At 36.8% G+C, this 53,036-nt stretch overlaps 1 long non-coding RNA gene across 1 annotated transcript; it reads right to left on the reverse strand.

Moving 5' to 3' along the window:
* Positions 1-10,714: 10,714 nt before the first annotated feature.
* On the reverse strand, positions 10,715-48,110 carry LOC139083028 (uncharacterized). The gene is made up of 4 exons (XR_011539523.1): positions 47,979-48,110; positions 47,665-47,819; positions 18,140-18,285; positions 10,715-12,282 (listed from the first exon to the last, which is right to left on the reverse strand). It is a non-coding gene; the product is annotated as an uncharacterized lncRNA (long non-coding RNA).
* Between the last annotated feature and the right edge of the window lie 4,926 nt (positions 48,111-53,036).

A 53,036-nucleotide genomic window follows, 5' to 3' on the forward strand; every position in this document is an offset into this window, starting at 1 on the left:
AGAATCTGGTTAACATCCTTGCTCTCAGAGATTTCCGTTAGCATACCTGCTCTACCTATCTCATGGAACCACCAGGAGGACCAAATGGGGCATGTGTGAGTGTACTTAGTGAAGTGTGGGCAAATGTTGCTAGTCATCATTAGGTCCAAAATTCTCAGTCACCGGTAGTCAACTCTTGGCTTAATATCCTATGCCTGGCCCTCCAATTTAGGGAGGGGACAGCCTAGAATTTAAATATAATTAGCACCACTCTCTAAATCGGTAATCTATCAATTTTGAGTTGTGCTTCCCTATCAGTAAAAATATGGGGTCTTACAACTAATTTCATGAACCCATTTATATATAAATGCTATACGTATACTATGGTATTCATATACTATGTGCGATACACAACCTCACGGAAAAAAAAACTTTAAAAGACAGAAAATAAATACAAATAAAAAGTTCCATTCTCCAGCGGATCGTTTTGCACACACCCTGGAATGCAAGCATCTCCCACTCCCCATTTTAGAGACGACTGCTCCAAACAAGGATTCACAATGGACTTCCGGGATGGAGCAACTTCAATGAGCTCCTGAAATAGAGGGCTAAATTTTGTGTATATGTGCATTTTTCTTGAGAAAGAGTCTATAACTTTCATCAGATTCTCCAAGGGGTCTGTGACCAAAAAAGATCTTATGATCTACTGCACAAAAGAAATCTTACCATTAAACCCTGGACTTCTCTGAACTATGACTTTCATATCTCATCTTGGGTCTCATACTCAGAATATGCTGCTTCTCCTATCCTACGACATGAGAGAACCAACTAGCATCGACCCAAATTAAAATAGAGGTTTGTCTTTCCTTCTTCCACTTCCCTGAGGTGGGCCCTCTGCCCTACACTTTAACAAGGCTTAGCAGATGTCTGATGACCCAGCCTGTACCTTACAACATCAAAATGCACCTGTCCACAGAACCTTTTCAAATAAGGACAAATTCAATAATGGAGATCGATTAAAGAGTTATTACTTTTAGGTAAAATACGTATATGTTAGTTATATTGTTTTTGTAAAGAAAGTTTCACCTAAAGGATGTTGCAATTCCTGGTGCCATAAAAGGTTGTAAGGACAAGAATCAGAACATGTTTTTCAGGGAGCCTCAAATCACCTCAGGAATAGAATGTCTCCTCCTCATCTGGCTGCTCCCAAGCAGGGCTGTTATTCTGAGCCTAAGGTATAAGAGTAATTTCGTCCAGAACTAGCAAGCCTGGTGGATTGTAGAACGGTATCTTTAAAAGCAATTCACTACACATTTATCTTTAAACACAAAATGCACTACTTTATTACCAAAGTGAGTATTATTTTCTAGTGCAGCACGGTTCTTGGAGTCCAATGACTTAATTAACCATAAACACCATGAAATAAAAACAGAAACAATTTTTTAAAGTGGAATTTTTTAATTCCAAGCAGGATAAGAACACCCACTCATAAACCACTTCATGGAGTGGGGGCCGGATTTTCTCCCCACCGGATGGCAAGTTCACTGCTCCCCCTGCTGACAGGATAATAGAACACCCCAGTCTTCTAACGGCCACACGCACACCCTCGGAGAAAGAAAACTCAAATTTCCAGGAAGAAAATAGAAGAGCTTCCTGTGCTTTTTCCTGTCTGCCCCAGACACAGAGCTTTCTCTCCAGCCTCCAGAGCAGTCTACCTTCATGCCCCCCAGGCTCCCTATTTTTTCTTACCTTCTCTAACCTATTCTTTATATCTCTCCCATGGAGCTGGTAAATGAATGTCACAAGGAGGCAAACATAATCTCAAAAGGAGAATGGCCTATTGGATGAGTAGAGCTGTCCAATGCTACAAATGCTGCCCCAAAATGTAGTGAATAATCCTTCAGGATTTAAGCAAGGAGTTTTAGGAATTATATAGAACAGAAACAAGAGGATGTGACAGAAAGAACAGGAGCTTAGGAAGCAGAGCTATCTGTTTTGAATCCTGTCTCCACCATTTCCTCCTCTGTGAAATGGGGATAATGATGACACTACCCACTGGACTGTTAGGATCAGAAATAGGAATGCAGAGCAGCTTGTAGGGTTGGTGGAGAGTTGGCATTCAGCACCATTGCAGTCTTTATCCCCACAAGGCTGTGTCTTCCCTAAAAGCATTTAACTCCATAGCTAAGAAAAGTAATCACCTTTCCACAAGTACTAGCTTCTCTGACAACAGTGGCCTAAAATGAGAGCACATCTACAATTCAATTACACTTCAATTTCTTCTACTTCAAATAGATTCCAGCAAACTTCCAAACTCTCGCAATTTTGGTGAGTTCTTCTCCAAAATCCAATAAAAAAGTACCTAGCTTTTATCAAAGCTTGAACATCTTTTCATTTTTTCACAAAGAAAACAAAAAATTCCACCTTAACAATTCCACCTAAAAAAAGAAAATTTGTTTTTTTTTCAAGATTTTACTAAATATTTATGGTGTCTATTATGTGAAAAATATTTGGATTCAGTGGTAAATAAGAGAGATAGTGTCCGTGCCCTCCTGGAATCACATTCTTTTTTTCTGTTGTTTTCTTAAAGGAAATTTCTGACCAAAATAACCCCAAATTTGCATTCAACTGGTCTCTACCCTATGTCACACGGTGCATCCAGTTTTGGAGAGAAAGCTTTCGGAGCTTAGAAATGGCCCTTGTGCCTACTTGGAAGCCAGTTCTTCCACACAAGTGGACCGTAACTCACACACGTTGAATTAGCCAAACTTCTGACACTTAATTTTTACAATTTAATTTTCTAAAACTTTGTCTCTGGTAGTGGAAATGCTAACTCAAGAGTTATCAGCACAAGAAATGATCATAATTATTAAATCCATGTCCTCGGGGAAATGTCTAGGCCTATGTGAATTTACTCAAGGGCTTTAAACACCATTAAATCACCTATTATTGCCAGTGCTTTGAATGTCCATACGAGTAATATTGTAAGAGGATCCACTTCAAAGAAATATAGAAGAAGCTTTGATTATAGTTATTTCCAACTTGGTTTTTCTATCACTGATTATAGGTCTCCCTTCCTTTATAATGCAGAAGTCTAATATAATTTCAAAAACTTTATCAGTATAACTAAAGTTTCCATCTACTACTTTGCTCATCATGATAAGCGGTGCTCCTAATCAAGAATGAGAAAAGATCTTCCTCAGATGCCATCTAGAAAATTGCTCATTTAGCCATTTCTCTGCCTTACTCATAATGAATATTTACTTTTAGTTATTACTGGGCACATTATAAAATATAGTAAACTTATGGTCAATTTGAAACTCCACATGTTTTCTGAGATTTTCTTCAACTGAAATATCACAATAAACACTCACCTTGCCACTATAAATTATAAAAAGAGTCTTGCTTTTTCTCTCTCAAGCTTGGGAAGGCTATCTATCAACCAGAGAACAAAGTCCACTAAATCCTTTGAACCTTTGAAGAGAGAAGGACAAATCAATGCCAAAAATGATGTGCATTCTCACCAATACACAAATTAAACTGTGCATTTTATAAGATTTATAGGATAACCGGGTTTCTTTCTATGATCACTTTTGCTAGGTATCTGTCAAGTGAGTCTAATTCAGTCAAATAGATTGATACATTTCAAAAAATCTCTAGTCTCCATTCTAGGTTAGGGAACAAACCAGGCAAACAGTTTAGTCACCCTATACCACTCATATTATGATATAATTGGTCTGAAATATTGTTTAAAACTTTCTTGGTAATTGTAATATGCAACCAATCTTGAGAAAAATTGTACTAGACTAAAGCCACAGGGTTCTGAAACCCTCCCTTAAAATTACTGGTAAAGTTGGAAGTACCTGCATATGTGCCTTTTTCTAGAAAGACAGAGAACAATTCTTCTCAAAGTTTTCCCAGACCCCATACGATATCTCCCTAACCAGAATCGCTGGGGTGGAGCCAAGGTATCCGCACGTCCAAGGAGGACACTGAGGTGATTCTCAGGTACTCTCAAAGTTTGAGAACCACTGGCTTATTGCTGTCATCACATTACTGACATATTCTTGCATGATTCTGTGCCCTTCTCCTCAAAATGTTTAGGACCACAGCTCTAAAATCTTGGGCTCTCTAAGCTGCTTTAAATGAGAACATGTAATGGCTCATTGAACACGTGAGCAATTAATTTGGGAACAGTTGCAGTATTATAAATGTGATTACTTATTGCAAACCCAATTAATCCAGTCAGGAGGAATGTTAATTACAAAGGAGTATGAAAATTAGCATGAGTGCATGACTAAATGCCTAAATTCTGACCTATTATATTGTCTGTCTGGTAATTTACTTTAAAAATACTTTCACATGAGGTCTCATGTACATATGTGCCTGCAGACAATAAGGTAATACTAGTCCACACACCAGAGCTTACTAAGTAACCTTGGAAATATCCTAATTAGGAAAATCCACAGCATGAGAGGTGGCTACTCTGGTATTTCAAATAGCATCATTGGAATCTACACCAGAGAGTATATTAAGAAGCATAAAAGATGTGAAAAATAAATTTTCATTGTTGAAGTAATGGTCTTGAAGATGTATGACTAACTAATAAACATTTAATATTAACGAAATTTGGGCTAAGCTTTACTATCCTTGTAGCATACCACATAATAGCAAGATTGAGAAGATCAAACAGAGTTCAGTCTATCTTCAACCATCAGAGGCTACCTATCTTTACCCAAAACTCTTGAATCACTAACTTGGCTTAGATCAGTTCACAAAATGACTGCAAAAAAAATTTTGAGAAATGGCAGAAGATGGCCAAGAAAGTGACACAAAAAGCAAAACTCTATTTAATTGATTTTTAAAAAAGAAATGGAATTATGCTCCTGAAAACAATAACTGTATTTCTCTTATAAGCAATAGAATATCGATCAGAACAAATCTAGATACAGTAGAAAGCAATTGGGAGGGCTTCCAAAGCTCACAGGAAACTCCCCCTCCTAATTTGGGAGCAGGCGCGATTTACCAGATCTGTGTTTTCATGGCCCTGGCCCCCTGGGCATGACTGAAAAGACAGAGGCAGAGCCTCAACCAGGCTGGGCCATTGACTCTTCTCTTCTGAGAACTTAAAACTTGAGTGGAGACTCACAGATTGGGAGCCGCCGCAGTGGAGGCATGCTAATGACAGCACTCTAGAGATGACTAGGAACTCCTGCTGCTGAAGACTCAGCATAGTACTAGGTTTTGGGTTGTTCGTTGAATTATGAAATAATCCAATGTCCTTCCGCTAACTCTCTTTTTCGCTTAAGCTGGAGAAAATTGGCTTCTATTACATAAAACAAAAAAAAAAGTTTTAACTAATATACCTAGTAAACAGGATATGGCAAAAACGAAGGAACACAGGACAATCTTAGAGTAAGTAGATACTCAAAGTTAGTAGAAATAAGAATCAAAAGTTTGGATAGTTTTGAGGCTGGCCCCGTGGCCGAGTGGTTAAGTTCACATGCTCCGCTGCAGGCGGCCCAGTGTTTCGTTGGTTCGAATCCTGGGCGCGGACATGGCACTGCTCATCAAGCCACGCTGAGGCAGCGTCCCACACGCCACAACTAGAAGGACCCACAGTGAAGAATATACAACTATGTACCAGGGAGATTTGGGGAGAAAAAGGAAAAAATAAAATCTTTAAAAAAAATAAATAAAATGAATAAATAAAAGTTTGGATAGTTTAAAAAAGTATCCAGAGAAAGAACACTGTTGGGAGACAATTCTCCATGGGCCTTGGCATTTCCGTGAAACATCACTCAAGCAAAGGCACCAACAGCCTTTGCTCTGCACTATCTTTTCAAGGATATTTGTGCAGTGATAGTGAAGAGCCTTGACAAAGAGAGATAGTGTGTCTTCTGGGAGTGTAGGGCAGGTTACTACCAGTATAATAAAGTTAATGTTTCCCTCCAGGGCAAATGTCAGGCAGGTTTGCTTGCAGCCCATTGTAAAAGATTTGGGTTCCCTGTGCTCGGTGTTCTTCAGTTGTGACACATCCACCTGGCTTGCTGTACTTTGCCCTCATGGGACTTGCGGACGAGGGGACCAGAAGCAAACATTAAGCTTCTATTGCTTGCCGTGTGGTGAATAATAAAGTCCTTTGTCTCTAACGTTGAAGTCACACATCTACTGCCAGTGTCTATTAAACTGTGGCATTCTAATGTCTTAGCTTTAAAGCAGAGAAAATTTCAGACCCTTCACAGTTCTAGACAAACATTTCGAAGAAGAATTCATATCAGAATGAAGCTGCATCATTTCTGTATTCCTGTCTTTCAAGTTGCCTAGCAACAAGTTGGTCATCATTGATCTGACAATCTGCAGTAATGAAAGACGATGCTGTGTAGAAAAGTGTGATTGAACTATATGCTTCTAGATGACAGAGATTGTCTAACTCATCTCTATATGTCCTTTACCACCTAGCCCAATATACTGCATGTTCCATGATTTTATGCTTAACAAATTATTAAATGAAAAAATTAACTATAAAAATGACTGCTGGGATATATATGGAATTGTAAGTGAGATAGTTTTAAACTTGTATCATAGGTACTTTTCCTCAGAATCATTCTGTTTCTTCAGGTTCACTTAACTGTAAATAATAGAGATCCACTCAAGGAAGCTGGAGAGACAGGGACAAACATTGAGAAATGAGAGTGGGAAAGGTAAACAGCTCGCTGAAACTGGAGCTGAAATGTGGCTCTCTATTTAAGGTGGCTTTAGAGATCTCAGGAGCAGAAATGGGTGACTTCCTTGGGAGCTCCACCACTAATCTGGCTCATTCCTATTCTACATGTTTGTCCTTTCAGATCTGCTATTAATTGGCAATTTTTTTTTAACTTGCTATTCTAATTCCTTAGAATTAGAATTCTTAGAAATTCTTAGCAGTAGGTACATGCGCAAAATTAATGGCGGACCATCACCTTGCATCTCGGGTGCAACAGTTGTCATAGCCTTATTTATAGCAAAACATTGGAAATTAACCAAATGTCTAAAAATAGTGGATTGGTTAAAGTAGATATGGCACATCCATATGATGGATTGCAATGCAGTTATTAAAAGCATTCTCAGAGAGTACTTAATAATATGGGAAAATATTAATAACTACAGACTAAAACAAGCAGATTACAATGAAGGCACGTCTCTTGCAGGAGATAGGTTTCAAAATCAGCACATGATAAAAAAACCTTATATAGTTAACATTACCCTTGAAAATCTCCAGGTTGGCCCCAAATACCATAATTTCAACATAGTATTTCTTTTTAGTATTAGAATAAATAACTTTCTGTGATTGAGCATCAAAGCAGTTGGCTTGAGTTTTGACCATGTTGTAGAAAGAATAAGCATTTTTACTGTTAAAATCACAGTCACTGTTGCCAGAGGCTCATTGAGATTGACTGAGGAAACAGCAAATTCCTATTCCCCATCTCCTGATTATTCCAAGGCATAAACTCATGAACAAAATGAAGGGGAAATTTTAAAAATCTATTTAAATTACTCTCTTCCTCACATAAGCAGAGTAAAAGTCATGTAAGTTAATTGTGTGTAGTGATTGATCTGTATAAATCATTACATACGATATAAGTCCAAGTTTGTTTGAAATTTTTCATTTTATAGGGATACACATAAAAAATTCAGAAAGGTATGCAAAAATTTCAATAGCCATCCTCTCTGATGAGATTATGGGTATTGTCAGGTTTTTTCTTTTATCTTTGTGGATTTTTCAAAAAATTTTAAGTGAACATTTATTACTTCCATTATCAGAAAAAAATACTGATTATTTTTAAATGGCATTCACAAAACATAGACGATATCTTTAAAAGTAAGTCTTATTTTATTACAAATGCTTATCAATATATAGTTTTGGGTGTGCAAAAGAACAAGCACTTGGTTAAACTATCGCTAAACACGACAGAAACATGAGTACACATCTATAATGCAGGAAGTTTCAATCAACAGAATTCTATTAGTCCATCGGTAAAGCATTGAACAGCACGTGGAAACAGCCTTATATTGAACCAGACGTTAAATGTACTTGTCAAAAGAATAAAAAAGGTTCTGTCTAGATATGGATTATACAAATATACATACAGAATCTGCAGTAAATTACCTCAGGAGCTGCCTGCAGAGCTTCCGCAAATTCCTACCCTTTAGGCGCGTCCCTAAATATCATTAAAATACCTATTACAGCAATACTTTGTCTGCTTCATTCATAAAAGATGCATAGACGCGTTCATGTAATAAAGGAAATTTCTCACTGAAACACATATATCACTCTAGTAAGTCTGTTTTACTGATTGAAAAAAATAAATGTCTCACATGAGAAGGATTTAAAAGACAGGTCAGTTAAATTAGTTCTTCGATTATGTAAAATTACTGGTGGTTGATCCATTGTGTCAGATGCAAAATGAGATCAAACTGTAAGAGCAAGTTTTAAATTCTCGGCATTAAACTGAATTAATAAATTGAGCAAAGGCATGGTTCAAGTAGGATTGAAAGGTTCTGCTAGAACCAGACTGTTTAGATCCATTAGCAACAGGGCTACAAAGAAGGAATATCTTATCAGAAAGCAGTGTAGGCTGTGGAAAATTAATAGAGAGTGCTAGACCCAGTCTCGGTGTACAATTACAGGGAAGGGATTAGGAAGTGAGGGGAAGGTAATTAAGTCGAAAGAACAGCCGGAAAGAACCGAAAAGTGAAAGATCAGATGGTCTAAGGTTGAGCCCCTCACCATCTGTTGGCAATCATCAAAATTTATTTGATCTTATTGTGTGTTTACTTTGTAAAAGGAAAAAAAATAAAACCTCATTCTAGTGAATGAATAGGTGAGATACAAGGCAAATACCCATTATAACACAGCTCATTATCACATCAAGTGAAATCATTCCCATTGCAACATAACAAAAACAATTAATGCAATCTAATTGTTCCGTCTTTGTCCATGTCCCTGACATCAGCTTCATGAATAGGTTCTTATGTTTTCCTGGACTTTGTGATTTAGTTGGAGGGCTTTGGCTGCAATTTTACTGTCATTGTTTATTGTATGTCTGTCCATACAATTGTAAATTGTAAATCTCTTGTAAATTTCTAAGTGACTGCATGTATCCATTAGGAAAGTAGGTCAACCCGCCACTTACGTTTCCCCTACTAATCAGCCTCAGCACCTGCGATTTCAATATCAGTTAAGGGTGTTACTATCTACTCAGTTATGTAAAGAAGAAAACTCACTTCTTCCCTCTGCTTTACGTCTGGCCCCCAGATTCACTCAACTACCAAATCCTGCTAACTGTTCTTCCTACATGCTTTACCTTTTAAATATTTTGGTGCTTCTTCCCCTCCTTTTCACCTGTACCACAGCTTTTCAGGCTTTCATGGTCTTTCACCTTAACTGCTTCCTGCCTCTTTTCCCATCCCCCCTCAAATCCATCTTCCATCATACAGGGAAAATACAAATCTGACCTTTCAATCCCCTGTTAAAAGATTTCTGTTTCCACAGCACTTAACAGGATAAAGTCAAAAGGCTGCTGTGTGGTATGTGAAACTCTTACCCACAGTGTCCCCTGACAATTTCCTCTCTCTAGCTCTTCTTTCCCATCTCACAGTTTATACCCTTCAGCAAAACCACACTGAGTAATTTATAAAGCAACTACCAATAAATAATTAAGCAATTTTTATTATAATCAACTCAGGACATGCCTCGGGGATGAGTATTTTCATTCATTCTTGAGGCCTGTGCCATGCATTACTATTTTAAAATTAGCTGCTTGGGTAGAGTGCTAGCCTTGCAAGTAAGGCGGAACAGACTAAACAGCCAGCTGTCACCCAGGAGCATCTGTGCAAAAGGTCTCCACATGGCTCAGCAAGACTAGCAGATATATCACTGTATGTCTGGACACATATTAGTATTGCCCACCAGTCAGCCAGTGTGCAGCTACACAGGAGATCTGTATATTTTCCTTTATTAAAAAATGATTGAGACAGTGTCATTTTTTGTCTAGCATCATCTTTCATGTACCTAGCAACACTCTTTTAATATGATGGATATTTGAAAGCTTTATCAGAAAAGGCTGGTTGCCTCAGATCAAGGATTTTATCTAATTTAGTTCTGAAGTTGCTTAAGGCAAATAAGTTGATGTCAGGTTTTTAATTTTAAAGCTACATTCGCATTGCAGATAGACTATTTAACAGTTCACATAATCAATAAAATTACTGCTGAAGCCAAGGATGTGTTAATGAGATACTCTAATATCTGAGTAAGTGGTTTCCTTCTGAAAAGTTGAATCATGTTGACTTGCCTGTTTGTTTGTTAATCACAAGAAATCATCTTCTTTTGATGAAAAAACAGCTAAATGTTTCCACAAGTAGTTGGCTCCTTGCACATGACATTAATTTCCTCTTCGGGACTAACATATCCTGATAAGTGGAAATATTCTACCCCACTCTCCCCACCCTCCCACCATAGAAATGAATGTGCAGATCCAAATTCGTGTAAACTGGTTTAACACGCTAATTCATTACTTGCCAAATGCCAGTGAAGAAATATTTTTAAATGTCTTGAGTATTCTACATACCTACAAATGGGATGACATGAATACTGAACTAATAAAAAGTGAAAACTGCATTTTTAAAATATTTTCTTTTCAGAAAGAAAAGATGAGAGTTTCTATTTTTTATTACACAGCACAGTTTTATACTATATATTTTTAACAGCTTTATTGAGGTATAATCAGCACCAAGTAAACTGCACATATTTAAAATATAAAATTTGATGTATATATTTGATATATATATATACAGACTTTATTGTTTCTTGTTAAAAAAGTTAAAATGAATAAAGAAGAAAACTATCAACTATATCCATAGTATTATAAATAATCACAATTAAAACTTTAGAACATGCCCTTCCAAGTTTTTAAAAATCTGTTTATATACATGTATGAATAAAATAGATACATGCTTCTACTTCTATCAAATTGTCAACAAACTGCATCTACTGCACATACTTTTCCCTCTTTATAACTAAAGTCTTCATGAACATTTTTCCATGTCATTAAATATCTTCCTAAAGATGATTCTTAATATATATAATGCATATTTATGTTTATCAGTAGTAAAATAATTATAAAATGAATGATGAAGAAAATAATCACCTATAACCATAGAAATGACCATACAAATAACCACTATCACAACTCTGAAATAATTTTAATCTACATATATGAATTACAAATAGAGAGCAGCGTATATACACACACACTTTTATTTTTAGTAAAATAATAATCAAACTACATGTATTATTTTATACCCTAATTTTAAAGGAATTTTAATGAGTATTTTATACGTTTGCAATGTTTCATTTTCAAAAAGTTAAAAAATACAGAAATGAATGAAGAAGGAAATTATCATCAATAACTCTGGTTATACAAATAGTCACTATTAAAACTTTCGAGTAATATCCTTCTGGAGAGAGAGAGAGATAAATCTGGATTATTATTTAAACTCTATTTGTAATCTGAATTTGATATGAACATTTTTCTATGTTATTGAATATCTTTTAAAGAAATAATTTTAAATAACAGAATAGTTCTATACTACGAAGTACTTTTGACAACATTGAGTGTAATAAATTTTTTAAAATATTGTCAATTGTATAGCTGAATTTTTCATCTTAAAAAAATGTGCAATCCTTTGATTAGTAATAAGATGAAACTTTCTTTTTCAAATGCTCATACACTTTTTAAAAAATGTCTTACTTATTTTGCCAGTTGTCTATGCTACAAGTATTTTTCCCAGTTTATCATTTGCTTTTATGGCAATATTCATACACAGAAGTTTTCAACATTTTCCTTTACAATTTTTTCCTTTGCTTTTATGCTAAACCTAAATATTTATTTATATGTTTTTAATTTGTTTCATTTTATATTTTTAATTTTTCACATCTGGAATTTATTTGGCAAGTGATGTGAGGTAGCCAAGCACCCTTGCACGTGAACTTGAAATGGCATCTTTATCACATAATAAATTCTTCTGTCTGCATTTGAATTTAAAATTTGTGCCAGTGGAGTGCTGAAAGCTGCAGTTCAGTCTCCGCGCCTTTGCTCCTTTTGTGTGTGTCTAGTTTAATGTGGCACTGATTTAGGGCGGTGCTTTTTTTAACACCCCATAAAGTCCTGTTATTGAAGACTTACATTTTGATCCATATACACACATATAGTTATTTTTCCTCTTCAGATTTATATTTTCTTTTAAAGCAATACAAGCTTTCTGTGGACAAAAAAAAATGTGACTAAATAAAGGTGTAAAGAAGCAACAAAAATTATTTTGCTCCCTCTTAATCTTAGTATTCAACAGCAACCACTGACCGCGCTTTGGCATATTTAATTCCATGATTTTTTTTCACTTCCCCCCTTTGTCGAGGCTACAAGACAGGTAAATAAAGGTTTTTAAGTGATTTCATAATGATGACTTTTTAATTTTTCCATTGGAGCTCTAAATTGTTTCATAGCAATGAAATTTGTTGTTTTTCTAATGAAGTCTGAAATTTTAAAGAACCTAAACGTACAAACTCATACTCTGGAAACAGAAAACAAATATGTTTTCTTAAATTACTCATTAAAATGGAAATTCTCTATTTCACCAGCGGGTGGCAATCTCAACATATACACGACCTGGTATTTTCAATAGGACTGTTTCATGCAAAGAAGAAAACTATCTAAAATGTCTGACAACCGTAACTCCAGCAGCTGTTTGTTGCCCTTTAGTTGTTGTCATTAAAAAAAGAAAAGGAGAAACCTGCAGGAATAATCACAAGTGAGAACATTGCACAAAATGGAACGAAATTACCTTGGCTTAATGTGGGCTCGGTGAAAAGAAAAGCTTTGTGTTAAATATCATTCCTCGTGTTCTTGCAAAGATCACAGTGTTTTAAATATCTCCAGATAGGACTAAGAGTTTACATCAAACAAATATCCTACGACTACATGAATTACAACTATTGCTGAAAAACAAAACAAAATGAAAGTCATGGAGAATGTAATTGTGATGGGAAAACAGCAAATGTGAATTATCAGCAAAACATCAGAACACGTAGCTTAGCCACCACTAGAGTTACAGGCAGTGGTGCCGGTAGAAGGCTTGCGAGGGCAGGAGAATCAGCACAGGCAAGTACTTGCAAATAGCAGTCTGAAATTGCACTTATCTCTGATTTTAGAAACAAAAATGAACATAAAATCAAAGTAATTGGTTTTTTAAGAGTGAAATTCAATAATCCCAAACATCAGATCATGAAAGAAAGCAGTTCTTGGCACTTTCACTGATAGTTTTGATCTACATATTTATATACTCAGTCTCCAAATCAAACATACTATAAATATGGCAATTTCTTTTATTTTGTAGAGAAATCACACTCTTTTTTTTTCAGAGATAGAGTCGCCCTGAGCTAACATCTGTTGCCAATCATCCTCTCTTTTTTCCCTCCCCAAAGCCCCAGTGTGTGGTTGTATATTCTAGCTGTAAGTCCTTCTAGTTCTTCTATGTGAGCCATGGCCACAGCATGGCAACTAACAGACAAGTGGTGTGGTTCCATGACTGGGAAACAAACCTGGGCTGCCAAAACAAAAGTGCCAAACTTTAGCCACTAGGGCATGAGGGCTGGCTCACCATACTCTTTTTTGCACCGGTAACTCAAAATAAACTAAATAGCAAAATTACCTGAGAGAGAGAGGGCAAAATTACCTGAGAGAGAGAGGGAATCTTTGAAGTGTGAGGCAGGCTAAAATTGAGAGGAGTCTTAGCAGCAAAGTTGTAGAGTTTGTCTTCAAAACAACTGCATGCGCTGAGACAGATGGGGCTTTGAATACTCTCTGTCCAACCCAGTCCTCTCTTACCAGCCATGAATCCTAGTCCCTTGGTTATCTGCAATTTTAATTCCAATTTCCCACCTGTTTCTATTCCACAGCTCTGGAACTTCCTAAGCCCAGGGGAGAAGGGCATAGTAAGAGTTTGACTCAGGATTCAGCAGTATTGAGACCCTCTGGCAAAGTGGTAGGCACTCCCTCAAGCTCATAAAGACTGAGGAGCCTCTAGGGACAACTATTTGGGGAAAAAAAAAAATGGTCAGGGGACCAGGCCGGTGGCACAGCAGTTAAGTGCACATGTTCCGCTTCGTTGGCCTGGGGTTCACTGGTTCGGATCCCGGGTGCAGACACGGCACCACTTGGCAGGCCATGCTGTGGTAGGCATCCCACATATAAAGTAGAGGAAGATGGGCCTGGATGTTAGCTCACGGTCAGTCTTCCTCAGCAAAAACGAGGAGGATTGGTGGTAAATGTTAGCTCAGGGCTAATCTTCCTCAAAAAAAAAAAAAAAAAAAACCAGGACAATAAAGCTGACCTAGAAACAAAGCCACAGTAGCTGCAAGAGTAAGGATTCTAAAGTGTGGTGCATCTGGATGGTAACTACCCCCAGTCCAGGCTCCGGGACTCATATTAAAGCTTGACTGTATCTAGAAATCTAAAAACTGCAAACCTCTCCAACAGCACCTACCACCAAAGAAAGAGACATTCTCATCCCCTGTACCATCCAGTCTTTTCAACCATTTCTCCTGCTTTTCAGACCCTCCTTGACCTGCTTCTTGTTGTCAATGTCGTTCTCACAGTGTAGATTCCCATATTCAAACTCAATATTCTAGCACTGAGGAATAAAGCAGGGTTTCTATAAGCTGGACAGTTTTTCTCCATTAACAGAACACAAGATTCCTTTAGCTTTTTTGGTATTGACCTAGAGCTTTGAGTAAATATTTATCATTTACTGTTTAATATGAGCAGCACTAAAATGGGCAGTTCTCCCTCTTAAACCCTATGTGAGCCACATTCAGCAATCTGAGGGGGATTAAAATCACCTCAACAGGTGATGATAGATGAATTAACCCATGATCAAGTGCCAGAACGAGCACTGCAGATTCCAAGAGCGTTAGTAGTTGACAGTCAAGGAGTAGCTATGGCAGACAGGACTTAACAGCTAACATTTATTGCTTATTCGGTGCCGGGCTCTGACCCATGCTCTCTTAGTAGCATGATCTCATTTAATCCTCACATCAACCCTGTGAGTTAGATGCTATTATTATCTCCATTTTAGAAGTGAGGGAACTGAGGCTTAGAGATGTTCAATAGTTTATCCAAAAGGACACATTAGGAATTGGAAAGATCTGGTTCTTGAACCTAGACAGCCTGACTCCGTTCTGCGACGCATTCTCCCTACACAGCTGTGGCATCATCAGTTTCTCAGTCATGCCCAAAAAATCAGAGGTGTCTCATTTAGCTTAGTTCATGGTGGCTGCTTTCTGATCTTCAGGGACTCACACTTCTAGGCTCCCTTTTTTATGTGAAACCAGGTAAGCTGGCCATAATGAAACAGTCTGAAGCTTTGTCACATCTGAGTCCACTGCATTCCTGAGGATCCAGCCCACGTTGGCAGGCTAGGGCTCCGTGAAAATGAGCAGCATGAACATCAAAATAACCCATAATGGAAGATTTATGAAAAGAGCTGATATTTCGATCCATTTTTGATTTGGGAATAGCAACACAGATAATTCAAAACTGTTTACGTCTTTTCACTCAAATAATAAGCTAGACAGAATGCATATTGTGTGCAAGGTGCTGCAATAGATGCTATGCTTATTTACTGCGGGGCTTTGGGAGATGTTTATGGATCTTTAGAAACAGATATACTGCTTACGATTTTTCACTGTGACTTAAGATTTTTATTCTAAGCACACAAGGCTATCGTGAGCAAGGTGAGTATGGAAAGTACTATATACCATCAAAGGGAAATACACCAAAAGGACAAAAACCTCTCCCCAAAATTAGTTGAGACTGTTTACATTAATTGAAAGCCAATAACTCTAGATCTATCATGATCTTATTCACAGCCTCAAGAGGACAGTGCTCTGAATAATGATAAAGTAGAAAGAGTTCCTTCTACACTAATAAAATATCTGGTCTTTCCATACTGTTCTGAGAGGGGGAGCAAATCAAAAACTTTGTCAACAAACATGAATAATTCCTACTAGACTAATGAAAAGTGAAAAAAAGCTACCAAGAAAAAGTAGTTTTATGTTCTTTGTTAAACAACTTAAACATTTACCTAGACAAGTACGTACTATATTTAAGGGGGCAAATTCTGCCTCAAAAGGAACCAGCTGGCCATGAAATATAATCTCTTTAGCTGGATGGAAGATAAACAAAGTTTAGTCCTTCGTGCAGAGCATGCAATGAAGACAGAAAGCACACTGCCTGGGATTTGTCCAGAGCAGGTGTCAGCAGCCTCTGTGAGACGGCTGCCAAGTCTTTATTTATTCATTCTCTCATGAGCTGGAGGAGGGAAGGATTCTAGGAGCATCTTCAGGTCACTCACACACACATGCCCAGAAGGGGATGCGCTCTGAGGCGGCTAGGTTAAATCTATACACTGAACAACACCTGGTTTGTGTTAGCCACTCCACCAAAAATGTGGAGGAAGGACACCTCCCCCAAAGAAGCTCCCTTTCCACAGTTGCAGGGACTGCTCCTAGGGCTTCTTTAGAGTCCTCCAGAATTTCCTTTTATCGTGCACATACTCTTAAGATAGACCACATTTATTACTGCAAAAGCCTTAGTGAAACTGAAAGACAGATAATCCTGGAGCATAGTTACGATCTTATGACCCGAGGGAAGAACAAATCAGTTCTGCGGTTTATCTGGTCCCACGGTGTGAGTGTGGGGGCAGAGTGGCAGGGAAAAGCGAAGAGAGTTGTTGGTTAGAAAAGGAAGTAGCTCCTGATTTTCTTGCTGTTCCATTGTTATCCGTTTAAGATCTCAGAAGAAGGTGTAAGAGATCAGCTCTGAGGCTAGAATACCATTCTATAAGCACATTTTACATGTATTTATGCTACCAAATGGCTCAGTAAACAGGAAAAATTGGGTTCTGACCAGCAGCAGCACTCCGTATCCCGGATTTATGGGAACAACAAACAATACAGTTTGGTTTACCCTTAGTTTTCTAGCAAACAGAATTTTTTTACTACTGTTCCCTACTCACCAGAACTAAGTGGAGCAATGTAATTATTAAAGCTTTCCGGGTCATCATAATAAATAAAAAGAGTCTAAGGTGCACTTGGATCAATTAAGGAAACATTTACTTTTTCTATTTTACTCCCATATATTTCTTTCCTTTCTTTTTTTTTCAGTTTGATCCTAAATAAATTTTCCTTAGTCTATATATAAGAATAGAATTATTATGTAAGATTGATGACAGAAGACTAATTAGAGACCTTTAAAAATTTTTATAAATTAATACATTCTGTAATCAAATAGAAACTCACAGCCACCTTCAGACTCTCTACAGTTGGGAGTTTTTAGCCTGTTCTCTCTGTATCTTCCATATCCAATCATATCTTTAAAACATTTTGTGGTTGTTCTTGACTACCCAGTATCCGTCTCCTGATTCTTTAAGCTAAATTCCACTTTTCCTTAGCAAACTATTTATTCACCCCCAACTCTCAATCTGTGTATTTTGAGTGGCACACCATCCAGGTCCCTGGCTAGTCAGAGCAACAGATCCCCTAAAGATTGAGTCAAGGACCACATGACTCAAGTTGGTCACATTACAATGGCTCCAAGGATTTGTGTGGAAACTGCCAGAGAAGGCAGTTTCTCTCTTTTCCTCTGGACTTGAACCTTGGAGAAGTTAGGCCAAGAGCTGGCTTGAACTTGAAGCCAACACAGGGGATAATAGACTGGAGAGAGATGGCAAAACTAAGTCCTGATGATATTATTTGAGTCCTGTATTAAACCCCTAGATTTTCTGTTACAAGAGCCAATATATTATTTTTCTTAAGCTATTTGGAGTTAACTTTCTTTTCCCATGCAATCAGAGGAGATCTATCTGATACAGAGACCAATTGGGCTGCTTCTTTTTACCATAACCTTTTTGTTTCTACTCTTTAATATAGTATATTAGATATTTAACAAAAATATCATATTTCCTTGACTAAAGCATACTTTTTTTCACACTTTGTGTCCAAAGAAACTTTCAGGAGTAAGTTGTGATACAGCTGGCATTGCCTGCCCACAGACAAACTTACCCAAGTAAAGGAGGAATCTTGCCATGGAGTTGTGATCCCGTTTTTGGCATTAGGTGTCCCACACTTTGCAGCTGCTTGTTGACTTAAATTCAGATTCCAATTTTTAACTTAAAATTCTTTCAAAATGATTACATCATGAAACAGCACTGAAATGAAACAATATTGTGATAAGAAAAGGTAAAGATTACCTGGCAGAATCAGACAAAGCAACAAACGCAATAGAAATTGCCAGATCTTTTTAATAGATCATCAAATTTTCAAAGCTAGGAGAGATTGGTGCCCCAAAGAGCTATCTGTCAAAATCTTTGGCTGACTTTCAAGAGAAGCCATTTAACTTCCAGAAATACGTAATTCAATTAAAAATAAAAAGAAAGTATGAGTTTAATCCAATAGGAAATGCAGACAAAATCCCAGTGCTCTCCCGTGTTATACTATCAGAGTATCGAACCCAAATGTGTTAAAGAAGTTAGTCTTCTAGGAAGTATTTTCCGTTTATAGTATATGACTGCCCATGGGAGAGAATGATTCGAAGAGCCCTAAGACTCCAAATATGGAGAAGAGTTAGATTGAATCTTTATGAAACGAAAGATAAAATGTAATTGTTTACATAAATTTATTAACATACAGGTACTAAATTTTATTTATAGATTCTGGTTTCAAGATGCAGACTAACACATGCTGATATCACTTCCTCACACATAAAACCAGAGAAAGAAAGAAAGAAAGAAAGAAAGAAAGGAAGGAAGGAAGGAAGGGTCTTGATAGAAAGGAAACTTTTGGTGGGCATGAAACAGTGAGGTGTCATTGAATGAAAGACTGACAGCCATAGCAGTGAGCCAAAATCACAGCCATAAGATTAAGAGTCATCCACTGTGTTGGAAGCTATCATAATTGGGGGTCATTATTGAAAGGAAATCTTTGGGGCCTTTACATCTGGAGCATGTCACAGCTGCTGTGCTAAGAAGTCAGGACACGCATCCTGAAAGAAAATCCTGCCCTTGCTATAGCCACATCATGTTGTATCAGGAGAACTATGTCATCCCCACTGGGCGTCAATCAGGATACCATGCAGGAGACTGCCACAGCCCAGCATATATGCAGGGGAATTCTGTTACAGAAGATGAATGTCTAAATAAGATTTACTAATCCCACGGCAATACCATAAAAGATTGTCAACAAACTCAGGCCCTCAATTCACAAGAAAGAACTTACACCTGAGGAACTGAGTTAATAGAAGTGTCTTCAAAGAATATTTAATTCTGTAGGAGAGATAAAGCAGGGAACTTAATCAAATACATAAAAACAAGAACAAGTGGTTATGAAACAAGAATAAGTAGTAATAAAAATAACCAGTTAAAGCTTTTAAAAATGAAAGATACACTCATTAAAATATAGAACTTAATAAATAGACTGAAAAATATATTGGATCTACTGCAGAGTAAATTGGTGAGCTGGAATACATTGCTGAGGAATTTTTTCAGAACGTAAAACAGTGGTAATGAGGTGTAAACTCTAGAGAGAATTTTAAGAGACATAGCAAATAGATTCAGCAGTTCTAATGTCTGACTTAAAGAATTCCCATAAGAGAATAAGAAAGACAAAAAACAAATAGCTATGGTTGGAGAAATAAAGGCAAAGAATTTCTAAGAATTAAATGACAAGATTCCTTTGTTGAAAGAGCTCACCAAGTGCTAACAGAAAAATCATTCAATGAGAAAAAATCCAAGTCTAGAAACATCAGAGTAAAATTTCAGACTTGAAGGATAAGAAGAAAACCCTTCTATTTCTCCTCCTCTTCAGTGTCATTGAACAATGGACACAAGTGAGTGCCCAGATTTTAGTTTCAAAATTCTATCTTCCTTTAAAAGGAACTCAAGATCCTTGAGGAAATAACTGAATTCAGGATGGGAGCAAGAAAGTGTGCAAGATGACCCTGGAATATCTTGGTGTGCCAGAATGTAAGAAGGTACTTAAAGAATAACTGGGCATGTCACAATGTCACAGAAGCCAGCTTTGAAGGACTCCCCCCTGGCCAAATCTTGAACAATTTAAACATTAAAATAATGATAGGAATTGATTACAACCCAGTGAACAAAATAGAAATTCCTGTGTTGATACACACATACATATAAGGGTGCTGAAAGCAAGCTCTTCCTTAGTAGAAATCCTGTTAACCAATGCTGAAAGACGGAAATAGAAAATTACCCTATAGAAACCATTATAGAAGTAACTGATCTAGATGGGCATAGTCAAGAGATGCTAAGTCTCCTGAGTTTGATGAAGAACAGGCTATCAGTATAATCTAATATCTTCTTCCAATATACCTAACAATTACAAAGGAGAAAATGATGACATTATAATGGAGAAATCTTGTGGAAACCAACATGATCAAGGTCAGCATCATCAGAAGAGGGTCAGGTAGACACTATGTACCTCCAGATATTAGAAACTGAGAAGAGCACAGCATCATTTCTGTGGTATTCCTACCCAGTATGCTAGGTGTAAGTCTGAACACAAAGAAACATCAATTAGACCAGGAAGGACATCCTAAAAACAAATGTCCTATATTCTTTCAAACTCTCAAGATCATAAAAGACAGAGACAGACTGAGGAATTGCTTCAGACTGAAGGAGACTAAAATCACATGACAATTAAATACATCTTATCCTGAACAATAAAGGGGGAAAAATGCAAATACATATACACATTGTTGGGATATTTGACAAAATCTGAATGGACTCTGTGGATTGGATTGTAATCTTACCTCAGTGTCAATTTGAGTTTAACATTATCTGAATTAAATTAAAAATTAAAAGAATTCTTTTAATTAATTAAATTAAAAGAATATAACTTTGAAAACAGAAATCTGTATTCAGCCAAATTTATACCAAAAAGTGAAATGAGACACTTTTGTACGTAGAACTCAGTTTACCATTCATTGGCCGTCCTTGAAATAATTGCTAATAGCAAAACACCAAACAACTCCAAATAGATTAGAAGGAATTAGTGATATGTGAGAAGCATAGAGGGCTAGTAAATCATCATGGTTATATCCATACAAGTAAAGTTTTTTTTTTTTTTTTTTGAGGAAGATCAACCCTGAGCTAACATCTGCTCTTTTTGCTGAGGAAGACTGGCCCTGAGCAAACATCGTGCCCATCTTCCTCTATTTCATATGTGGGACACCTGCCACAGCATGGCTGGATAAGCAGTGTGTAGGTCCACACCCGGGAATCTAAACTGGCAAACCCCAGGCTGCTGAGGCGGAACATGTGAACTTAATCTCTGTGCCACAGGGCTGGCCCCCAAGTAATGATTATTTTTAAAACTTGACTTCAATGAAAAACTGGAACTACAATCCCAAATGATAGAAAAATTAGTCTTAGTAAGGCAGTAGTTAGGGACTACAGGTGAGTAAAAAAGAAAAAAAAAGGGATGCAACAACCCTAGATTCTCGTCTTTTAAGCAGTAAGGTGGAAATTGAGACACTAAGTAACTTCATAAAATATAAGTTTAAGTATATGCTAAAAATGTGAGGATAACAGAGAAAAATAGAAGCATCAATCTATAATTTTTAAAAAGTTAAAAACATGACTCACAGGGGCTGGCCCCGTGGCTGAGTGGTTAAGTTCGCGCGCTCCGCTGCAAGTGGCCCAGTGTTTCGTTGGTTCGAATCCTGGGCGCCGACATGGCACTGCTCATCAAACCACGCTGAGGCGGCATCCCACGTGCCACAACTAGAAGGACCCACAACGAAGAATATACAACTATGTACCGCGGGGCTTTGAGGAGGAAAAAAAAAAATTCTTTACAAAAAAAAAAACGTGACTCAGAAATACAGAAAGAACATAAACATTTATAAACTTTTATTTTTAAACATTTTGAAAATGTTAGAATAAAATCGATCCATTGGATACTATTAAGAAAAATTATCCAAAACTTGGAAATAAGGTAGCACATCCTTTCAGTGTCAACAAAGAGCCAAGATCTACCCAGGGATAATTTAAATCAGGGCTCTGCAAGCTTTTTCTGTAAAAGACCACAGAGTATATATTCTTGATGTTACAGGTCACCAGGTCTCTGTCACAACTATTCAACCCTGCTGTTGTCACACAAAAGCAGCCATAGACAACAAACTAATAGGAATGGTTGAATTTGGCCCATAGTGGGCCAGATTGCCCTGCAGGCTGTAGTTTATCAAACCCCAATAGAGAGAAATATACTTTGTTTGATTCACTGTTTATTATTGATTAAAGGTCCCAGACTGTGTGAGTTTACATATTTAGTGAATTTACAAATGCAAATTTAATTTACATATTAACTTGCACTTTTTTTTCCAGTGGAAATGTAAATAATTTTTGTTAGAAAATATAACCTCAAAGTTATGGTTTATTGCCCTGTAGAACATTAACCAGTTTGCTATTTCACCCAGAAGGTTTATTCTAATAACATTTAATTAAATAGGTATAAATACATAGCTCCTTAAAAGTTCTCTGAACTTGTCTTAATATCTTACTGGTTCCCTCATTAATAAATAAGTTGAATAAAATCTTTGACAAGTAACCATTTTTTATGAGAGTCACGATTTTACGTTTTTGAAAAGTATACTTTAGTAATACAAAGTATACTACGAGGCAAAAAAAAAAATGGGGAATAGTTAAATAAAATATCTAAATGTAAAAAAAAAAAATGGGGAGAGTTATCATTTATAATAGACACAAATCTATAAATTAACATGTAACTTCAAAGTGTCCAGACTCTAGTCAAATAGTAAAGAGCAAAGTTAAGCACTGGTACATTTCCCTAGATTATAAAGCAATCTATGGATCGTCCTTTGTGTCCCCTAGCATGACATGAAAGGATATACTTTATTCTGCCTTATTTCGAAGTTTGGGGGAAAAATTTAACAGGAAGAAAAAATGGAAAACCCCTTATTTAATGTAACATAAAAGAAAATCAGGGGAAAAAAATGAGACATAATAAATTGAAAATTCAAGATGAGAGCAGAAATAATTCTAAACATATCAGTAATTACAATAATATGAATGGACTAAATTCTCAAAATAAATTTAAACTAAGCCTTTATTTAAAAATTTAGTGTTATAGACATAAGACACACCTTAAACAAAATGACATGGGGGCAGGTTTTAAAAAGTAGGAAAAAACATACCAGGCAAATTCTACCAGGCACTATCAAGAAACTTGATAGTGTCAGATAAAAAAAGAATTTAGGGCAAAAGTCATTAGAAATGAGGGAATGACTTCAGTCATATAAAAAGCCATAAAATGTTAATCACCAATCAATATAACATTTATCAGAAAGAAAAAAAATATTCAGAACTCCAAAGAGAAACTATAATTTTACAATTATAGCAGGAATCTTTAAGATGCCTGTCTCAGATAGCAAAAGATCAATCAGATTCAAAATAAGTGTGGACAATGTGTGAATAACACAACATTTGTTAATAGATATAAATATATACATGTTTCTATGTATATACTTATACACATACATACACACACATTAGTGTATGTGTAGATATGTATACATATATATATGAATACATACACATGCACTCTCAGAGAATAAACATTCTTTTCTAACATAAATAAGAAATTTACAATAAATAACCATGTGCTGCCCACAAAGGAAGTTTCAACCAAATACAAAAAAAAATGATACTATGCACACCATGTTCATTGCCCACAACACAATGAAATTAGATATATACAACTAAGATAGCAAAAAAAAGGTAAAAACATGTGAAATAACCATAAATAGAACATTTATTTTTTTGGCTTTCAAAACCATCATTACATGGATAGTGCATTTTATAATTGATGGCACTTAAAATTGAAGAAATGTAAGTCCAAATCTCTTACTCGCAATTGCAACACCCAGGAAGCTCTGAAAATCTAAAGTAACTTTTAAATTCATTCACCAGCAAAATATGATCTCATCTGAAATCATTCAGTAGCAAAAACTCTTCTGAATTGACAAGAAGCCTTTGAAAGACTTTATTCCACAGAGTGTGAATATTCATATGTTGGTGGCAAAAATAATTAACATTTTTAAGTAAGCAGTGCTATCCTAGGCCCCTCTAGAAGAAGTTATATGATAACATGGTATATGAATTTATGTTATTATTCTGAAATGTAAAAATTTTTGAACTCCAAAACACACACCAGACCTCAAGTAGTTTCTGCAGGGATTGTAGACCGGTACAGTATTTCTTCCACATTCTGAACCTAAGAGTAAAGAGTAATGAGGCAAGCTTTTCAGCTCCAATGTCTTTTTTCTAGCTCCTAAAGCTTCCCAATCAAGTATTTTTCTGCAGAATTCCAAGTTTATGACTACCATAAAATGCAAACTTAAACTATTTAATTGTTTCTTTCTTTTCTTTCATGAAGAGAATAATGGAATGCAAATATTTTCCCTTGCGTATGGGCAGAGTTTGAATATTAAGAAAAAGAACTAATATTTTGGTTGTTAGTGATTCAGCCATTAAGGATAAGGAGGCATCAAAGTTTATTGTGGGGGAAAAAACAAGAGAACTAAATTTGAGGAAGAGAAAGTACCTGTGATGGAAGTCTGGATAGAAAGGAATGGATTTCCCTACACCTTCCCCCCATCCCTGGCTAAAAGGAAGTTGGAAAGAGATGAGTAAATGAAAGGTGGGAACAGAAGGCACCCCGGGAGCTTTGGAGCCCAAGAAGAGAGCTTGCTGCCTGGGACAAAATAAGTGGGTAGACCTAGTTAAGAACCACTGCCAAGAGCACTATTCCAGGGCCCAGATGGTGAAGGGTAGATGAGTACGCAGGAGCCTTGAGTGAGAGTGTTACTACCCCAGTTGATTTGCACTTTCAGAACGAGAAAGGGCTTAATTAGAACCCTGTACTTCACTATTGATTTGAGCAGTGATGATGCCTTGTGGGTTATAGAGCTTCTGAAGCCCTGTCTGCATAACCCATGGAGGAAATCTCCCTCCTGATGGTGATACTTCAGGACCCTAAACCCAAGACAGAAGAGGTGAAATCCTGGACAACCAGTGTGGTAGTCATGATGGGGAAACCACTCCTTGCATTTCTGCTTCAGGGGAAGGGGTAGAGAACTGAAGAAGATTTTATTTCATAAGTGGCCTAAGACACTGTCTTATGTCAGAATGATTTGCGAACATATAATAATTCATGCCCCTAGTATTCCAATACCTCTTATATTGATAGTTGCTATCAGAAGTGTGGGTAGTTTTAGTTTAGGAACCAATCTACAGACTTTGAAATAAAAAGTGGAACAGCATATCACATTAAAAATGACTACAGCATATGTAACAGATTTAATATAAAAACAGGTTTTGTATAGGCACTACTAAAACAAACAAACTACAACAACAAACCCTGGAGCAACTTCTATGATCTTCTAGCCCTATTTCCTACGTTGAGTGGGCTTATATCTTAAGCCTGGAGAGGAAGGAAGCACTTTCATGGACCATCATTCCACCCATTCAAATCTGCCTTAATTCCATCCACACCTGAATTCATCCCTTCCTTAAGAGTTTCCATAAGTGACTGAGCCCCAGGAAGCATTATGTTAGATGATAATTTTCAAAAGAAGATAAAATCATGACTCTCATACAAATGTAAAATTAACACATGTCAAAGATGTTATTTATCCCATTAATTAAATGAGGGGCCTATTTCAATGGGTTCACAAGGAGACCTCAAGGAAGACACACTTATGAAACTGGAAAATTGAGATGAATTTGCGAAATTCACTTTTCTACAGAAGGGAAAATGTTTTCCCTCCATTAGATAGAATTTCTTTGCATGTCTATAGACAAGAATTATTTGCATTGCTGTCCATTTTCTACAACTTAACTTTACTCTGTGCAGAGTAGTAAAACAGCTCAGTCAGAGACAAAGTTGCACATCCCTAAGGGTTCAGATAATCCCCAAAGGCTCTAGCATTGCATTAAATATATAGACAGTAATCTCCTTTGCTTATTCTAAAGTCTTAAATTTCCCATTACAAATATTACTTGAATACAATTTATAAACTGTCACAGCTCTTTCAGCAATTCTATAAGTCAAGTTGAAGGGTCTGTTTTAGAGGAAATGTTTATCATTCATGTGGATTATAATAAAATGTCAAGGCTTTTGATAATTGTCAAAGTATCAATGACAGTGAGTAGGCAGAAATGCTAAGTTCCTGTTCTGATACTTAGTAGATATAGTTTGCAAAAACTTAGGCAAAGCTAAAGACGGAGAGAAATATTTTGTCAATCATTACATTAAAAATAATGCTCAATGGAAGAAACACCTTGATGGTCATCAACAGCAATGTCAATAAATATTTTTCTACGTGCTACAATGTTTCTGGGTAGAACTAAGATCAACGAAGTATTTGGTTAATTCTCAAGAAAACTTACTGAGAAAAAAATGTGGCAAGGAGTTCAAACTCTATTAGAGATGTTTTAAAGAGACCTGGGCCACACAAATTGTCATTCTTGAAATATTTTTTGCATTCTAAGACAAACAAAAATATAGTGAATCAAATGCCAAAGGTAACTGACATATTAACTATAGACAAAATACTGGCACAATAAAGTTTTCCTTTAATATATTACATATCACATATGCTGAGGTCTTTTATATATAGCACAAAGAAACCCAGCCTGCTTTTACAATTTCAAATTATCACATCTTTGTGCAAATTTTATAGCACTGATATATAATTTTGGGGGGTTCTCCTTGGGATTTATTTGATCCCGAGTCTTTTGGTCACAAATAAAACACTAAATTATAATACCAGGAAAGTATCTGGTTTTTTAAAAAAAATATTACTTGTTGATATGAGAGAATTACATTACAGTGAAACGTAGGGATTTCTTTGTATATTTTTCCAAAGAAAGCTGGGGAAACTGCTTCCAGCTATTACAGAAAAGCATATATCAGAATAATCCTTTTGCCAAAATCAACCATAAAATGCATGAAACAACATTCTGACATCAGGGAGTCCTGACGGCAGGCAGGACCTGAGAAACAGCAGCCCTGGAGAGAAGGTAAGCACACTGAGGGGAGCCTCTGTGCTGCGTTTTCCCACAAGGCACCTGCAGATTTGCCGCAGAGAGAAACAGAAGCTAGACAGAAAGACGAACTTGGTTGGCAGCACTCTCACTGGGCTGAAGAGAGAGAATTTGGAGTTGAGGGCAGCCAAAGGGGTTAAGACTTGAGGAAGAAGGGAAAAAGCATAAAAGTGAGCCTGAAATTCTGCATGCAATTTCCCTGCAAAGAGTTTGCCATCTCCAAAACTGCGCATACACAAAGCAACACTCCTGGAAAACTAGCCAAAGGTAGTGATAATAATAAAGAGATAGGCAAAGATTTGGCAGTATGGTCTTGAGGATGGTGGATTATAATTCAGGGCTCACTAGAGTAGAGGGGATGTAAGGAACGCCTCATGATTCCACTTAAGACCATTGAAAGGCTATACCCTAGAAAGAAGAGCTATGCTCTAGGAATGAAGGCAAATTAGAACTAGACGAGTCCCATCAAAGTAAAGACTCCACTCTTGACTAATCAGGATGATCTGCCATATCACTACCTTCCTGTCAAAATGAAATTAAATTGTCTTTAGGGAACGGCATCATCATCTAGGACCTCTACAATTTTTCATTCAGGATGTGCAATAGTCCATCAAATATTACTAGAGAAAACAAGAAATTGGAACATATAACAAAAAAGTTGTGGAAAAACTTGAGAATAGAAATAGAACTAAATGTGGGACGGCCCGGTGGCTCAGCGGTTAAGTTCGCACGTTTAGCTTTGAAAGCCCGGGATTCGCTGGCTCGGATCCCGGGTGCAGACATGGCACCACTTGTCAAGCCAATGCTGTGGTAGGCGTCCCACATATAAAAAAAGTAGAGGGAGGTGGGCATGGATGTTAGCTCAGGGCCAATCTTCCTCAGTGAAAAGAAGTGGATTGGCAGCAGTCAGCTCAGGGCTAATCTTCCTCAAAAAAATAGATAAATAAAAAATAAAGTAGAGGAAGATGGGCATGGATATTAGCGCAGGGCCAGTCTTCCTCAGCAAAAAGAGGAGGATTGGCAGCAGATGTTTGCTCAGGGCTGATCTTTCTCAAAAAAAAAAAAAAAAAGAAAAGAAAAAGAAATAGAACTAAAGGTAACCCAGATACTGGAGTTATAATTAGAGACTTTAAAATAACAATGTTTAGTATATTCATCAAAATAGAGAAAATAATGGAGCATTTATAAGAAAACAGGAATCTACTAAAAAGAATGAAGTAGAAAGTGTATAGTTGAAAAAACAATAATTGAAATTAAGAATCCAATACGTGACTTTAAAAGATAAGACAAAAACAAAGTTTAGTAAACTGGAAGAGAGAAACTAGAAAACATCCACATGGAAAGTCAGAAAGAAAAGTCAATGGGGACAATTCGATGGGAAAAGAATAGTCATTTTAAAAGTGGTACCTCATAGCCACATGCAAAAGAATAAAGTTGAACCTCTAACTCAAAATTTACTCAAAGTGGATTGCAGCCCTAAATCTAAAGCTAAAGCTACAAAACTTTAGAGGGAAACATAGGTGTAAATCTTCCAGATCTTAGATTTGTCAATGATTTCTAGATATCCTACCAAAAGTACAAGAGACAAAAGGAAAAAAATAGATAAATTGGATTTTATCAAATTATAATGTTTGCACTTCAAAGAACATCATCAAGAAAATGAAAAAAACAACTCACAGAATGGGAGAAAAAATTAGCATCATGTATCTCATAAGGGACACATCCAGAATATATATAAATAACATTTACAAGTTAAGAATAAAAAGACAAATAACCCAATTTAAAAATGGGCAAATGATTTCAATAGATACAGCTCCAAAGGAAATATACAAATGACTGATAAGCACCTGATGCTCAAAATCATCACTCAAATGCAAATCAAAATCACAATGAGAAACCATCTCCTAGCCATTAATATCACTAAAATAAAAAGACAGACTATAACTTGTTTTGGTGAGTATGTGGAGAAATTGGAACCCTCATACATTTCTGGTGACATTATAAAATTTTGCAACCACTTTCAGAAAAAAGTTTGGCAGTTCCTCAAAAAGTTAAACTTGGTACTAAATATATGACCCAGTAATTCCACTCCTAGGTATACATATCCAAGAGAATTGAAAACATATGTCCACAGCAAAATGTGTACATGAACGATCATAGCAGCACTATTCATAACTGCCAAAAAGTAGAAACTCCCAATGTCCACCAACTGATGTGTCAATATAAAAGATGGTATATCTATACAATAGAAGAGCATTTGGTTAAAAAGAAATGAATTACTTCTACATGCTACACATGGATAAATTTTGAAAATACCATGCTGGGTGAAAGAAGCCACACATTGGTCATATTTTGTGTGATTCTATGTATACTAAATTTTGAAAGTTGGCAAAATCAAAGTGACAGAAAGTAGATTATCAGTTACCAAGGGCTGGGGAGGAAATGAAACATAGACTGACTGATAATGGGTACAGAGTTTCTTTCAGGGGTCGTGAAAATATTCTAAATTTAGACAATATTTAAAAGTCTGTAAATATAATAAAATTAGTATATTTACAACTCTGTGAATATAATAAAAACTACTGAATTGTCATACTTTAAAAGGGTGAATTTTGTGGTATATGAATTATATCTCAACAAAGCTACTGTAAACTTAATTAAATTAAAATTCAAAAATGAAAACAAAAATGAGAGAATTCAATGTAGATATTAGCTAAAAGAAATACTAGCAAGTGTTTTTCGATTAGGAAGAAAGTGATCCATATAGAAGTTTTGTGATATAGGAATTAAGGAAAAGCACCAAAAGTTCCAAATGTAAGTAAATCTAAAGTAACATTTGTTGATTTTTTGAATTTTGTAAATAATTTACAAGTTACTTATTAGAGTTTAAGGAATTTTTCATTTTGTGTAATTACGTATAATTGTTGTCCTTAAATTACAACTACACATTGATGTTTATCATACTTTTTTTTTAGCATTCTATTTATTTTTTTGTTAAGGTAACATTGGTTTATAACATTACATAAATTTCAAGAGTACATCATTATATTTCAGTTTCTGTGTGGGCTACATCATGTTCACCACCCTAAGACTAATCACCACCCATCATCATACACAAGTGCTTATTACCCCTTTCACCCTCCTCCCTCCCCATCTGCCCCTCTGGAAACCACCAATCTAATTTCTATATCTATGTGTTTGTTTGTTGCTGTTGTTTCTTTATCTTCCACTTATGAGTGAAGTCACACCATATTTGACTTTCTCCATCTGACATATGTCACTTAGCGTGATACCCTCAAGGTCCATTCATGTTGTCACAAATGGCAAGATTTCATCTTTTTTTTATGGCTGAGTAGTATTCTATTGTGTATATATACCACATCTTCTTTATCCATTCATCCACTGATGGGCATTTAGGTTGTTTCCAAGTCTTGGCTATTGTTAATAATGCTGCAATGAACATAGGGGTGCAAATACCTTTTCAACGTAGTGTTTTCATGTTCTTTGGATAAATACCCAAAAGTGGAATAGCTGGATCATATGGTAGTTCTACTCGTATCTTCTTGAGGAATCTCCATACTGTTTTCCCTAGTGGCTGTACCAGTTTACATTCCCACCAGCAGTGTATGAGAGTTCCTTTTTCTCCACACCCTCTCCAACACTTGTTATCTCTTGTGTCTTTAATAGTAGCCATTCTGATGGCTGTGAGGTGATATCTCACTGTAGTTTTGATTTACACTTCCCTAATAATTAGTAATACTGAACATCTTTTCATGTGCCTGTTGGCCATCTGTATATCTTCTTTGGCAAAATGTCTGTTTGGATCCTTTGCCCATTTTTTAATTGGGTTGTTTGTTTTGTTGTTGTTGAGTTGCATAAGTTTTTTTATACATTTTGGATATTAACCCTTATCACATATGTGATTTGCAAAAAGTATTTTCTGTGATTTAAAATATATGGAAATTAATAGATATCACAGCAACAGCACAAAAGGTGAGAGTTAATAGAATCAGAATGTTTGTGAGATCCTTGCATTGTCCAGAAAGTAGGAAAAGTACTAATTCAAGGTAAATTCTAACTTAATGTAGACAGTAATAATTCAAGGGTGCATGTTATAATCTATACATTAACCACAAAAGAATATTTTTAAATGCGTTACTACCAAGCTAATAAAAGCAGAAAGAGAATAACAAAATATACTTACTAATTCAAATAAAGTTAGGAAAGGAGGAAAAGAGGGAGACAAAGGCAAGAGGAAGTAAATTAAAATCAAGCCTAATATAGTAAATGTAAACACAAATATAATAGTAATTATATTAAATATAAATGGGCTATATACTCCAATGAAAGGACAAAATTATTCAAAACAGATTTTTTAAAATCTGTGTATTGCTTACTAGACACCCTCCTTAAATATAAAGAAACAAAATTTGAAAGAAATATATGGAAAAAGAGTGATATGCAAACACTAACCAAAAGAGAAGTATAGTAGCTATACTAAAATCAAATAAAGTAAACTTTAAGGAAAAAATAAGAAGAAGAAATTAAAAAAGACATGGAAATGCAATTTAAAGAAATAGTCAATTCAAGGGGGCCAGCTCAGTGGCATAGTGGTTAAGTTCGCATGCTCTGCTTAGGCAGCCCAGGGTTCACCACTTTGGATCCCAGGTGTGGACCTACACACTGCTCATCAAGCCATGCTGCAGCAGCATCCCATATACAAAATAGAGGGAGATGGGCACAGATGTTAACTCAGGGCAAGCCTTCCTCAGCAAAAAAAGGAAGACTGGTAATGGCTGTTAGATCAGGGCCAATCTTTCTCACAAAAGAAAAAGGGGCCAGCCCAGTGGCATAGTGGTTAAGTCTGCGTGATCTGCTTCAGTGGCCCGGGGTTCACAGGTTTGGATCCCAGGTGCGGATCTGCATGCCACTCATCAAGCCATGCTGTGGCAGCATCCCACATACAAACAAAAGAAAAGTAGAGGAAGATTGGCATGGATGTTAGCTCAGAGCCAATCTTTTCCACCAAAAAAATAAAATAAAATAAATAAAAATAGTCAATTCAAAACTGGACTATAATAGTCTATATTTGCATGCACCTAGTAACAGAGTGTCAAAGTATGTAAATCAATAACTGAAAGAGCTAAAAGGAGAAACAGATAATCCACAATAATAGTTGGACATGTTAACAAAATTTAGTAATAATGACAGCAGACAAAGATATTAATAAGGATATAGAAGAATTGAATAACACAGTTACCACACTTGACCTAATTGAACTAAATAGAAAACTCCATCTAACACAACAGGATTCACATTCTTTTCAGGTGTGTATGAATCATTTATTAAAATAGACCATATGATCTCACATAAATTTGAAAGGATTGAATCAGAATAAATTATTTGACTAATATGTCATTAAGCTAGAAATCAATATACGTGGGATGCCATCACAGCATGGCTTGATGAGCAGTGTGTAGGTCCATGCCCAGGATCTGAACCAGTGAACCCCAGGCCACTGAAGTGAAGCACACAAACTTAACCACTACACCACTGGGCCAGCTCCTTAATGCATATTTTTTCATCTCTGTCTCTCAACTCATGCATGTGTCAGAAAAATTCAGACAAAGATGTAAGAACTTTATGATTTTAGCTGCCACACAAGAGACAGAGTTTAAAGTTTGAGTTCCAATCAAGTTTATTTCCTACTAAAATAAACAAAAAAGTCAGAACTTTTAGAAGACTATAACAGAATGTACAACATAACACTGACAATGTCCAGGATACTATATATATATATTAAAATGTTAAAAGCAGTCAGGAAAAAAATGACATTATTACACAGGGGAACAGTGGTTCAAATGATCACAGACTTTCCATCTGAAACTATGGAGGCCAGAATTTCATGAAACAACATCTTCAAGATGTTGAAAGAAAAAAAGTGCCAACCCAGAATTCCATATGCAGCAAATCTACCTTGCAAGAACGAAGGTGAAATAATGCCTTCAAATTTTAAAAAACTAAGAAAATTTGTCAGCTAGTAAATCTGCTGAAATGCTAAATAAAATTCTTCAGGTTAAAGGGAAATGATATCAGATGAAACCTCAGATCTTCAGGAAGGAATAAAAATACTTGGAAATGTAAATATCTCAGCTAATATAACATATATTTTCCCACTTAATCTCTTTAAAATACTTCTAGGCATTTAGGTTAAAAATTATAAAGTTTTCTTGCGGGACCTATAATGTATGTAGATGTCAACAAATGTGTAAATTACTATTTAAAGAATTGGTTGGGAAGTAATAGACCTATATGGTTGAAAGGTTTTTACATTTTATATGAACTAGTACATTATTAACTCTAAACTGAGGTAAAAAGTTAAAGATATATATATTAACCCCCAGAGCAACCACTTTCCCTGGGATCATAGTCTCCTAAAAAGCTTTTATTCATCTTTCATCCTGAATCATTAACCACAAAGTAACGAATCTAATGAAACTGAATAAATATAATGACACAATGTTTGTTGAGATGTTTTTAATTAACCCCCTTTAATTGGCACTTGCTCACAGCTGAGTTATGATTCTACTCTTGGTAAAATGACATATAGTAAAGACATAATAAATGCTAACTATTATTATTATTAGTGTTCTTAATGATGTTTTTAGAACACAATAATGTCATGGGTCACAATTTTTGAATCATTAAAGAAGAATCAATTCACACATAAGGGCACAGGTTTTCGAGCGCCCAGACTTGGGTTTGAGTTTCACTGACTATCTACATGAACTCTCGATTTATTTGTGTGTAAAATGAGAGGATTATAAAATTCACTTTACTGGGATATTTTGAAAATTAAATGAAAATTCATGTAAACTACTTATGTGCTCAAAAATTATAGGCTATACTTAGTAAAGGAGTCTTCGGGTTGACAATACTTGATACATATTCTAAAAATTTATAATCCATGGATAATCACATATATCTACTCTGTACTAATCATAAGATCTGATTAACCAGAACATCCATTCACCAACCTTGGTGGATCACCATGTTATATAATCCCATTGTGTTATGAAGCATCCAGATTTTCAAACTGTTTGTTTTGTGTCCACAAATAAAAAACAAGATGGCTCTACTACCCTATCAGATGAAATAACAGCAACACAGATCAACAATCTCTTTGCAAAACTCTTGAGACCTGACATCTTTTGGAGTTCAGAATGTCTTGGATGGAAGAAAGTTGTAGATATCTCATATATCAACCCTAGGGAGGTCTGATAGTAGCTCTTAATCAAACACATAATAAGTCTTCAAGCATACATGTGAATATTGACACAAAGTAGAATAAACAAAGTCTTAAATTGTCCCAGATCAGTTCATGTCAGATCTTACCACTTAATGAGTTCACTACAATATGTGCCATCCTTTTTCCAGCTTTTAAATTTTAGAATTGCAAATAGGGGATTGTGGACCTGTGATAGCAAACACCTAAATTGCATTTATCATGCACCAGGCGTGGTGCAGATGCTTTAACTATCAACATATTTGATCCACAATAAGTCTAGCAAGTAGACACTATGATTAGCCTCATTTTACTATTGAGGAAACTGAGGCACAAAGAGGCTAAGTAATTCACCAAAAGTTACATAGCTAATAAGATGTAGGATCAAGATTCTGTTCCAGAGCTTCTTCCTTAACTACCTTGCTATGCTAGTCTCTGAAATCTAATTTAAGTCCTAATTTTCTGTAAAGCAACACATTTAAAGTTCATCCTAAGTAACAATTTCTAGATTCAGCTGGATATCAGTCAGTTTCTGGCCAAAGGGACCATCTGAACTATAGAAAAACTCCCTGCTCTGTGTGCACTCTGACACTGTGAACAGAAATAGAAAACCTTACTCAAATTACCAATATGTACAATATCCACCAACATGTACCAATAAACACATTTTTTTGTCTCTGCCATCCAGTGAAAGAAATAGCAGGGAGTGAGAAATTGGTTGGGGAGGCAAGGAGAAGGGAAAATAACGTGTGAAAATCAATAGACTCCCAAGCGGGTAGCCTTTTGTCATTCCCATGTGTTCATCGTGTCTCCTGAGACAACGAGGTGGCAAGTTGTCTGGGCTTGACTAGAAGTCACATTGCATTGGGTCTCTGAGATCTCCTCTTGAGGAATTATATAAAAGTCACATAAGAATGCTGATTATTGATTTAGAACATTTCTCACCTCTGATTCACTCAGTGTATTAAATACAACTTGAAACACTTTACCAAAATTTTCTATAACTTAAATTCAACCACAAACATACAATGGCTTCTTTGAGGCCTCTATATTAAATGCAGCAAATTATTACCTTGTATTTGAAAATCAAGTGATCAACTTTTTCCAAATTAGATTTCTTTATAATATACAGTAACCATACTCTGTCCAAGTATCTTCTGTGTGGGTGATTGGCTTTGCAGTCTAGGATATTACTGTTGAAAATGTATTTTTTTTAAATAAGATGTTTTCACTGTTAGTCAAAGAACAAGGCATTCTTTGTGTCCCTTGCCATCCCAGATATAGTCAAATCTAAGCTGTCTCTGTAAGGTTGAAAATCATTTTAATTATATGTCTATATTCCTGTTGGAAAACAATCTACCTTATTTAATACTCTTGTTTTCCTATTCTCATTTCATGCCCTAGGCCCCCAGGCAATCACAGCATTGGCTCTTACATTTGAAAAACAAGTTTAGTAAGATTAGATTTGATTCTCCTTGGTGGAAATGTTGGTTCACTGTAATATTGTATTTATGTTATTCAGAGCACATAAAGAAAGTAAAGAAGCCTAAGAAACAAAGGCTCCAAGAAGTTACTTAATTCTAAACAAATGAAAAAGCTAAGTTAGCCAGTAGCATATTGAAAGATCTAAAAAACAAAGGAGAATATAACAATAAATAAACCACCTCCAGACCCCAGCCTTGGACGCCATCAAGTATTAGAAGAAAAAAAAGCTTAAGATCAAATGCGCAAAAGTGGAAAAGGGCAAAACTACATAGATGAAACTTTCAAATAACTCAGTGGCCCCTATTATCTCTCTCCCCAAGGGCAGAAGGGCCATTACTACAGTTATGGGACAGTGAAATATTCTCCCCATTGCGGAACTGAGCCAATCTCCTCTCTTACAGGTGATGACAGCAAGGGCAAGTACACTAAGTGAATCAGGGAAGGAAGTGGCTGGCAGGGATGTCTGCAGACAAGGCGTGAAAGAGCTGTTCTCTGGGTTTTACCAGGGCAATCACATTAAGGGAAGAGAACCTTTCAATCAACTAGGAAGAAAAGGTTATTATCCTGAAAGTCCTCTTTTGTCACCTGGTTACAATTAAACATCATGGGTTAAGATGAAGAAGGAAACTAGCATTTGAACATCCCAGTGGTCTATGCACCTTGATGGGTACTTGGTTCATGTGATCTCGTTTCATGGTATAATAAATGCTGTGACTTAGATCTTTCCTCATTACACTGGTGAGAATAAAGCAGAGAAGCTGAGTAGCTTGCCCACAATCACTCTATTAGTAAGTAATAAGATGGGATTCAATCCTGGGTCTGTGTGACTTCAAAGCATGTGCTCTTCCCACGCATTTGGGACAATTTGCCTCCCGACAAACAGGTGCCCTCCTTCTCGCCTCTCTTCTCAGATGTATAAGCTCATTCTCCTCTCCCTTACGTGAGGCAGGAATTCTCCTTCAAACTGGACTATCCTTGCTTCCCCTCAAAGAGAGACTCCTCTTTAATCAATTGTTTTCCTCGAACGTCTTCAGGAAATCCCATCTACAAAAACACTGGACTGGGAACCAACAAAGTCAGGACAAAATCCTTTTAAAATGTGCTTTTTGTAATGGAGGGAACAGACATTATTTTTATTTGTAATACAAATGAATCCTAGTAGTTTGGGTTTAGGTCTACTCTAGTTTACCTCTCAAAATGGTACCTGTGTACCCAAGTGTCACTGATGGCCTAGAATGCCTAGACTGCAGGCCTCCTTGGTAGATGCTGCTCCGCAAGGATCTCTGCATCTGGGGATGGCAATGTGGAACTGGACACTGAGCAATTCTCAAGTTCTTTCCTTTACTTTCTCATTTGCCTTCACATCAGACTTTACTAAAGAGGTAAGGGAAAATTAAAGTGAGTATGGGGTAAGAAACTTGAAACTGCATACTAAATATAACTTTTCTAACAGTCCAGAGGCCAACCAGACACAATCCACAGCAGAATTTACTTTTTTCCACATAGTAGTTCCACCATAGTTTGCACAATTCAGGATGCCTCCTTTGCAGCTACTAAGGTATGTGAGGGGCTGGCCTGCAAGGAGAGTTACATGGACAGTGTTTATGGATATTTCATCCAGCTTGTAAAGAGGCATGATGTATTCTTGCCACAGAACACTTTCTTTAGAGACAGAACTTCTCTGCCCTTCAGAGTTAGTGTCTCTCTCTTGGTCTGCAATTGGACAACCCCTTCTAGCTTTCTTTCATAGAGGATAACAGTCAATTTATTTTTTTAGAAATTCAGTATTACTCAACCTTGTAAAACACTCAGCCTTCTGAGAATATTTGTGACTTTTGTGTGCTGCCTATATACACATGTTTAAAACTGTGCTTGGAATCTTAATTTATACTTTACTGTATAAATGATACCTTGTTATGGTAAAGGTTAAAAGCAAAATTCTCCTGAAGTCAGTACATGAAGGATTACAGCTTTCCATAAGACTGGGAAACAAGGGAAGATGGACCTTAAATGGTTAAGCCTAGTGTGCAGTGACCAATAAGAAGAGATATAAAAGAGAGAAGAAAAGCTCTCAGGACAGTAAAATTGACTGTGTCCTGAATGCAATAGCAATTAAAGAATGTTTATTTAACCAGTTCCCTTTGTTCTGATTTCATGTTCATCAAGTAAGCTTCAGGTTATAATTTGACATCTCATGTTCATGTATCCACAGAAAGAGAATGGATTGGTTATAGACTATAGTTCTCTGGCTAATGTGACAACTATATTTTCCATTACAAATCAATAAATTGTCACTCAATTTTGGATATCAACATTATGAGCTTGGTTTCCATGAAATTGTCACTGAGAAACGCATTCATTCTCATGAGTCAACTAAAGCTTCAGGACTTCAAGCCTAGACAAGCTCAGGGCCAGATCATCTACTGTAATAAATTCACCAAAATAAAGCCCCCTCACAGGGTTCTGTGGGGTGTCTAAAAAGACAGCTGCTGGCTTGGCCCTAACAACACACCTCTCACAGATTGGGTCTGTCTTCACATTTCTATTTCTTCCATGCACCAGTGTTAATTTTCATTAATTTTTGGCATCCTAATCAGCCTTATGCATAGGAATTTGCCACAAGCAGAATATATTCTTCACATTTAATTGGGGGAAAAACACACTTTTCTTGTTTTCTCATCCCACTTATGTCAATTGTCACTTTCAGCAAGAAAAATGTAAAGAAGGGAAAGTCAATAATCATTACCTTCCCCTCACCACCAAGAACACAAAGCTAATACATAAGAAACATCACTTAAAAAATATTCTAGATTGGAGATCACTGCTGGACTTGAGGAGCTGGCTGTGTGAGCATTTGCACCACCTTTTTTCTCCACGAACAAAGGAGGAGATTTATGCTGCCAGAAACACCCTGTGGAACGGAGCTGAGGCTGTTGATTTGTGACAGAGAAGAGGAGACTGAGACTCCAGGCAGGTCCTGCACAACACCCTGTCTCCTTTGGCACAGCCACAACAAAGAACAGGAAGCCTGAGTCCATACCAGGGACATTTGAGAACCATGTCCAAAGTCACCAGGTCTGGAAAGGAAAAGTTAGATTAGCTGTCCTCAAACTCAATTCCAAGTCTGCAATTCCACACCTGTATGGAATATTGAATCCAGGTATACAATCTAGCACATTTGTCTGCAAGGAAGAATTTCTATTGATTCATTTACTCCACACTGTTACTTGGGAGATGTGACATCAGCATCATGGTGGAGTGAGCTCTTACCTTAGACTCTCCCCCATAAGATACAATGAAATGTACATTCATAAAACAACAGAGGACATTCACACAACACAATAGACATCTGAGAGACCCAGAGGCCACACGTCTGAAGGTGGAGGTGCTGGACCCCCTGAGAGGAAGTGGAAGGAGGTAAGAGGATCTCCTCTCCCTCACCCTGGCAGCAACCCATGCACAGCTCTGAGAAAAGAGGGGGAAAGGGCAGGTTTCTGTGGGAAGGCCTTCACTCTCCAAGTTCCCTCACAGCCCATGGGAAAGCTCCACACAGGGGGCCAAGCTATTGCAGGAGTGTCTTCGTCAAGCCAGTACCCCTGGAGAGCAGATAGCAAGGGCAGAGCAAGAACATACCTGGGATCAAGCATGCAAAAGAAAGCACCCCTCCCCTACAAAGCGCTCCATCTCAGGTAGTTGACCAGAGTACCCATGCATACGTTAGAAAAGTAGCAGTTGTGAGCAAGTGAGCTGGCAACTGCAGACAGGTCCTGTCAGCATAGATTCCAAAGGACACACACAGATGCCAGAGATCACAGCAGGCTCAGAATACACAGCTCCTGACCCCTCTCCCCAAGTGACAGCAGTTGGAATCTGTGACCAGATACTATCACTATGCACATGCACAAATCCACAACATCAAACAATATGAAGAAATACATTATTACTCAAGACCAGAAGGAAAATGACAAGCACCCACAAATCAATCCTGAAGGTGCAGAAATTTACAATCTAAATGACAGAGAATTCAAAATAGCTATCATAAAAAAAAACAACAAGTTACAGAAAATTCAGATAGATGGTTTAATGAAATCAGGAACAATATTAATGAACAGAGGGAATTCTTCACAAGAGATAGAAACTAAAAAGAAAAATCAATCAGAAATGTTGGAGATGAAAAACACAATGGATGAGATAAAGAAAAATCTGGACTCCCTGAATAACAGAGCTGATATTACGGGGGATAAAATTAGCAGTCTGGAGGACAGAAATACAGAAATGCTTCACATGGAGGAGAGAAAACTAAGATTAAAACGAAATGAAGAAATATCTGACTCAATTAGGAAAGGCAACATAAGGATTATAGGTATTCTACAGGGAGAAGAGGGGGGGAATGGAGCAGAAAGCTTGCTCAAAGAAATAATAGGTGAGGGGCTGGCCCAGTGGCACAGCAGTTAAGTTCGCACGTTCCACTTTGGCGGCCAGGAGTTCGCTGGTTTGGATCCCAGGTGCGGCCATGCCACTGCTTGGCAAGCCATGCTGTGGTAGGTGTCCCACATATAAAGTAGAGGAAGATGGGCACAGATGTTAGCTCAGGGCCAGTCTTCCTCAGCAAAAAGAGGAGGATTGGCAGCAGATGTCAGCTCAGGGCTAATCTTCCTCCAAAAACAAAAATAGTAGTAATAATAGGTGAGAACTTCCCAAGCCTGGGGAAAGAGCTAGAAATTCCAGTAAAAGAAGCTACTAGAACTCCTAATTATATCAACATAAAAAGATCTTCTGCAAGGCAGATAGTAGTAAAACTGGCAAAAGTCAATGACAGAAAAAATATTAAGGGCAGCAAGGTAGAAGAAAATAACTTGCAAAGGAACCCCTATTAGACTTTCTGTGGATTTCTCAGCAGAAACCTAACAGACTAGGAAAGAGAGGGATGATATATTCAAAATTCTGAAAGACAAAAACTTTCAGCCAAGAATACTCTATCTAGTGAAAATATCCTTCAGATACGTTGGAGAAATAAAAACATCCCCAGATAAACAAAAGCTAAGGGAGTTCATTGGCACAAGACTCCCTCTACAAGAAATGATCAAGAAGGCCCTCATACCTGAAATTAAAAAAAGAGTTTACAAAGCCTTGAGCAAGGAGATAAATAGGCAGACAAAATCAGAAAATTGCTGCTCTCTGTCAGAACAGGTTAGCAAACACTTAATTATAATATTAAAGATAAGGGGAATGAAAATATCAAAAATAACTATAATCTTGTCATTTTAACCACAAACTCACAACACAACATGGAATAAGTTGTGACAACAATAACTTAGAATGGTAAGAAGAAAGAGATGGAATTGGCTTAGACAAAGGAAATGAGAGGCTATCAGAAAATGGACAATCTCATCTATGAGATTTTTTAATACAAACTTCATGGTAACCACTAAACAAATAATCAGAACAGAGACACAAATGGTAAATAAAGAGAAAACTGAGAAAGCCATCATAGAGAGCCACCAAACTGAATTGGTAGTCTGAAATACATGGGAAAGGGACACTCCACCAAGAAGACATAACACTATAAATATGTATGCACCCAACACAGGAGCACCAAAGTACATACGGCAACTATTAATAAACCTAAAAGTAGATACTAACAACAACACAATAATAGTATGGGACCTTAATACCCCACTTACATCAATGGATAGATCATCCAGATAGAAAGTTAACAAAGAAATAGTGGAACAAAATGAAAGACTAGACCAGATGGACTTAATAGATACACATAGAATGCTCCATTCAAAAACAGCAGAATACACATTCTTCTCAAGTGCACACAGAATATTATCAAAGATAGACCATATGTCAGGATACAAGGCAGGTCTCAATAAATTTAAGAAGACTGAAGTCATAACCAGCGTCTTTTCTGACCCTAAGGCTATAAAACTAGAAATCAACTACAAGAAAAAAACTGGGAAAGGGACAAAGATGTGGAGACTAAATAACATGCTACTGAACAACCAATGGATTGTTGAAGAAATTAAAGGAGAAATCAAAAAATATCTGGAGACAAATGAAAATGAAAATACACCATACAAACTCATATGAGATGCAGCAAAACTGGTCCTAAGAGGGAAATTCATAGCAATTCAGGCCCACCTTAACAAACAAGAAAAATCTCAAAAAGAAATCTTAAACTACACCTGACAGAATTAGAAAAAGAACAAAGTCAAAACTTAACAGAAGGAGGAAAATAATAAAAATTAGAGCAGAAGTAAAAGAAATTCAAACCAAAAAAAAAAAAAAAATAGGAGAAAGGATCAATGAAACTAAGAGCTGCTTCTTTGAGAAGATAAACAAAATTGACAAGCCATTAGCCAGACTCACTAAGAAAAAAAGAGAGAAGAGTCAAATAAATAAAATTAGAAATGAAAGAGAAGAAATTACAATGGATACCACAGAAATACAAAGGATTATAAGAGAATACTATGAAAAACTATGTGCCAGCAAACTGGACAATCTAGAAGAAATGGGTAAATTCTTAGACTCATAAACCTCCCAAAACTAAATAAACAAGAAATAAAGAATCTGAATAAACAAATCACAAGAGATTGAAACAGTAATCAAAAACTTCCCAAAAAATAAAGTCCAGGACCAGATGGCTTCTCTGGTGAATTCTACCAAACACTCAAAGAAGATTTAGTACCTATCCTTCTCAAACTATTCCAAAAAGTTGGAAAACAGAACACTTCCTGGCAGATTTTATGAGGCCGACATCTCCTTGATTCCAAAGCCAGACAAGGACAACACAAAAGAGGAAAACTACAGGCCAATATCACTGATGAAGATAGACGCAGAAATCCACAACAAAATATTGGCAAACCAAATAGAAAATAAACCAACATACGGATAAAAAGAACAGATTAGTGGTTACCAGATGGGAAGGGGGTTGGGGGGTGGGCATAAGAGGTAAAGGGGCACATTTATATGGTGACTGACAAATAATAATGTACAGCTGAAATTTCACAATGTTATAAACTATTATGACCTCAACAAAATTTTTAAAAAATATTGCAGACATACAGCCTTGTTCCAATTTATTATACATGTTTACTTTCACCATTTTTGATAAGGAAATACAAGATTTTTGTCTTGTGCAATTTTTCTCTGTCTTGAATATCTGAAGGCAGACAGATTTGCAAATCCATCAGCAAGGTAGGATACTGTAAAAATATTTTATTCATGTTTGCCCATGTTACCTAGAGAGTTGTTTGCTTTTCCTACTGTTTCTAGGGGAAAGTGAGAGCTCTACTTTACAGGACTACCGCAAACAATAGTAATGTAATTTCATGACAGCCAACATGAAGAAGCACTTCTCTATCAGTTCCCAGATGTATTTTGAATTAAATCAACAGATATTTATTGAGTCCCTAATATGCACGCTTAGAACAGAGGAATCCCCAAATTTATATGCAAGAAAGTGTTATATTTGAAGTAGGTTTTATGTGTTCATTTGAAATTGTGCTGAGACAGAGACACGTGGGGATCTTCATTTGTTCTCATGTTGCTACCATAAAAAGGTGTGTTTTTTTCTGTGAAAAATGAAATAAGATCTATAAGACTCAGTTCTAACTACATTATGGGTGAAAGAGAATCAAAATTTAACTTGAATATCAGCCACAGAAGTCCTATGTATAGTCCTATTGATCATTAATAACCTTTGAAACTAGTTAATCAAGGGATGGCTGCTGAAATATCACCATATAAACCACCCTAAGCCAATTCATTAATAATATCTTGATGAAAAGGGAGGGAAAAAAGTGTTACACAAATAATAAATGGTATCTGTAACAAAAGCGTACAATTTCTTGCGTGCTGGCCTGGTGGCAGAGTAGTTAAGTTCACGTGCTCTACTTTGGCAGCCTGGGGTTCACAGTTTTGGATCCCAGGTGCAGACCTACACACCGCTCATCGAGCCATGCTGTGGCAGTGTCCCACATACGAAAAACAGAGGAAGATTGGTAGTGGATGTTAGCTCAGGGACAATCTTCCTCAAAAAAAAGTGTATAATTTCTTACCTCTTATATTAGCTCTTTCAAAATTTATTTTTGTGTTTATTGTTTCTATAATGTAGGGGATGATGTATCTTTTGAATGGGTAGGGAGACTGAGGAAACATAAAGTCCTCGGTGTCCTGGAAAATGTGCATTTTCAGGATGCCTTTGGGCAAAGAGTGATAGTGATCTCTGACTAGAAGATACAATTTTGCAAGTATAGTCTATGCCAAGAGTTACACTGTCTCTTTCCCACCAGTGACTATAAAGTTCCTCTGAGAACGAAAGATGCAATGTAGCTGATTAGAAACAATATTGAAAGTCCCACACAGTTAATTTTGGTGGTTTAGATACATTTTTCTTTGTTTTCTTCTTCTTTCTTTCTTTCATGTAGCATTTTTAATCTCCCTTCATCAACTTCATCTCAACTTCTATTTATCCACCCTTTTTCATAAAGTCTTTCAATAATTCCAGTATAAACAGAACTAGCTTCTCTAGTCTCTGCAGTTTAATATATAGTGGACGTTTGCCATTAGCCATTCTACTTCTTAAGAGCACTCTAACATCCTTCTAGGGAATGATTTCCCCTCTTTCTGTATGGTCGTAGTTGAAGAGTAATTGTAGGTGCCTGCCCCGTCAGGTTCCCATCTCTAAGTCCAGCCAGAGGGTGGGCAAGTGACCTACCATCAGCCTATTGAATGTTCTCCTCTACATTTTGAGTCTGAGCAAGTGAGGCAAGAACAAAACGAATGATTCACAGTCATATACAGCAGCGTCAACATAACAGCAGAATCCTGACCGCACTGTTCCAGCCATGATATGGTGGCTGTACTTCCTGCTTCTATGCTCTTCACAGCTTCCTGGAAGCCTCCCCATTCCCAAGCCTGCTCCCCTACCTAGCCTCCAACTGATTCTGAGAGCCTCTGATATATTTTGAAACAACTTCAGTTTTTGCTTAATTTAGCCAATGGACTTCTGTTGCTTACAACCAATATCCCTTACTAACACACTGTATAAGTCAGTACTCGGTTATATATTTTGCCATAATTTCTGTGCTTTAATTTTGTCTCCCCAACAGCATTTTAAGTTACAGAGTTAATATTCACTAAATGCTGAAAATCTCAGGATAATAGAAAACACAAACTGAAGCAGACTTTAAAAATAAAGGTATCGATGAAGAAACAGACACTATTGCTAAAGTAACTTGCTATAGGTCACTTTCTTAGTGGAATCAGGACTCGAACAAGAATTACATGCTCTGCTGTTTATTACTGTTTCCACCAGAACAGGTTCCCTTCTTGTTCATTAGGTGATTTTTTTGGAAAACATTAAGATTAAACTATGAATCATATTCTCAGATATTATTCAAAGAGAATATAATATGCATTCAAACAAGGAGCTCTAAGAGCAGTTATAGAGCACTCTAACAAAACAATAGAACTGCATCCGTCATCTTAGGATGTCATCCCGCAGAGCTAATGGAACACAGGAAATAATTCCCAAGAATGTGCCAAAGAAAGTAATTTCCCATAAGAACCCAAGGAAATATACTGCTATAACGATCACTGCAATAACTGATATACTATTCATAAGCCTTCATTTATCATGAGCTTTATAGAGTTATTTCCATACTGAACAGAAATTTTTCTCTCAGTTTCTTCCATGAGACAGCTCCAATACCTAATGTTCCACGATTAACTAAAAGGTATCATGTTGGATTCAGAGTGACTATTTGCATAAGTGTCGAAGGAAGAAGTTTAAGGACTGTGCTGAGAGGTTTCTAATTCACATTAGAGAAGAACTAGGCACATTGCTGCAAGAGGTTTGAGCACATGTCCCTCTCGGTCTGTGCATTCTTTAACATGGTTGTGGAAAAAGCGGGCTCTAATGAGTGACAGCGCATACCAGTCCTGCCAGAGATTTCCATCTCTGGAGTATAAAGATAAGTCCAAGAGGAAAGTTTTCCTGTTCTGGAGTTTAAATCATAAATATCAAAGAATAGAACTTTTGGCTGCCATGCTTTCAATATTTTTCACACATTTTCTATATGCTAACAAATTAATTGTTTGTTCTCCTTTCTTTGGGCATGACTAATATGACCTATTTACAACAACACTGCAACCCATCATCTCAATCTTACAGCAAACAGATATATCATCTAGAATCTAGATGTCAGTTATAACTCCTTAATTACGTGCACCCCCATAATGGGCAAGAATTTAACCCTCTGCAGAGGTCTGCAGAGTTGAGATAAAAATGAATAAATGAATGAATTTTTTATAACTATCTTGATACAGTAGTAGCAATGAGGTCATAAGAAAACAAATACGTCTTAGTAGTTTCTTACCTCTGAGACCAGAATTTAGAATTATGTGCTACATGTGATCTAGAAATAGAATTAGGTTAACAAATCCAGAGCCTTCTACAAGGCAGCTAGGGCCAAGAAAATACTTGAAAATTTTTTTGAAGACAGCAAAGTTGCCATCAAAATATTTTGCCATGGCCTTCAGAGCCTTCTGTTACTTGACCTCTGCCACTATGCCAGAAGTATCTTCTATCGCCACCTGCCTCACTAACCCAACTGCATCCACACTGACCTTCTTTCTCAATCTTACCTTGGGGCATCTTTGCCTCTGAGTTTGGAATGAGAGAGTGGCTCTTTCTCATCATGAAAGTTCTCAACCCAAAGAGGCTTCCCAGACCACCACAGCTAAAATAGCCTTCTACCCACTCCCATCTTCATAGTTACTGTCTACTTATTACTCCATTTGCTTCATAGCATTAACACCAACAAAACATTTCCCCACTTCTTTGTAACCAGTTTACTTATAGTTTGAACTCTTTGGAGGAACAAACATGAAATGGTTTTAATTTTTCCCCAGTCAGTGCGTTCAGCTTTGCTCTGTTCAGTTTTCCTCTCCTGCCTCTGAACACTAACTTAGGCAGCTCTCAAAGTGGTTGGGTCACTTTCAGTTATTAAAAATCCAGTCTAGATCATTTTTTTTTTTTTAGGAAGATTAGCCCTGAGCTAACATCTGCTGCCAATTCTCCCTTTTTTTTTTTTTTTTTTTGCCTTGCTGAGGAAGATTGGCCCTGAACTAACATCTGTGCCCATTTTCCTCTGTTTTATATGTGGGATGCCTGCCACAGCATGGCTTGATAAGCGGTGAGTAGGTCCTCACCTGGCATCCCAACCCTGGGCTGCTAAAGTGGAACATGCAAACTTAACCAGGTTGTGCCACTGGGCTGCTCCAGTCTGGATCATTTTTAACCTTTAGTCTCATTCTCTTTCTCAGGATGTTTCTTCCCAACATCCTCCTTCACACTTCCTCTCCATTTCTTCCAATATTAGGGTTTCTGGAATTGGGGATGAAAAGGAAAAAAATATGAAAGATAGCCAACATCTTATGTAACTGGCTGCCTGCCAGGGGTTCTCTCTTGGTCATTGAGACTTCTCTGAGTAACAATACATGGCCTTTGCTGTTCACCTTGCAGCAAGCCTCCAACTGCTGGTCCTTCAGAAAACCCTGAGGGATCTCTGACAGACAATCTCACGCTGACTAGCTTCTTCCAAACTTCCCACAGCAGCTTAGCAGTCCCCACAAAGCTCTTGGTATCAAGACCTACTTACCAACTGAGGTACCAGGGGCCAGTTCAGGGCCAGTGACAGTTTGTAGTGTCTATTTGAACTGGAACATTCTCATATATTTGCCGTGCAAAGGTTCAAGGACAGGCCACACCCTCTCTCTCTCTTCTGCCGTTTGTTTCCAATTTTTTTTCCTCTGTCTTAAAATGGCATGGAGACAGATCAGCAAGGACATGTATAAGCAGAAGATCCAATAAAAAACAAGATGCAGCCTCGCTTTCTGGCTGATACCCCCGATCTCTAAGGATGGCTCTCTTGCAGCTCCCCTCTCTTGGCTTTGGGGGTTAACAAACACTCACGTGACTTTCAGGAGATACCTCCGTAGCTCCACCAATAGAGGAGACGCAAATACCAAGCCATCTCACTTTAGGAGGCTGATTCTCTCTCTCTCTCTCCTCTCTAATTCCCTCTCAGAGAGACTGCATAGGAATGAAGAAAGGGGAGCTGGCCTGACTTCTGGGAGAATTACTTAAGCAACCACAAGCCTTGAGGGGATGTCTGTCTCCAATTCTTTGCTGTTGACTTTAGAATCCAGAGCACTCAACGCATTCTTTAACCTCAGATTTGGCTTCTAGCCATCAATTTAGAAGCAACAAAAAAAGGTCTCTTTTACTTACTGTCCTGTATTACGTTTTATTTTACTTATGTCTGTTTATTTCTTAGCACCTCCCACCAGAGCAAATGTTTAAAGACAGCAAGGAAGTCTTAATTCACAATCATATCCCCAGCCTCTAGTTTAGGGCTTGGCACATGAGGCACTGAATAATATTTATCGACAGATAGTATAAATGAAAGAATAACAGAGTTTAAGAAAAGTGGTAGTTTGAGGGTTTTCTTACTAACAGCTTATTACTGTTCTGTGCTCAGAACAGGATAAAGGGGATCCTAGGTTCTCAGGAGCGTCCAGACTAACTCTTCTGTAACAGTCTAGTGACCAAAGTGGAGCTAGAATCAAGGCTTTTTTCCCCTTTTCTCTGTCTCTCTCTTCTTCCTCTATTCCTGTCGTCCCTCGGCTTTCTCTCCTTTCCTTCCTCCCTCCCTTCCTTCTTTTCTTTCTCAAAGAAGAAACAAAAAAATGTAGTACCTTATATCCATATGTGGGGTAAACAGAGATTATTAATTTAAGATGAAATTTTGACATGTTGGGAAACCAGAAGAGCAAGTTGACTAGTTTAGAGCAGATCTTTAATATGAAACTGAGTTTCAGAGGACCTGAAGCTAAACAAACAGTAATATAGCTACAAACAAAGAACCTAGTGTTCTTTATATCTTTAATATGAAAAAGATTCCTGGTTACATAATTGCCTTCTCACCCAAACTTCTAGAAGAGAGGATATTTCTTCAGTTCCTCTCCCTACATCTTTTTTTTTAGCTCAGAATATTCTCTTATCAAATGCACACCAGGGAAAAAGAAAAGTACTGAGCAATGTCTCCCTCAGTTCCTTTCAGGACTTTCCTAAATTCTCTCCTGAATTTTTTCTGTAGGTCCACAAATGATTCCTAATCAAGTGCATCAAAAAAGGTGATATATACTAAGTCAATTCCAAAAGGGAAAGCCAGGAGCTGCCAGGCAGAGCGAGCTTACTCTTTTCACTTAGGTTGCATGATTATTTATCTGAGGTGGCCTTAAAAAGGAGGGTCTAATGATGATGGAGACAATGGCAATGTCCTCCCACCAAGACTTCTTTTAACCGTCACAGAACTTGAGTTTCTAAAATGATCCCTTCTTAAAACATTTCCCTGCTTTTCCCTTTATTGCCCCCAATACCATACAGGTCACTAACCTAGCCCACAGGAAGCAACCACTAAACATTTTGGCAACTGCCACACTTGTATTGGATGATCTTTGAATCCTCCTTCCCACTTACTACGTCTAAGCGACTACCAGACTGTGCAGTTTCTACCCCTACAGCAGTCCTCAAATCTGTCCTCTCACTTTCCCGTTTTCAAGCCGGTCAAGCTCATTATGGGGGAAAAATTAAGCTTCCGTGTAAAAAAGTGTGTATTATTTAGATCGTACCCGTCCTGGTATCTGATTCTAGTTTTTCATTGTCCTTGAGTTATTTCACAACTCTGTAAGTTGTAGATAACTGACAATCATTCACAATAATTATTGTCGATAATTGTGTAAATTTTGTCTGGTCCATTAACTTTCTTCTCTTCCCACCTGCCCCCATGAGGCCAGTTTTACCTCCATTTGCACATTGATTTCAATACTGCTGATTTGTAAATGTAAATTTGCCATTTTTTTTAAATTCTCCCTAAACTTGTAATACCTCAGTAGTTTCCCCATTAATGAGTTAAATAAAATCTTTAACATCCATTCGTTTTTTATTGGTATGAAAGTTATGATTTTATCTTTTTAAAAAGAAGTATATTTTAACGTATTCAACAATAATACACTGCGACTTCTTAACATTCAAGGTCTTCGGTAATATGGCCCCTTGGCCATACATGGGTGTTTACTCCCCATGTACACTCTTTGATACTAAAACAGCCTAAATCCTGTTTTCTGAGTACACCGTGGGAGATTTTGTTTTTGTTTTCTGATTCTTGGCCAAGACTATTCATCTGTTCATGTCTTGTCTGACTGCACAGCTGGACTCGTGGACCAGTAGGTACCTCGGACCACTGGGACAGTTTTGATTTCATAGTCAAGGACGCACCCTGTGTATATGTAAGTCTGGTTGTGCACATCCAGCAAGTTATTCCTCATTGGTGACAGCGGAATTTGAGAATCTGGTTCTATGATCTGATCATTGGGTGATCTCTCTCAGGATATAATGGATATCTGTTAAGTGAGAGATGATAAAGAATCTGGTTTGTTAGTCTTTTTTTTGCTGTTTGTCTCCGACTATATGTGTACTCAACTCAGTCAAGAAAACATTTTATGCTCACTGAAGCTACAATGTCTCTTTGAGATCAACTATGGTGAGTTTTTATGATTCTGCGTTTACTGTTAACCTCTGATTGAGGTTGTTGAACTAAAGTTGCAAGCTCTCAGCAAGTCTGTGTATCTGTAACTAAGAAAAACCTTTACCTCTCATTGTGTGTTTGATGTTTTCCTACCTCTGGAGTATATAAATAAATTAAATTAGAAGTCTCTCAAATCCAAATAGCTCCATTCTAATTGGTTTATAAAGAAAAATAAGCACTTACCTAAGTCTAATATTCCCAAATTTCTCAAGAAATAAAGAAATTGGACTGTAAAACTAGGCTTAAAAAATTCTTATAGAAACCACCAGATCAGAAGCAGTTTGGTAAACACAAGTTCATATAATAAATTTGAATCTTTTACAAACTAGGCTGGTTTGATAACTTTTGGTTTGAAAACAGCTATATGATTCTTCCCTGGTCTTATCAGTGTGGTTGTATTAGCTTGCTATTGCTGTGTAACAATACTACCACAAATTCCTCAGCTTAAGGCAATGCACATTTATTAACTCACAGTTTCTGTCGATCAACCAAAGCTAGGTTTATTAGGTCTACTGCAGTAAAGGAGAACACCCCCTTGAAAGATCTTAGTAATGTCTCAAAATGGGGAGGATGGGGAGGATAATTATAGGGCTTGGGGATCTGGGCTGAAGTGGTTGAAGGTCGATTTGTCAAGACAGAAAACTAATTGAGATGGGGGACAGTCCTTGACATAATAGTTTAGGATTGAGGAACGTAGCAAGGCCAGCTTCTTGACATGAGTCTTGATAAGTAAATGTTTTTTTAAGCTACCTATCTGGCCAAGGGAGCAATCTGTTTTCCTGATAGGAGATAGAGCTGTTTGACCGAATGAGCAAACTATATGGGTAAATTGCTTTTCAGGAGTTTCCTGAAGCAAATAGTGAAATTGTTCACTGGTTTATAGCTTTATATTTCTGGGCAAGAGTTTCCTGGAACAAGCATTAAGTCAAATTGATATAGGGGATCTCAGTTCTCAGTCCTAATCATTAAGCTATGTGAATACAAATGGTCTAAATTCTTAAAGTATAATTCTGATAGATAATTTCCTAAGTTGTAGTAGATCAACTTAACATCACCAAGATCCTTATTTAACTTTAAAACTTGGACTATTCTTAAATCAAGTTATTTAATGCATAACCTTGGACATCTAGGTAATTTCTAAGCAAAATTAGCTCAATATATTTCTAATATATATGCTTTTCCTTCTTACAGTAGATATATTTGTTGGTCATGTTCATTTTTGTGTTCATTTTGCTAATTGAAAAAGGTGAAAAGTGGATGTGTGTGACTCTAGAGGGTTTTATGTGTGTATTCATGAGTTTTGATAATTTACTAAATTGGGTATGATAGATACTTCTACACTCCATTCCAGTATTCTCCATGAGATACAAACTAGTTAATTTGACTGAAAGTTACAATTCATATAGGTAATCAAGGACTATACTGAAACAATAATGGCAGAAAAGCACAATCGTGAATGCAGGGTAATGCAATGTATTTTTGTTTTCAAGGAAATGAGAGTAGTTTTGTCTTAAAGAAAAAAGCCTGGTTCTTCCAGAATGTGAAAAAGGATTGTGTAAGATAAATCCTTTTTATTATTGAAGTTTAATTGACATACAATATTATGTTAGTTTCAGGTGTAGCACATAGTGATTCAACACTGGTATACATTACTAAACAATCACCACAGCCAGGTCTAGTTTCCATCTGTCACAATGCAAAGTTATTATAATATTATTGATTATATCCTCTGTGCTGTACATTACATCCTACAATTTGTTTATTTTATAACTGGAAGTTTGTACCTCTTAACCTCCTTCACCTATTTCACCCATACCTCCCACCCCTCCCATCTGTCAACCGCCAGTTTGTTCTCTGTATCTATGAGTTTGTTTCTGTTTTGTTTTCTTTGTTTTGCTTTTTAGATTCCACATATAGGTGAAATCATACAGTATTTGTCTTTCTCCATCTGATTTATTTTAGTTAGCATAAAACCCTTTAGGTCTATCTATATTGTCACAAATGGCAAGATTTCATTCTTTTTTATGGCTAATATTCCATTATATATAAGACAAAACTTGAATAGATATAGAAAGTTATAGAATGGCAAAAAAAAAAAAATTGTATTTGCCTCACACTGCAAATGGTGAATCTGAAAATAAGCAATGAAATGTATTCAAATTTTGACAAAGTTCACTCAGTCTTGTTGGGTTTACTTGCAAGATAATTTAAAAAGTAGGGTGGGGAGCTCATAAATCCTTTTACTGCTAAATATAATATTAATGGAAAACTAGAATCTGGTCTTCTATATATTAAAATGACAATTTATCTTAAACTATTTGGTCTTTTTTTTTCTTTTTCGGTGAAGAAGGTTGACCCTGAGCTAACATCTGTTGCCAACC

The sequence above is a fragment of the Equus przewalskii genome, chromosome 4, assembly GCF_037783145.1.
Source record: "Equus przewalskii isolate Varuska chromosome 4, EquPr2, whole genome shotgun sequence".
NCBI lineage: Eukaryota > Metazoa > Chordata > Mammalia > Perissodactyla > Equidae > Equus > Equus przewalskii.